General features: G+C 38.4%; 2 protein-coding genes across 4 annotated transcripts in view; both read left to right on the top strand.

Moving 5' to 3' along the window:
* The first annotated feature begins 9,873 nt into the window (after positions 1 to 9,873).
* On the top strand, positions 9,874 to 57,059 carry ADGRG2 (adhesion G protein-coupled receptor G2). Of its 3 annotated transcripts, none has more exons than XM_026052177.1 (27): positions 9,874 to 9,991; positions 16,010 to 16,624; positions 26,842 to 26,868; positions 28,571 to 28,597; positions 30,095 to 30,127; positions 30,976 to 31,017; positions 33,292 to 33,348; positions 34,525 to 34,595; positions 36,054 to 36,127; positions 37,059 to 37,098; positions 37,235 to 37,269; positions 38,458 to 38,540; positions 39,415 to 39,475; positions 39,936 to 40,600; positions 41,429 to 41,627; positions 41,953 to 42,109; positions 44,527 to 44,676; positions 44,899 to 45,021; positions 45,367 to 45,412; positions 45,518 to 45,621; positions 46,141 to 46,265; positions 47,138 to 47,406; positions 48,215 to 48,314; positions 48,632 to 48,906; positions 50,681 to 50,782; positions 51,536 to 51,688; positions 56,728 to 57,059. In XM_026052177.1, exons 1-27 carry the CDS (start codon positions 9,874 to 9,876, stop codon positions 56,910 to 56,912), a joined length of 3,936 nt encoding a protein of 1,311 aa, XP_025907962.1. In that variant the 3' UTR covers positions 56,913 to 57,059. The 3 variants fall into 3 exon arrangements, with proteins under 3 accessions (XP_025907962.1, XP_025907970.1, XP_025907978.1); XM_026052185.1 differs by lacking the exon at positions 56,728 to 57,059 and adding an exon at positions 54,486 to 54,907; XM_026052193.1 differs by lacking the exon at positions 51,536 to 51,688.
* Positions 57,060 to 60,332: 3,273 nt separating this feature from the next.
* The window catches only part of PHKA2 (phosphorylase kinase regulatory subunit alpha 2), a 36,294-nt gene continuing 36,243 nt past the window's right edge, over positions 60,333 to 60,383 (top strand). The window contains exon 1 of the mRNA XM_026052027.1: positions 60,333 to 60,354. The gene's annotated coding sequence lies outside the window, so the exon portion shown is untranslated. The remainder of the gene's footprint in view (positions 60,355 to 60,383) is intronic.

Here is a 60,383-nt window from a genome sequence, read left to right as displayed (position 1 = left end):
CAGCGGCCGTCCCAGCTGCGGGTCCGGCGCCTCCTGCGCCCAGAGCGGAGCGGCGCGGCGCGACCCGGGCCAGGTGAGCGGCTGCTCGGCGGCGCCGGAGCGCCGAGGCGGTGCGGACGAGGGGGGATCTCGCCCACTGTCTTTCGTCTCCCCCCTCCTTTCCCCGCCATCGCCGGGGAAAGCGGGGCGCCCGCGCTCGGGTCCCGCCGCGCTCGGGCTGCCCGCAACGCCCAGCGCCGCGTGCCCTTGTCCCGCCGCCCTCATGGAGGGACCTTGGAAAGGGCAGCGGGCGGCGGGCCACCCTCTGCGGGGGCGACACGGCCTCGCCGAGGAGGCGGCGGGGGCGCGCGGCAGCCGTTAGGGCAGTTGGCGGGGCGCGCGGCAGCCGTTACGGCGGTTGGGCTTCTCCAGGGACGCGGCTCGCCCCCGGGCGCGGTCTCGGCGGCGCCGCCGGGGTGAAGGGGTCTCCTCGGGGGTTGTTGCGCCGGGAGCGCTCTTTCCTCTTTATTTGGGCTTTGGAAGTGTGCGGGTTCTGTCGTGCGTGGAGAGCGTTTGTAGCAGTGCTGAGCTGCGTCTGTGGCCCCTACACTGAATAATGGAGGAAAAAAAAAAAAAAGTTGAAGAAATGCCTGTAAAGTTATCATCTTGCCTTCTAAAAATGTGTTTGACTGGTAAATTGGAAGTGATGGAAGTGGTTTTGACTTAGAAGGACTTAATAATTAAGTAGGACTGAAGATGTCATAGAATGAGCTTTGCACAGGCCAAAAGCAGAGTCTGCGGGTTTGGGCAGCTACCTGGGTTAGCAGGTACCTAGTCCCAAAGGGAGCCGTGGGGTTTTAGCACTGTCACCTGGCGGAGCTGGTAGCGCTGGCATGTGTGTGTCTGCGGAAAATACCCTCTTTCCTTCTGCGTGCCCAGGCTCGCCGTGGCCATCCTTGTTAGAAGACYGAGCTGCTCGAGTTGTTTTCCTGTTCTTGAAGCTTCTGGTGTCAGTTGTTCCCTCCTGGAGCTGGAAAACATGCAGCCTTAACTTCTGCATGGATGGAACGAGCAGGGTTTGGCTCTCCACAAAGGGTGTTTGTTGAATTCGACTAAGCAAAAGGCAGCTTGCCTGTGCTTAGGAGGAGCTCCAAATACTTGTCTTCACTGAGGAAACACATTTGTAACTTACTGCTGAAGACAATCTGAAGAGTGAAAGTGCTTTGAAAGAAGATGCAGAAAAGTAGCAGCCTGTAAACAAAGTTTGCTCAGATGTGAATTGGGGCCATTAGAATTTTTTAGTTGCACTGCAAGTTTCTTTTTGCATTGCATTTTCTTTTACTTCTGTTGTAGCAGGATATCAATTTTATCTTAATGCACTTAACAATATCATCGTAATGCAATTCCAGTGCAGTAGAGTTTGTGAGCACACTTTTTGACACTCTCCAAATTTAGACTTCATTTGTGACACAGCAGCACAACCTGGCTGTAATTAGAGCCAACTAGAGGGAAATAAAGGACTAAATTTCCGTTTTTATTTGCYCAATTCATACACCTTGTACTAGCAACACTTATAGTCAGGGCTTCCACTGATAGCACTAAAATGTTGGCAAAGTGAAGAAAAATTTTACTTCGTAAGAGAACATTGTAGAAGATGAATTACCATTGTTAAATTTGGACCGTTTTTAATTCTCAGTATGAGACATGCTAGTGGCCTTGGCAAACCTTGGAACTGAGTCTGCAATTTTGTATTTTCAGCTGAGTACTAGAGCAGTTTGAAAGCYAGAATCAGAGTAGCTCACACAAATACTTGCATTGACTTTACCTGAAAAACTTGCAAACTATAAAGCAAAATATCTTTGGTCTGAAATGTGAGCTTTCTGATAAGTGGTAAACTTAATAATTGAGACTAGATATAATAAAACTAAGAGYTTTGCTGTTTCCTCAAATGTGCAAAATATTTACAAAATAATAATTTGTTACAGCACACTGCTGAGAGCTATGCGGCTTGTGAACAAGAAAAGAAAGGAGTGAATCTTTTAGTATTTTTGAGTTTGTTCTCACGAGGGACTTGCTCCTTGCAGTCATACTTTCCTGGTGAAATTACAGTTTGGAATCTATACTTGTTCTGTGGAAAGACAGAGTTTTGTAAACTACGTAGTAATAGGATGCAATTGTTTGGGAGTCTTAAATTTCTTTTGTACCCAAACTCCTTTGAAATTTGTTGTTCTTCAGGTTGAACAAAAGATCTTTTGTAGTAAATTCAACTCAAAACACTATGAAATATATCCCAGCRTCCTCATTTCTATCCCTGAGTCATATGGATTTGCCTCCAACTGTGAGCTCAGCCCCAGTTGTGTACCACAGGTACTGCAGCATCAGCTTCAGGACAGTCTCGCTTCAGGCGGTACATAGCGGTACTAATGCAAGATTTTAGGAATTTGGTTGGCAGCTTGAGTCTGAGCTGCAGCCTCTTTTGACTCTTTTGTTGATGAGCACTGTAGCGCAGAAATGAAATAATTGTTTGATGCAACAGCTATTGTTCAACCTGGGTGCCTTACTAAAGCCGTGGTTCTCTGTTCTTCCATCCTAGGTCCTCTTCTGCTGGCTGCTGAAATAACAGTGTTCTCGATATCTCTGAGAGAATCTATAGTAGGGTATGTTTGTAGTATGATTTACTTAACCTCATTTGCTTTAAAAAGAGACAAAACTGCAGGAGATTAGTTACACTAGGTGAGACAGTACCTGGAAAAGAAATAGTTTGAAGTTTTTCCAGTGTAATTAAGATATTTGCACACTCCATAGAATWTAGAGGAAATCACTGCATTTTGTCACAGTGTTTCTGTTTTCAGAACTTTACATGGGGTTAAGGTGCCTCAGCTGATGCCTTAGTTGACAAGAAGGAAGAGCTGTCCACAAATGAAGTATTAGGTGTGTTCTCATTTGTGTCTGACCAAATATGACATGTTTAGAAATGATAGCAAGAAAATGAGCAATATGAGTACACTGATTGCAGAACCATTATTGTGCACTTACTACAGAACTAATGTCTTTTGCTGATGTTTTTAGTATTTTCAATATTAAAACTCCCTTTTATATTCTTTAGAGGATAAATTATTGTGGCACTCTGCCTGGATTTCTTAGGTTTCTGGACATGCCTGATTGTGTGGGTTGCCAAATTCTACATTTAACTTCTGACTTTCCAACCTTGAATGTCTTTTCTTCTTTTGCACCAAATTTAAGTATAAGATGACTGAATGAGTTTCTGATTCTTGCCACATTACATTTTGAACACTTGGAGGCTTTGTTCCGTAATTATTTACGACAAGCATAGTCCGAGTACTCATATAAGCTTCAATTTAAAAGTGCATTTTTTTTTTAATCTGTGTTTTGATAAGTTAGCATTGTGCTTAGGGAGTTTAATTTGTAAGAAGGCGGCTAATCAGTTTTTTGTAGAGGGTGGGGATAGAGAAACTGAGTGTAGTTGTACAAAGCAGATTTTCTGAGTCAATACAAACTTGAGGGAAAATGGTATTAGTTTAACTGAACTATTTTATAATTGCTYTCAATTAGTTCTCTTATGTGCCCACTTTAAGTATTTAAGAATGGTTGGTAAGAAACTAATGTATCAGCTGTGCTAGCCTAACCTGGTCTTCAGTCTGAACTTTGCTTCCCTTCCTGCTATAACAAATGGCTTGGCCACCTCTTTCCATAGACTTGCAGTGTAGCCCAAGGAGGAGCAGTGCTAAAAGAGGACCAGAACTGTTTTCTGGCATAGTCCCATTTCCTGGAATATCTGAATAAAAGAGGACCCCAAAATCTACCCCATATGAAGACAGAGGTGCCAGGGTTACTGAAATTCTTTGCTTTGCATGGGATATGGATGGGATCTTGCTCATCACAGTTGTAGTGGGTCTCTGGAAGATAATCGCTTCAGGGCATTCCTGTCCCAAAACTTTTTCCAAGAGCTTTGTCTTTGCAACTAACTGTTCCTTTTGGCCAGCGAGCTGTTGGTTGAAATAGAGTTTCTTTAAAAGCAAAAAAACCCTACCAAATATTGTACTTCTTAGCTTCCACAGAAGTTTTAACTGCTCCAAGTGTGAGATCTAGGAGACCTGTTAAGTCCATAAAGGGAAGYTTAGGATGAAGTCACAGTATCATTTCTTAAGACTTCTTTTGAATGCTGTTGTGTAAGCCAAGGGAAAGTGGAAAGGAGAGTGGGAAGGGAAGATGTGTAAGCTGAGTAGAAAAAAAGCTTTCTTTTTTTTCTTTTCTTTTTTTTTTTTCTTTCCACTTACAGGAAGATGAGAGAGAGTCTCAAGTCTGATTTTCAGAGTAAGAAATCTCAAAGCATGAACTGATAGCCTTTCTGGCCTCCATGGCCTTCACTTCAATTCTTTTAGTGGGTCTGTACTCTTCACAGGTTTGAATATAACAGCTCTGAAAAATCTTTATCCTTCTCTATTTTTTTCTCTGCATCAAATTCAAGTCCTATTATAGAGTGCAAAGGTTGTGCTAAACTTTTCTGTCTGCTTTTCTGCACTTACCTTCATATATTTGCTTTGTGATCCCTTTTACATGGCAGGTTTCTGTCTAAGTGCTCCTTGAATCTTTTTCAACATGCCAATTTACTTTAATGTGGTACTTTTTTTTCCTGCAACTTATTTTTCGTGCTTTGTTTTACTTTCTGTATAGTTTTCTATTCCACAGATTATTATTTTTAATGAAACTTATATACGGTACCCCATTCCTAATGAACTGGGTAACTAATGAGAATGTAAACTTGCCTACAGTAGAACCTACCAGACCTGCAATGAGCGTTAGTTTATTGCATCCCTGCTTGAATTTCTTAATTCATGCACTCTGCGGAGTGGAAACCTTTTCAGGTATTGTCACTGAAGGCTTTCTAGTTTGCTTTGGTTGATTTAATGCACTCTAAGGGTAATACAGCTCTCTTGAAAGAGCCACCAGAGACAAGTATTTTCTGGACAGTTGTAGAACTTTCTTAAGAGCTGGAAACTGGCTTTTTGCTCATCTCCAAGTGAGTGCTGGACAGGAGGAGATGAAACATCTCCATATTGCATAAAGAAGGAATAAAGAAAATACAGTGAAATTAGAACAGGTGACAATTTCAAACTATATACAGAGACAAAAGTTGCTGTAAGAGAGAGTTAACTTTTTAAAGTGGATTTTTTTTTTGGTTGTTTGATTTTTGTCATGGAGTAACATTATGGAAGGGTCATCTTGTAGGATATTACCCTTGGAAATTCATGTAAATATTAATGATTACACTTACTCTCTGATACAAAGTTAAGAGCAGATATGTGAGTATAACTGATGACAGATCTTGGTTTATGCTGCTCTGACTTYATAATATAAATCTTTATCTAATGTAATTCTAATATCAACAGCAATTCAAAGACTAAAAACTAAGTATTTCCCCCAAATTTTTTCCTCCCATGTATTCCTGTTAAGGCTTGAACAATACGAGAGTTGTAGGAGAGCAGTGTCAGTACATAAATGGCTCACTGTGAGCCGTTGCCAGAATACAGCCTTTAAAAGAGTGAAATGATATTGTAGAAGTGGTGGTGATGAATGTCATTTTTCCATTTACAAAGTGCCTGCATAAGCTTAGAAGTGAGTGGAATATCCTATCCCTGTTTATCTTTCCCATGTGAAATGGGAAAGAGCAGTTGGCCTGAGTTTCACTTGTTGCATGGTGGGAAGACAAAGTGAGAARTAATGGTTACCAGATCAATGGTAGCATATGGCAGAGCTGCCGGACCCTTGCTTCACGTCCACGAGGTGCAGCAATATCCTGGGGACATACCCTGGGAAGCAGAATGTGCTTCCACCCTTCGCAGAGGCAGGAGCTCAGTGTCTTGGCGGCAGCAGGAGTTGGGCGCTCCTGTTCTCTGCAYAAGCTCTGTTGCTTTTCTTAGCCCTCATCCTTGCAGGGGCAGTTTGACCATCCATGCCCTAGCTTTTCAATTTGGGGGAAAGCAAAATTAAATGTAGCCTGTGCTTTGAAAGAGCCTTGAGCTGACTCTACACRTTCTTCATGCAGTCTTAGAAAAAGCTGATATTCTTCAGAGAAGTGAATGAATTTGATGGAGCACAGTATATCTGACTTTACAGCTTGCAATAAGTCCTGGATGTTATTAATGAAATGAAGCTGTTACCACACAGTAGTTTTCATGTTACTTTCTTCTGAGAGAAGAAAAAAAAAAGAAAAAAAAAGCTTCAAACAACATTTTTTGACTTGATGGTGCTGCTTCAGTTGTTAAGTCAGCGCGTGCTATATGTGCCAAAAGTTACACTGACGTAAGATTTTCCGACATAAGCGTCCTCCCTATTACATCTAATTTGCTGCAGCCAAAGTTTAAAAATAACAGAGGAGCTTTACTACTTTTTGGTTCCAATGTGGAAAATCTAAGAGGTCGGTAGAAGTTGGTAGCCTTACTCTTCTGAAAGTAGCTGAATGCACTGGGAAGTTTTCACATGCAGGCAGTAGGACGTGCGTCTCTACTGTGTTTCAGCATGTCGTACAAACATGGATAATGCAGTCATGAAACAGCAGCCAGAAGCTCTCTATTACTTGTTAACATCTTCTCAACAATAAAATTTTGAAAARTTTGGGAATTACGTTTTTGCTAAAATCTGTGCCCTTTAACAGGGGATTCCTCAAAGAAAGCGAGTTGGACTCCCAAAGAGTATGGATGAAATAAGTGTTATTCAAATAAAAGAGCCTGAAATGCAGTTGTAGACAGCATGGTTATAAGAAAATGACTGATTGCTTTGGGTCAGTATTTCCACCAAATTTTGATGCCAGCAATTGATGCTTTGGCAATGAGAAGCTGCTCAGGCCAAAACTTGGCATGAAAGAACTAGGTTTAAGGAGTGATAATAAATAGATTTATTCAGCAGGAACTGTAAAACTTGCACGTAATTTTCAGGAGGTGACTTGATAGAAAGCCTCATACAGCCTAGAAGAGCCATATTTTGCACTTTCTTTCTCTTTCAACCTGTTGGAAAGTGTCTGYTGTAAGCCAGGGCAAACCATGGCTAAAGGTAAGCCAAATGGGGCTCCTGCTGTGCCACTTTTGGATGCACAGTTGGGAAGCAGCCCAGGTTTCTCCTTGGTGTTGCTGCTGTGTCACATGTAGTCTGAAACCTCAATACTGATGGCACTGTCACTGGTCAAAGTAGAGGGGAAGCTACATGGAATGGACTTRTTCCTGAGTTCTGATGTCTTGTTTGCTGAATTTCCTCGCTAACTACTCCCCATATAGATAGGTAACTGATTATATTCTTTCCTAATTCGGGCAATTTGCTCTTTGCAGTTAAAATTGTGTAAAAAATTACTTGAGAACAGTAAGTAACTACGGCTAGTTACATCTTCATGTATGGTCACAGATGCATGAGTTTTGTGTAAAATTCACATACTTGGGTGGTAGTTTTGCTAAGAAGCTGTTGTACTTGATTTTTGCATTAGATTTGCTTTTTTTCTTTTTTCTTTTTTTTTTTTTTTTTGGTATGGCCAACTTTGCAGGTTCATGCTGGTCTCTAAGTCATATGTGCTCATCTTTAAGATGATTATGCTAAATTTACAATATTATAATAAATAATTTTCCCAAAGTTCACTGGGCTGTGACCATGTCAGGGTTTCCCTTTATATGCCTATATGCTAAACTTCAAGCAGGCCTGAGTCAGAGGGAATAGAAAACTAAGTGTGCAGAAACTGTTTTATTGGACCTTTTCTTTTTAATATTGGGCAAAGATCAGTGAAGCTCCCTGTGGAAGGCCAGAGTTGAGTAAGGTCTGTTCAGGCTCCAGCAGATGCATGGGGGAATGGCAGAGCTGGAACTGGAACCTTGGGTTTCTTGGCTTCTACCCTGAGATTTACCCTAGAGGACAATTGTTGTATCTGGTGCATGTGACACTGATGTGGTGGCTTAAGGAGGTCTACCAGAGCAAATAGAGGTTGTACTTCATGGCCTGGAGGTAAAGCTTGTCCCAGGCAGCTGGTTTCATGTAAATGTCCTAGCAGGACTGATTCTTACAGGAAATTGGGTATAGGGAATGTAGGAGCATCCTGGATGAGTATTATATGTGACACAGCAGGTTGTTTGCTTTAGTACTTAACCAGTCTTGATGTGGGCTGACCTTAAGGGTGCCACAGAGTATTTTTGCGGGCTCTGTCCCATTTTTATTTGATTTTTTGATTTCTAGGTAGCAGAGGCTAGACATGTTGCAATTTGTGTTTAGTTTGTTAAGTTTAAGTATCTTGCTGTGGATGGAYGCTTTACCCTACAAAAAAAGAGATGTCCCTGTTAAACAGGGGAAGAGATGTGGAGCTTGGTTCTGTTAGCAAGTGGCTGCAGACCAAAAGGGGAAACATGAGGAGGCAGAGAAAGGAAGCACAGCTTTTTAATGGGAGTTTTTTTAAACACTAATAAATTATCCTGTAGATGAAAGAGCTTTGCAGCTGTCAGGTCATTTGTAATTTGAAGCCTTGGAAATGTTTAAGCAGAGTGATTTTTCCTAATCAAGTTCTTGAGGTAATTGATGTAATTCTGCTTACTTAATTTACTGACTGGGGCTGTATTAGAGTCTTTTAGGTGTTCCAGAGAAACAAGCAGAATATTGTTTGGAAAATGTGTGATAGAACCCCTTTCATGTAAATCTTTAGAAAGCTCACTTGCTTTCGTTTCTCATCTTTATTTATTTATTGTCYGTATTAATTATGCCCATGGTTGCTGTTTCTTTTCTCTGCCTACTATGTTAGTGTTCTTCTGAGATCTTTCACTAAAGATCCTGTCTTGCTGCTGGTTAACATCTGCAGCACCTACGTAGGTGTCAGCCAGGATGTTGCAGTGTTCAGATCTTTCCAAGTTGTGACAGATTTGTGGTGACTGTTCCCTAGAGTATTTCAGTGTTATAAATGTGACATCCAGGATCTGGAAAATGGAGCAGTATAGTATGCCAGTGCCATGATCCCACACGATTTCCTTCAACCCAGTGTCCTCAAAATATTATATATTAACTATGTAACTAATGGTTGACAGTAATCTTGCACTGCTCTAACTTCTAAAAAGTCTTTTTTTCCTGAGTCACTTTGTTGTGCAAATATAACTTCTTTGCATGCAAATTGAATTGTTTTCCAAAGTGCTGAGTAACTAGCAACTTCACTAACTTACGCATTTCTCAGCCTGTTCCTCTAGAAATTCTCATGAGTTTAGCCCATAATATAAATATAAGCATAAAATGGTTGCTAACATGAATACTTTCAAAAAAATGTATTTAAGCTTTAACTTTAAATGAATTCACAGCTGTCCATTTCCATTAACAAACTTAACTGCAGCCTGATAGACTGGTCAGAGCTACASTAACATTTGCAAGTAGTAGGACCCCAAACCAAGCTAAAATTTCTGCAGCAGTGCAGACATTAAAATGCTGGCTGATAGAACCCCAGGAGAGGGGACCGTAGAGGCCCTTCCTATATATTTACTGTACATACTTTATGAAATTGTCTTAGCTATTGAACAAGTGCTTCTCTTTCTCATTTTAATGTTGGAAGCCTCYGTCATCCAAGGACCCATGGCCATGTTCTGCTACATTTGTGAGTCTTCAGAGGGTTAGAGCTTAACTGTTCTTTTTATTTCTTACCTCCCCTTTTTGTCTTTTTCCTTTCAGTAGACAGTGGTTTCTTTCTGGGTGACCTGGCAACATTAGAGACTTGGCACTTTTAAGTAAAATACATGCCCAGTAATGTAATGGCCTTAAAAAAACCTATGCTTCTGCGTTGGAAACCTTTTTTTTGGTCATAACATATACACTTCTGTGCTGTTTCAAATCACAGTKACGGACTGGTGTTTTCTTGTTACTTCTAGAATGGTTGCTTGGGAAAAGCATCACTGCTGTGCGGGCAGAATCCAGGATATTTTATTGAAATTCAGGATTGCTCTGGCCTTCTTTTTACTTCATTTGTTCCTGGCTACAGCAAGCAAAGGTAAGACACATTTTTCCCAATTCATTTAGTGTTGATATTCCAAATAAACAGTACTAGCTTTGGTGAGTGGAACTGTTGGATGTATTCAGAATAGGCAAGATTCTCCCTTCTTGAAGTCAAGGGCAGTAATTGCCATTAACAGAAAGAGTTGGTGCTCAGCATTTTTGGTATATGCACCCTTATATTTACATTATTTGTTTGTCATGGCACAATTAATCAGTAATTACTTTTGGGGTAAGGATCAGGAAGGAGGGTAAGCACAATATGTAACAGCAAAGCAAATTAATTCTGGCAGTTCTTGCATAGAAAGTATTACTATTTTCAGATCATCTCCTTAACTGTTTCACGCTGATCTTAGGCAAACACAACAAGATACAAAGAGAGGAATTGAATAAAATAACAGAAGTATTTCACACTATTAGCTGATTACTCTCTGGAAAATGCTATATTTGAAAACACTGAAATATAATTAAAAATAAGGATTTTAGTAAGGATATTAGAATAATGCTTGAGATAGGTAACCTTTGAAAGTTTTATCTAGACTGCATGGAACATCTGAGAAAACAAGTGCTACAAATAAATTTCAGTAGTAGGTTAAAAGACAAGGGGAGTACAGAAGAATGTGAACTTCACATGGAGATCCGTGCCTACCTGGAACTACTAACTGTCTCATTGTCTTTGTGATGTGTATTTTGTCATCACATCATCTATGAGTTATTTTGAACAATTCCTGCTTGCTGTCACAAAGCGTTCTGGCTATTCCAGGGCAGAAACTATCATGGGAGGTGGGGTAATAAGCATAAAAAACCTTTTAATCAGAGTTTACTGACTGAATGTTAAAACCAGAATAACTTGAGGTGGGAGGGGGTTTTATCTCTTTAGCTTTGCTCTACCTTTACATGGGTCAATAGGTAACACCTCCTTCATTGATCTTGGTTGTGTATGTGAATATGATTGTGGAAAAGGTAGCAAGGTGCAAAGCATTTGACAGAAATCATGTATTGCCAATTGAAAGTCTATGTTCTTTATATAGCAGTGAATGAAAAATTAATACATCTTTTTAGTTGRAAAAAAAGTAAATTACACGCTGCTGTTTGTGTATGAGGTCAATAAAGTCAGCAACATATGTTTCATTCAGCAGAGTGGAGTGAACCATGTTTAGAAAGTGTGAAGTCTTCAACTTTTTGTGAGGAACGGATGTGACATTCTAGGAGGGGTACATTTAGATATAATGGACTGTAGCAATTCAAATGTGACAATCACATGTATATAAATTAATGACTATTGCTATTACTGGGAAAGAGCCAGATGGTGCAGACTCATAGAAACATGAATATTTTTACTCAGGAAAATGTTCAGCTGTATTAATGTTTAACTATACGGAGGTACTAGCTATACTAATGTAAGAAAAATAATGCTTTTGCTTAGATGCTGGAAGTATTTGCTTCTCTGTGTCTAGTTCTTATTACTTACGGGTGCTGATTTATACTCTAGGTAGAGATACCAATTACCACTATCAGAAATTCTTTGAAAAGAGAAAGTTACATTTTTGTTCTGCATTACTTTGTCATTCTCAGCAAATTCATTTTAAGTTAAACATATGTTTGAAACTACGTGCACAGACTCCAGTTCTTCTAATGCTTGAGAGAACACTCTTGCTTGTGCTCTTAGTTATAGTGAGTATTTAAAAAAAAAAGTTCTTGAATTTGCTAGTTTGCTAGACTGTATTTAACGAGGAACAATTTCTCTTTCTGAAAGAGGTTAAGTTTATGAATATAGCAAAAGCTATTGAAAAGTCAGCTCTCAAATATTATTGCCTGGAAAATTTTTAAATTCAAAGAGCGAAGGAAAGGAAATTCCAGATGAATCTGTTACAGCAACAGTGTTGTTGTCTCTGTTTGTTGATAGGATTTGTAAATATTGTGATGATGATGAACTTTAAACATTCACGGTTCTTTTTTATATGCTGTACTGTTTTCCTTGTTATCTTGGAAGTATTACGAGTATTACCTTGCTGTTATACTGCTTTTTTATGATATAATGATAAAGTTATGTTGATGGCCAGGTTTCTGCATGTGACTTGTAGCAACCAGACCCAAAGGAGCTAAGCTCAGAAAGCCCCTGTAAGACCACAGCCAGTTTCAGTTCTTTGGTTCCATGACTGACTGTGGGCCACAACTCCTAAGTATCATTAGGAGTAGTATCATATTTTTTTATGAAGAGCCTGCGTCAAAAGTGTGACACATCTAACTGTAAATATAGCTAGTTGTTTCCTTTATAAAACCAAATTTCTTCATGAGCTGTCTGAACGGGAAGATGGCAGGCTTATTTTAAATGTAATGCACCTAAGGATGGTGCATTTGCCTCAGCATCCAAAAGTCACCACTGCTGTGACATTTCCTATTTCAATGTCTTCCTCATCCAGGTTTAAGTCATACTTTAGAGGAAGTAGAAGTGTACTTCTCCCCTGCCAGCTTCCCTAGAAGCATGCTAAGTATAACCTTAGCATGCAAAGTCCACAGCCACAGAATCACAGAATATTCAAGGTTGGAAGGGACCTCTAGAGATCATCTAGTCCAAACTTGCTGCTCAAGCAGGCACACCTAGACCATGKGGCACAGGGCGGCATCCAGGTGGGTTTTGAAGACCTCCAGAGAAGGAGACTCCACAACGTCCCTGGGCAGCCTGTGCCAGTGCTCTGTCACCSTCACAGTGAAGAAGTTCCTCCTCACCTGGAGATGGAACTTCCTGTGTTTCAGCTTATGCCCATTTCCCCTTGTCCTATCGCTGGCAACCAGTGAAAAGAGCTTGTCTCCTTCTTCCCTGCATTCTCCCTTCATGAACTTATACATGTCAATCATATCCCCTCTCAGCCTTCTCTTCTCCAGAGAAAACAGGCCCAGCTCACTCAGCCTCTCTTCACATGAGAGATGTTCCATTCCCTTAATCATCTTAGTTGCTCTCCGTTGGACCCTCTCKAGAAGCTCYAYRTCCCTCTTATACTGGAGAGGCCAGAACTGCCCCCAGGTGCGGCCTCACCAGAGCTGAACAGAGGGGCAGGATCCSCTCCCTTTACCTGCTGGCAACATCCTCTTGATGCTGCCAGGATGCCATTGGCCTTCTTGGCCACGAAGGCACTGCTGCCTCATGGTTAACTTGGTGTCAACCAGGACTCMCAGGTCCCTCTCCATGGAGCTGCTCTCCAGCAGGTTGACCCCTAATCTGTACTGGTGCCTKGGGTTATTCCTGCCCAGGTGCAGGACCCTGCACTTGACCTTATTGAACCTCATGAGGTTCCTGTCTGCCCAGCTCTCCAGCTTGTCCAGGTCCCTCTGGATGGCAGCACAGCCCTCCGGACTGTCAGTCACACCACCCAGCTTGGTATCATCTGCAAACTTGCTCAGGGTGCACTCTGTGCCCTTGTCCAAGTCACTGATGAACAAATTGAACAGCACTGGGCTTAGTACTGATCCCTGAGGGACACCACTGGCCACAGGCCTCCAGCTGGACTCGGCCCCATTTATCACCACCCTCTGAGCTCTGCCATCCAGCCAGCCCTYGATCCACCGCACCGTGTACTCATCTAGTCCACTCTCCCGGAGCTTCCATATGAGGATGTTATGGGAGACAGTGTCAAAAGCCTTGCTGAAGTCAAGGTAGACAACATCCACGGCTCTCCCCTTGTCCAGCCAGCTAGTTATCTCATCATAGAAGGCTGTGAGGTTCATCAGACATGACTTCCCCTTGGTGAATCCATGCTGACTGCTCCTCAACACCTTCTTCTCCTTCATATGCCTGGAGATTCTCTCTAGGATGAACTGCTCCRTCACCTTTCCAGGGAYRGAGGTGAGGCTGACCRGCCTGTARTTGCCCGGCTCCTCCMWCTTGCCCTTTTTGAAGACTGGAGTGACGTTGGCTCTCTTYCAGTCCTCGGGCACCTCCCCTGCTCTCCAGGACCTCTCAAAGATGATGGAGAGAGGCTGAGCAATAACCTCGGCCAGTTCCCTCGGCACTCTTGGGTGCATCCCATCTGGGCCCATAGATTTTTGAGTGGCCAGTTTGCCTAAGTGATCCCTGACCCAATACTTCTCAACCCGTGGAAGGTCTTCCTCTAGCCCATTTATATCTCTTCCACTTGAGCCCTGCAGTTCATRGGGGGTTGCCTTAGCAGTGAAGATAGAGKCAAAGAAGGCATTTAGTAACTCTGCCTTCTTGGCATCTTCCGTCACCAAGGTCCCCTCCCCATTCAGCAATTCCCCATTCAGTCTGCTAATAAGGGTTTTTACCTACAGCTTCAGCCTGTTTCCTGGGAGTTTCTCTGGTTCCGTTGGCCTCTGTTCTCGTATGGCACTTTCATGATTCCCTAGGGCCAATGTTCTGAAAGATACCTCCAGTTTTATGTGGATTAGTGTCAGAAGGGGAGTCTAAAGGCTGTAATACGAGCCAGGAAATGCTTGCCACCGGCTTGCTGTGAAACTGGATCAAAAAGCTTATGATTTTAAACTGTCCCAATAACTTAACCGTCGAGAGGAACTTGCCACAGTTAGAATCTTCCTCCTAATTTTTGTTTGTGGCCCTCTCAAAAGAAATTTGAGCCCACAGTCAAGAGAGGCAAAAGTCAAGCAAATTTCTTCACTCAGGGTTTGCCTGAGGAAAGCTGGTGCTCTGGTTGGTTGAAAAAATCTGGTTATGATCTTGAGAGCCAGCTCTCAAGTACATTCATAAATGTGACACACCTGGGAGAAAAAAAAAAAATTAACCTGATTTCAAGGTGGCTGGGAAATATATCTTGACAGGCGAGTGAATATATTGACTGATCCTTTAGTGTAATCCACCCCARCTACTCATGGTTAGTCACATACTGTTTCTTGAGGTTACATAGAAGCTCTGYGTGTTTTGATAAATTCATGTCTCTTAAAGCTGTCAGTAACATGGACTCTTATGCTGCCTGAGCATCTGCAGGTCTGTTTCATTTCTCCTTTCAGTTCATGTCCCATGGGAAGCTTATTTGGTTTTTTTGTTCATTTGTTTTTGTTGCTGATAAACTTAGCATAAAGTAAGCAATCACAGTGATGTTAGTACAAAGATAATGTGCATTTTTCAAAAAATAAAACTCATCTTCATCTCCAAAGAGCTTGCATYTAGATCCACAAAAGGGTTTACTCCCTTGTAAAAGGAGGCATCCTTGCCTCCTTACCTCCTTGCCAAAGGAGGCACTTAYAAATACTTTAAGATTGTCGGTATTCAGTGTTTGGGGCATTCCCTGGCACTACATATTTTACCAGCATTTATTTGGCCAGAGACTTTATTTTTACCAGCGAGTTTACTGTTAGCACTACAGATTCTATTTAATAGCACAATTGGACTTTAGGTTGCCACCCTTTCAAAGCSTAAGTGGATTTGATAGGCGTAGACCAGATGTCTGTGCCACTACTAGCYCTGGTAGAGAAGAGGGAATGGGGCTGGATGGGATTAAAGTTAAAATGAACGAGGGGCTTCACACTTCCTGCAACTTACACAAGCTCTCATTCTGTTCTGGAATATAGCAATCATCCACCTTTATTGCTAAATTTACAGCAAAGAATTTAAGAATTACAGGGTAGGAAAGAAAGAGCATGAAGAATCATGACCATGTAGCTCAGAGATAGAGCATGCAAGTTTGGGAGGTGAGGAGAGGGCAGTCAGAGTCACTCTGCATTTTATCCAGTGCCTATTAAATGTGAAATATCTGTGCAGTGCTGGGAAGAGGGGCCAGAGAGTGCAATTCTGCCTTTGCCTCCCACTTGTAGAGGGCTACATGATCCTACTTCCCCTTGTGCATAGGTTTTGCTTCAAGGTCTTCATTAGCAGCTAAGATTGATTAACTGCCTCCCAAATTGTTGCCCCCTGCCCACCAAGGATGCAATTTTTTTTAATGTGTCTATAAATATTTAGAAGAATTATCATAAGGAACCATGAAAAACTCATATAGAAGGTATATTTAAAGATTTTTTTTTAAATCACCTTTTCTTCATTTAGATCAGGAGGATTTCCTAGGACGATACAAAGCGGTCTTTAAGACTGAATGCGAAGATCCTTGGATTCTGTCACCAAGAATTTCTCTGCTTCCTTTGAAAGAATTCATTGTCTGTGTGTTCCTCAAGCTAAACTCCACAAATAGGCCATGGACAGCATATGTATATAATCAAGAAACACTTAACAGTAATCTCTCAGCAAATAGGTATGATCTTGGACTTATGGGAGATCATGATAAATTAAGAATATGGTTGTTTGGAAATGAAATTAATATGACAGAGAGGCTTCGTGAAAATACCTGGTACGAAATATGTGTCCAATGGAAAAGTGAAGATAAGGAGGTGAAGTTATTCGTAAATGGAATAAAAAAAAGAAACAAAAAACTAGCCGAGAAAAAGAGTCTCCCTGGAAAAGGGCAGTTCTTGCTTGGCTGTTCAAAGCTGCCAGGTACAACCACATCACCTGATATGGGAATGACTGGGGAGCTCTACATGTTCAGAATGTGGGATAAGGCAAATATAAAACACACCCAGACCTGCAAAGATGGCAGTATTATAGGCTGGAGGAAGAAGGATTGGATCTCTAAGAAGACATTTGAAGATAACTCTTTGCCTTGTGGTAAGTACCATTAAGTCACTGTTTTTAATAGTGTTTCTGTCAAAAGTTAATTGATGACAAATGTCTAACATTTCCATTCCAAGTGCTTTTCTTAAATTTTACAAGGCCTTTGCCTGCTGGTCGTTTCTAGTTAAAAACACACTTGAAGAGCACAGAGATCTTTTCAAGATCTGTAGCTCTTGCCAACATYTATTCACATGTAGAGATCTTAACAGCAATCTTTTAAAGAATTCTGCTTGCTCCAGCTCTTGTGTCTATATGCTGTCCATGTAATGGTAATCTAAATGTAACAGGATTCATCCTTGGCATACCAGGAGTATTAGGACTTATCAATGTCACCCTAAAACAATTAATTTACACTCTTTCTATTCAGGGAATACATATCTCTATATGCAAGAATGCTGGTTCTCATTTTGACCCATTTCAATGGGTCAAAATTTCAGCAAGTGTCAATTTTCATGGTTTTGCTGGTGTGTTAAACCATCTTTGCTARTATGGTCTACATCTGTATAGATTTATCAGAGACTCTGATTTCTTCTTTGTTCTTTATCAGTAAGTTCGCCCTTATTAAAATGGCCAGGTGGTTCCTCCCATGTTCCTCAAAATACCCATCTGCCACAAAAGAGAAAAATAAWAAAAAAAAACCAACAAAATAACATTTATTTTCAGAGATTACTTTTAATATAGTTAAAATAGAGCTAAAGATAAGAGACTATTCTGTGATGTCATTTTTTGGACATAAATGAGATATTCAAATCAGGTTTGTGTGGGAGACTTTATTATCTGTAGTTAATGATATTACCCTTTAAGGACTTTAGAGATTTTAAAGTGGCTGGCTCGCTTGCTAGCATTTTTATGCAAGATAGGTCTTTCAGCTAGACTGTGGCCTCGAACTTGGTCTATGTCGTTTTTTTTTCCGTAAAAACTGAAAACGGCATAGACTAAGAAATACAGCTTAGCTCTGCAAGGTTACAAYCATTTACTGACTGGATTGATTGTTCTAGTGTTTTAGAGCGTTAAGATATGGAGTGGGTGGGAGGGAACCCTTGGACAAATGGGGCCTCATGGAAAATTTCTCTACCATTGGGCCATGTGATGAATGATAGACCTCTGCTGACCTGCTCAGGTTGGAAGCACGACTTCTCCATTGGGTTACGTGACTTGGGAGAGGAGCTGAAGCAGGGATGCCTGTCTTTTCCTCTTGTGTTAATGTGCTGGAAGGAGCTCGGTCCCTGGGCTAAGAAGAAGAAAATTCTGGCTCCTGGACAGAAGTCTGGTACAAAAGAACTCTCAGATCCGTGTGGGTAGTGGAACAAACCGTGTAATCCAGAACTGTCCTGGGCAAGCTGAATATCTGGTTGTCTTTCATCCAGGCATAGAAAGGAGAAAAGCTGCTTCAGGCCCAGCATTTCTGCCTGGATATAGAGCATCCAAGCACAGGTTAGCAAATATTCAACTCCAGCCTTTCCGCTTAGTGATTTAGGGTATTTTGGAATATTGTCCAACTGAGGGAGCTTTCCAGTAAGTGAATAAAATGTGTGGTTTCCAAACCCTGTTGCTAGCCAAATTAGACTTTAACGATGCTGACAGAGGCCTGTTTCAGTGTAAAGACCATCCTTACTGCCCAGTGCAAGTTACCTGCTTTAGAGATCTTGGGAGAAAAAATGCTTCTGCAAGAAGAATTAACTGGAATTTTTCTAACAGTATATTCTCAGGAATGGAGAATGCTTTACTTTTCCCCCCCTTATCCTCCTCCAACATTTCTCTCCCAAAAGTCAGCTTATGAATGGCACATATTTAAGAAAGAGCAATTTTTATATTTCTTATATTTAAGAAATAGCAAAACAATTTAAAATAAAGCATTGACAGGAGGAGGATATAATGAAGTCAGGCAGCCTTACCAATTGATCTGTGCTGCTGACCTTGCAGTCTAGTGAGCTTCTTTTTTCCTCCAGGAAAAAATCCTCTGAATACCTGTGGGAAACGACCTCATCTGGGAGGTGTCTCTGTTTTTGTTAACATGGAAGTAATTTAAGTAGTAAGTGTTCAGAAACACCTGATTTTTTCCATTTACAAAGAACAGAATTGGCAAAGGGCTAAAACTTTGGAAAGGGCCATGCCTCCTGTGGAGGCACCAAAGGTGAAAAGAAAGCATGGTTTAATTACAGCCATAAGTAGCAAGTCATTTGCACCTGAGGGCAGGTTTAGATTTTTGTAATGACCTGGCTGGCATTTTGTGCTTACATAAACAATGCTCTGCAAAATATTCCAAGTCAAAGATCACCATGATTTCTCATGTGCTTAGCAAAAAAAAAAAAAAAAAAAGTTTCAGTTAAAAACATGCCTCTTGCTTTTTCCAGGCAAACAAATTTTGACAGGACAAGGGATAATGGGTATAAATTAAAACACAGGCAATTCCATCTCCATATGAGGAGGAACTTCTTTCCTGTGAGGGTGCCAGAGCCCTGGCACAGGCTGCCCAGGGAGGYTGTGGAGTCTCCTTCTCTGGAGATCTTCCAAAGCCGCCTGGATGCCGCCCTGTGCCCCGTGCTCTGGGTGTCCCTGCTGGAGCAGGGAGTTGGACTACAAGGTCTCTAGAGGTCCCTTCCAACCTCAACCATTCTGTGATGCTGTGAAACTTCTGAGTCTCCTCTGTTACATCCTAGGCAAGCTGAAAATAGGTGTGTTTAAGTGATGTCACTCTTGTCTCTGCATAATCCAAGAAGAAAAATGCACAGATTAATGTAAAGGTTTGGATGATTTAAGATAGTGCAAAGATATAAGAAAATAGATGTGCTTTGAAATGCTAAATCTCTGAAGAGATTTTACTTGCTTGTGAGCACCAGTTCTTTAGTTGTCATTTTTTACATAGRACTTTGCAGGCCGCCTTTAATAATGCTTTGACAACTGTAAGAAATGTACTGTTTAAACGTTAATAATTTCAGTTACATATTAAACAGTAACATTCTTGCTTCAGATATAAATATCTAAATTATTACATTGTGCATTTATGTCAGGAGCACAGAGATGACAGGGATATCTTTTACAAATTTCAGTCTTTAAAAGATGGAAACAATACTTTTCTTTGGCTTAGCTCTAAATAGTGTAACTGATACTRAAATGCTGTTGTACTGGTTTATTGATGTCCTTGAATATATTACATTTTGCAGTGATGGAGAACTTCTAGCAGGAGTCCAGTGCATGCTGATTTCTTTGGTTGCATTTTTTGTACTAATGCTACTCCCAATTTATATCATAGCATTTTAATTCCTCTAAACTATCCTGTCCRACTTTCAACATAAAACTCTACTGTCCTCTCTTTTCCATGCATACTTTGCTCTTCCTATGCTGATGTACCTGCTACTGGCATTGTGGGAGGAGGTTTCTAGGCTTGTGGGGCAAAATGTTCAAATATTAGTGGAAAAACTGGGAGCTGACCAGTGTGACTGTTCTGCCCTTTCATGCCCAAGGAAGAAGAAAGCTTGATTTTGGCCTGCAGCTCTAAACTGGAGGTGTGAGCCCTGGGAAACATGGTTTGATCTTATGCAATCTCTCTTAAAGATTATCCAAGCTCTGTGCACCCTTGTTGTGACTGGATCAGCTTCGCAGGCTCTACGTCCTTGGATGGRAGGTAGAAACGTAGCATTGCTTTTCCAGTTTGCATCTCAGTCTGTTGGGTGCCAAACCTTGAGCCCAGTTACTGAACTGGTTATGAAAGTTGCTGGTAAAAATAAATAAATAAAKCCCCMAATAGAAATTTCTTTCAGAATYCATAAGGGCAAAAAACGYGTAGAAAATGGTAGAAACTCATAAAGGAAGTAAATAGGGAAAAATATGCATGACTCTGAAGTGCCTGTTTTATGAGTCACATACTGCTCTGCTCTGTACCCATTAACATAATGTGCATTTGACCCCCCCCTTTYTTTGTCTGTGCGCATTGCTTACCTCTTCTGTGATATCAGATTAGCTTTTTGGAAATCAGCCTGCCAGCGAACGCAGTGTGATTCACCTCAGCCTCCAATGGAGACCTTCGTAGCCACCAGCAGAGCTTGAAAATGCTCATGTTTATAGACAAATTAAAAAGCAAAAGAAAACAAAAAACCCTATCCAATATCAAGGTTAGCTAAAAATATTAAACCGTATTTTTTCTGTCAACGGTGCTAAACTGGACTGGCCAAAGCACTAGAGCCCTGTGTTGAACAAGCACTTTTGCTATCTTCTTCCATTTGCTTCTGCCCACTAGCCAGTTATAATCTGTCACTTCTTCTRTTGTGTGACCTTGAAGAATCAGACTTTTTATCTTGTGAGAAACACTAACAGGTAAAACTGAGATTGCTCTTAGTTTTATCCTGTAAGCCCTTCAACTGTGCCTCAAGATCTAACTTAGATCTACAGAGGAGCAGCAGGAGAGGCTTTCTGCATGTTGCTGTTATTAATGCCTTGTGTGATAGGCTGATTCATTTGGCAGAATGCTTATCCAGTGCTAACAGCACCCTGTCTCTTAATAGAAAATGTGGATTTAATTTGAAGATGTGGATTTAATATTTTATTTGAATGTTGTATTTAAAAACCTATTTTTGTAGATAGGTGGAGTTTAGAAGAGTGTCACAGAGTGTCACTGCTTTGGGCATTTTGCTCTTCAAGCTACTTGGTTTTGCTCGAGACCACGTTCTGTGAAGGGTGTCACTGACAGGACTTTTCTTGTGGCTGTATCCTAGTAACACTGAGCACAAATGGAAGGGCAGTTGCTTCACCATATTGATGACTAATGTAATATACTGATAACTACTCCATGTGAAAATATTTAGAAGATGGTTTGTAGAGAATTAAAAAATGCCGTGTGGAACTGACATTTCAATTTAGTTGCTATTTAGTTGTTTTGGTTTTTTTTTTTAAGCCAAAACATAGATACCATATTCAGTGTCTATTTGTAACAAAAATTTTCATTTTTGCATGTCTTATGGGAGTTTTTAATGCAAATTGATTTCTCTAGTCCCAGTGAATTCAACTTTTCAGTTTTCAGAGTCGGCAAAACTTTTAGTGCTAAGTTTGCTATCACATATTTTTTAGAAAATCTTTTAAAGATTAAAATAATTTTATATTATAATTTTATAATTTTTTATAATTTTATATTATTTTATTTTATTTTATTTTATTTTTTTTATTATAAAATAATAAATAATTTTAATTATTTACCTGGTGTCTTATAAATCAGAACTGATCTTCTCATATGGTTTGGGTTGTTTAATGCTGTTTTGTGATGTTGGGAAAGGATGGAGACTATGTTACTTATGTAACCACTGAAACCTCCCCTGGGTTTCTTCACTCGGATTCTGCCCACCATGTGTTTGTGAGGGCTGGTGTGACTGAGGATGTTAGGTGAGGTGGTTGAACCAGGAGCCTGATGGGGCCAGGCTGCCACAGCTTCATGTCCCCAGGTCCAGCCAGCAGCAAGGCTGAAGGTGTATTCCCGGTAYGTGCATATTTAACACACAYATACACACAGACATGMATATGCACATATATATATATACACACACACACGGCTAGCCACACACATTGGTACAGTCAGACACACCTGATGTTCATGTGGAGTGCGCTGACACTCTCCCCCTCTCTGGCTGATCAGGAGGAAGGTTAGTGGTGTTTATTTATTACCTTATTTAAGGATCCCTGGTCTCCAAGGTTGCTAGTAGCTTGACCTAYGAACCCTTGCAGCCTGCAGCTCCTCTCCAGGTGCTGGTACAGTCCTCTACACACATACACACACACACACACAAATGTATGCACATAGGTGCACGTGGTTGATTCCTAGACCCTGTTGTGTCTCTGACAGTCAGCCAGGACTCCTCTTGTCCCTCCAGTAGCCAGTTCCCCTCTGTCATGTGAGGGAGACGTGCACATGTAGACACATGTGCATGCTCACGCGGAACACAAATGTGGGCCTCCTTGTTGTGCTGCCTGGACCCTGCTGTCTCCCTGTCAGGGGGTTAGGGTTCTCACATGCCYCCCAGTAGCCACTGCCCCATGATCTCACTGCTGAAAGCTTCAATTCCCATATTCCTTGGCCAGTGGGGTTTGATGGGGGCTGGTGATTGCACCTGCACTCGCCTACTTTCACTTGTGCCAGTTGCTGGCACAACAGACAGATGGGCTTCTGGCCTGGGGTCCCACTCCAGTCGTGCTGCTCCAGGTGCTGACATTTAAATCCCCACATTCTCCAGTTGTTGGCCCCACTGCTAGGGAGGCCCCTGTGGCCTGTGATTTCACTACACTTACTGGCACTTGGATCTCTGTGCATGCACACACAATTTGCTTGCCAAGGAAAATAGTTATAAAGCATTTTAGTAAGAAGYTAGGACAGGTTGTGATAATCAGACACGAGACATGGCTGTATTTTATGCATATTTGTTCCYGCTCAAATCGCTTAGGTCTCTCCCTTTTCTATATTTGTTCCTCTAAGTATCCTCATCCCCTAGTAAGTCTTGTGTAATTCCAAAATACTCCTCTGCATACCAGAATGTGTCCCATACCCTTAGGCATAAATGTTGCTCAGTCTAAGCAGTACTCTGGAGCTTTCCCCCTGTTTACTCACCTTGGTGGATTTCACTTCTGGCCCATGGGGCTGATGATTCCTGCAAAAACCCTGGAGTTGCCCGAACAGGGTGTCATTGCTCTGAGTAAGTAATTTGGGTTCCCCCACCCTCTGTTGAGCCTCTGCACCCTCCTGTGCTTGCAGAAATGAGCCCTTGATGGGCTGGTTGCCCTCCTGTGATGAGTCTAGGAGTAGGCAGTGTAAGGACACAATGTTACTTTGGGTTTCCAACTGCTGTTGCTCCTTTGAGCTTGTGCAGGTGGACTTTTTATCATATGACTCAACAGAGGTACCTTTGGTTTGGAAGAAATAGATAGTGCTGCCTGATACTGAAACTGATGAAAGACTTGGTTAGTGTGCCTAACCCTGCACCTTCATCCCTGAAATGCCTTATTGTAAGGGTAATTTCTAGCCACAGTAGACATGTAAGAGAAGTCACTGTTAGATCTGTGATCCAGAAAAAATGCTGCTCTCAAGCTATGTGTTCCACCCTCATTTGCTGYGTTTGCCAACTTCAAATTCATGGCTTGTGTTTAACTTATTTTCTCTCTGCACTGCTGGATTTGTGACTGAAAGATTGTGGCATTTTTTAGAGCTTGTTGCTTTCTTACTGACRAAGTTACTATACATAGATATCTTAATGGACAGCGCTTCTTTCTTACACCAGCATACTATCTGCATGCTCAAAATTCATAAAATAAGTTGAAGAGATACGAAGGATGGGAAAAGCAATTTATCTTCCATGGCTATGTCTGTACTGTCTCCTCAAGAGGATTTGAGGAAGAGCTTAAGGTCAAATTTGTAAAGTAGACTTTAATTTTTATTATTTAATTTTTATTATTTTTATTATTTTTATTATTTAGGTGGGCAGAAGCAGTGTGGTACCTTTAGAGATGCTGCATGATTCAAGCTACAGGTTTCTTTTAAGAATCAAGACCACCTGAGTTTTTATAGGATTGGTCCATTAGTTATTAGTTCTATTCTACCTTAAAAGTGCGTTTGCATGTTTTATCAGTACAGAACTGTTTCACTACRTTTCTACAACATTTCTACAACAAGGGTAGAAAATTGCAGAGTACGCAGGACAGATTATTGCCARTTCCTTTCTGATGCCTGTCTGCACCTGGCTGACAAATGTTTGGTGCACTAAATTTGGAATAGGCACTGGTATGTTCCTTTCTGYCTTCTGGAATAACAGATTGTTTTACATCCATTAGTAAAGGAGTAGGATTAGATGAACTTTGCAATTTTTAACAAGCCCAGAAATGGAATCATAGGTGCAAGGTACTTAATCGGCAATCTTTATTTTTCTTTCTTTTTTTTCCTTGCTGGCTGCCTGGACAAGGCACCTTCTGCATGGGTCATGGAAAGAAAGAATATGAAAAAATGACAAATCTGGGTATCTGGCAAGGATAACTATGARCTGATGTGCTGTGGGGCCCTTCAAGGTCAAAGAAGGATGGGACATCAGTGATACACCTAGAAATAGAGGTTCAGCATTAATTATGAAAGTTGATTAGTACCAGAATACATACAAATAAAAAGATAATACATATACTACATTTTTGTGCCTGACACTTCTTTTGGTAGTTGTGTCTTATAAAGATACAGTTTTGTGGGCATTTATGTAATTTTTCTGTCAAGGACAGCTTTTATATGCAATATAGCAAGTCAGATATGTGCCAGCATCACAGTTTCCTGCAACCAAATCTTTGGTTTCCTGCAGCTAAATCTTAATCACCTGTATCTAGCAGAGAGATTCTCATTTCCAAAGTGGGCTGAGCTTGGAAGCAGGAGTTGAGTAACTAGGTTATTTAATTGAAATCATTTGCATATAACTAGAGGTGCAGTTCTTTGCAGTGGGTGTTACATTGATCTTGGCAAAACCTCCTGCACAATCAGACATGCCAATCTCGTGATCAAATACAAATTAAAAAAAAAAAGAAAAAAGAAAAGAAAATCCTCTGCGACAAGAAGATTTCCTTTTCCCTGCTTTAGCATAGGCAACCAGATGACTCTGTGTGTCACGTTCTTATGATTTAGTCTCATATTTTTATGCTCCAATCMATTGAATAGTATTTGAAAATTGAATCAGATACTTAAAAACAAGCAAACCCTTAATGATGGGGTTAGGGCTGGTTGGCTTCCTTATTGATCCATGTATCTGCTCATTATTGCATGAGAATCATTTGTTGCTTTTGTTATTTCTGCCAATACTACACCAGACAAGATTCTGTTTCTGCATTGCTTGTACATTGGCTTTTACAATTTTTTTTCGGATACAGCTTCACAGCAGTCTGCAAGCACTTCAGGTTAGAGTTATGGTTGTTATGGGTAAACTGCAGGAACAGGACCAAATTCAGACTTGATAGAAACAGACTTTATATTTATATTGGGGGAATCTTTGGGCTGGGGTATGCTTTATACCAAGGCTCTTTTTTTCCTTATTCCCCCTTTCTTTTTCTTCATAATTTCATCAACTATCTAGGGACTCTGCAGTTGCACTAGATTTTTTCACATATGAGAAAGATGGATGGGAGTTTCAAAATAATGTGAATGAACTTGGAGCATTGATCCACACAGGACAGAGGAAACAATAGCTTATTACTGAGAGTAGAAATAATGTCAAATGCTTTAGTGTTTGGATCTGTGTCTGTTATCCACCAATGYTTGTATTAAGGGAAAGATGTTAGGCCAGGGAAGAGCAGTTGTGTGAATTCCCTCCTTACAGAGCAGACAGTAATGCCCTGGAAGTGAATGAATGTGATAGATCTTGTGGCCTTGGTCAAGCTCAGATTTAAATGGTGATTAAGCAGCTCTCTTGTGCCTTGTGATTCCTTGAATTAGATGTTCAACATGACAGTATTGATCAATGAATGTACAATGCCTCTTGGCTCGTGGGATCCTTTCTATTTTTCCACAGGGAATTCTTATCTTCTGCTGGAGTAGCAGGAGTGGGCTGGGGGAATTTTATTTTCTAACTGTGCCGCAAAACCTACTCATCTAAATAGGAATCTTCTCTTGTGATTTTGTTAGTAACAGCTTATGTAGTAAAGCTGAAGTAGATTGAGGGGAAGAGCCCTAAGGAGGCAAGGGGAAGCATCAGATAGGGATGCTCAGCTCCGCTTGGGAGAGAAAATTGCTTCTCACCAGTTCCTTTAGCACCTAGAAAGAAAGCTGGTGGTGTCCCAGCAGAAAGCTGGGGTCGGATTGGGAAATTTTGRGTTACTTTCAGTCCTCCCCAATTAGGTAGGAGCGATTAAGGAGGGCTTTATTGACTGGAGGAGTTCATAGCCTTGCAGGTAGGTGAAATCTCTTGCTTCTGGACTTGTTTCCATATAGTTATTTTTTGAGGCTCTTAATATGGGGTTCTGGCTTATAAAGACCTAAATTGAAAGCCAAGCTGAGGAATTCTCAGGAAAAACAGTCTCATTGTTTTCTGCTTTTTGATTACTTTGGGTTGCTTTTGTCATCTTTCTTGACTTTTTCTTTTTTTTTTTTCTTTCTTTTTTTATTTTTTGAGGAGCGTGTCCTTGTTTCTTTTCATTTGTTTATTTTTCTGTTACAAAATTCTGTTCTAACATTTATCGCCTAATTTTTACTATTTTTCTTGCTTTGTCAGGTACAGAAGAAACTACCAGGCATGCAGGTAAGAACAGATTTTTTAAAATAAAATCAATAGTATTAGCCACACACATTGAAGGTAGATGGAATACTAGCCTGTCCAGTACAACCTTGTTTGCACAAATTAGAACTCTTTACAGCTCTAGCATAAAAGAGTTGAAGTTCAATGCCACCAATTTATTTCACAGAATGAAAACTTTTGACACAGTGTTATTTGTGTCATTTGACAAAATGTTGCTCTTCTACAATAGCAACACATCTGAAATGGTTGTTTTTAAAAGAAGTGTGCCTGCGTGTATGTGTATAATTTTTTTTTTTTTTTAAAAAAAGAACTTTTGCACCTAGAAAATCTTCCTGTTAGTCAGAACTGTTCCTGTGTTGCCTGAGGGAAAACAGATAACAAGTTTATGATTCTTTGTGTGTGTCTTTTTAATATTTATTTTAGAAATTGTATAGAAGATTGTGCTGTTGATTTTTAATTCTGGGAGATTTTTTAGAATACATCAGTATTTCCACATTAATTTCCATATCATCCTTATGGTTTATTGACATATTTAATGAGCCAAATAACGTCAATAATTTTCCTAACAATATGTGTAAGGGCACTAGATGACTCTTGATTACCCTTTCATTGCAGAAATTATATTTAAGTTTATCCTTTCAAAGGAGGCTATCGTTAGTTTTCATTAAGGCAAGCGAAGTATTATTTGAATAAGGAATCACGTGAATGATTAACATTTCAGAAGCTTCTTGTTTACTATGCTTAACAAAAGGAAAATCTACTCTGACCTAGATCTTCTACAATTGGAAATGGATTACAGCATAGTGTACTTTAAGTGACATCATAGGATGACTTTTGAGGCTTTGGAGAGAATTTAAAATACGTTGAATATTTTTTTAGGTAGTGCTTCGTATTTGCTGTGAGTTGCTCTTGATACTGTATTTCTGTGATAAGTGTGATTTTCCTGTTCTATGGCACTGTCATAAACCACTAAACTAAAAGACTAACTTTAAAATGGCTGTGTAAACCAGGCCTCGAATTTTCTAACATTAATTAAATTAATAAATAAATTAATAAATTAAATTAAATTAATTAAAATGCTTTCTGTAACAAGGCCAAAGATTTAGTGTCAAGTGTTTTCTGTGTAAGCAGTTATCTGATTCCAGTCAAGAGCAGAGATTAAAATCTGCAATTAATTAATTTTTCATAATGCTACTTTTTGCTAGATAGGGAAGAGAATGGACATGTATGAAATAAAATTTAAATGGCAGTGACAGGATCTGAGAACATGAGCTGGCTGGGAACACCCAGCTATAATCATCAGGCCATAAATGTTTAACACCCGTTGCCACCGTTAGCAAGACACTCATGATTGGCCTATGGGGATCAGGCTAGTGGGACTGTCATTTTTTCCCTTAGTGTTGTAGAGTGCAAATTGTCCCACGTTTGTGGAAAATAAATACTTTTTTTTTCTTAATTCTATTTAAATTCATAACAATATTAATGTTATTTCAGCAGAGATTAATATGTCTACCTTTTTTTTTGTTGTTTTTATTCAACCTGAAAGTGCTTTTTTGATGAGCAGGTGTTGCCCTCTTCTGGCCAATGCATCCGGTGAACTTCTGATGGTGTAAGGAAGGGCTCATGAGGACGGTTATGTCTGTTAACTGAAGCTACATGTGCTAATCTGTGCCCCCCTTTTCTCTCTCTGTCTCTTCACATTCAGGAACAATAGATACAACAACCACTGATGGTAAGAAAATCAGGGCTTTCTGATTACCACAAAGTCCGTTATTTCAGATTAGATCAATCTCTGCTTTTATATGAAGTYATGAGGAGAAGTTATGGTACAAATGAATGCCGACATTTAATGGGTTTTCTAAATGAAAATTAAATTCTTCTTGCTACGGTGAATGGATTAGGATAGCTTATGGGATCACTGCCATTTTGTAATAGTGATGGTTAGGGATGGAATAAGTGCAAGCTTATTTAAGATTCCTCAAGAGTCTTGAGGTGAGGAGTTTGCAGAGATGGCAGAGGGAGATCACTGCAGGACAAGAACCCCTTCCCAGCTCTTCCCACTGTGGAAAGCACACACACCCATGCTATTTCATGCAGTGTGGCACGCTGCAGAGACAGAGAAATGAAAAAGGGTGAACCRAAAGTGATGAACATCGTCTATGAAAGCATTTTGTTTTAGAATTAATGTGAAAAAATAGARGAAATATACCTACAGAAAGAGCCTTGCTTGCTTTCTTAGTGTATACTGCTCTGGAAAAAGCTCATATGGGCATAGCAACACACTCATCTTTTTGAAGTCTTTCTCAGAGAATGTATGACCATTTACAATTGCAGCCCATTCATTAGTTATATTTGTTTATACCAGACAAAGTGATACAGATGAAGACAGCATTTAGTTTTCACTCTGATTCCTCATATTTAAGCCATTTAATTGCCTTAGTATTTTGTTGTTGTTTTTTATTATTATAGTTAAGWTATTGGTACAGATGATGACACTGATTCTTGTATGGTAGAAGTTTGGAAAGCCTAGCGTTACTCTGTTATGAAACTGTTCTGTCTCCTTTATAAAAAGTCACTGGCAAAAATCTTCTGCAAAAAGATTTTGGAGGCACAGTTTGCTATGCTCAGTACGTACTCTTTGGTCAGGAGTATCATGAATATGTGCAGAAAAAAAGGCTCTGGAGATGAGCACAGTTACTACTATTACATGTGCCAGGCATCGTGTCTTCCAATAGAATGAAACCCATAAAAGGAACTTACCTGAGAGAGCTCAATTACCAGTGTTTGTACCCAGATACTCATTCAGATTTTTGAAACAGTTTGCACAGTTTTTACTAAGCACCAAAGTGCTTGCAAAAGAGAACTTAAAGCATTACAATTCTGTTCCTGTTGGAAGTGTTGCATGCTTAATCTTCCTTCTCAAAAATTCATAGGAATAAAGAATAGTAATGCCATTGCTGCTTTATTTTTTCTCCTTTTTTTTTTTNTTTTTTTTTTTTTTTTTTTTTTTTTTTTTTTCCAGAATCCTCTATTGTTACTTTTATCACCTATCCTATTAGTCCTACAGGCAAGATCTTATTAACATTTCTTATATTTAGATTTAGTTAGTTTTAGATTGTTTAGATTGTTATTTTTTATATTTGCTAATTTTTAATTTTACTATTTAATTAGTATGTTAATTTTATATTTGCTAATGTCTGTTTTTATATTTACTAATTTTCTCCTTCAGATATGTCTTCAGAAGAAACTACGCAAACTGCAGGTGAGAATTCATATATGGTGAATGGGATTTGGAGGAAAATCTGCATTGCATTCATGAAAGTTTGCTTTTTTATAATGGGGTTGCTTACAGCCTATATTTTAAGTTTGCATTGTTAGAGTTTTGAAGTGCATTAAACACCGAGCTGTTAACCTTTCTTTTTTTTATCAAAAACACTGAACTTTTCCAGGCCCAGAATATTTTGAGGGCATAGCCATAAATAAAATGCTTTTAAAAAAATTCTTACAGTATTTGAAATAGTTTGCTGAACTAAAATGTTCACACTGCTTTTTAAAAATACATAATATATGTGCTTCTGTTCTATTGACCAAATAGGATGAGAAGAGACCTAGTCAGGAAAACTGTTACACCTTTTTTCCTGATGTTTGCATTTGGAGTTTATTCATTCCCTGTAACTATGGATGCCTCTATGTCTTTGTGTGTTAGACATCCTGGTATCTTTCATAGTTCATGTAGAGAGAAAGAGACATTTTTAGAATGAGAGTCATCGTATCCTAAAGTACTCCTCTAAAATAAATTAAATGAATCGCATCTTAAAAGCATTTCTTTCTCCACTGGATAATAAGGACTCTAGAGTAACTGGATGACATAGAGATGAGAAGATTTGATAAGATGAACCCACCCAGGATGCTGCCTTTTCCTTTCTTATGCAGAAAGTATCTTACTCACCTTGTAAAATAAATGGTCTTATGTTTGCACTTCTCCTGGAAAGGCAGAGTCTAAACTGTAAATAAGCAAATTTCTTTTTATGTGTGTGACTTGTAATCCATAGACTTTTTAAATTAAAATATATACTTAAATTTAAAATCTTTTTTTTTTTTTTTAAACAGAAACTCTTATTTCCACTGATTATTATTCCACTATAATATCAGGTAGGATTTATATGTCATTATTGATATGGTTTGATGTTTTTGAAAGATTAAGTGTGTTTGTGAGTTCAAGAGGTCTGCACTCAAACATTTTTGAAAGGATATTTTTTGTGCTTTTCATGGTACTATTGTTAGCCGTATTAGCAGTCTGCCATACTTTGCATTGAGCTCCTGTCTGGTAGAAAGTCTACTTCTGCAGGGTTTACCTACGTATGTCATATAGAAGGGCTGGAGTATTTTGCAAGTCAGAGTACTAGAGTGTCAAGGGGCACAAAGATCTAAGAAACACAGTCCCAGGAAACATATTTACTTTTAAAAAATCTTTACGCTTAAAAAATCTAAATTAAAAAAATCTTAAATGCTTTTAAATAGATGGAAGTAGACTGAATCTGAATCTATCATGTTTTTGACAGATTCAGTCTATAGGAYTAGGCTGAGTTTATATTTTGTTATTCATAGAGGAGCCTAGTAGACAGATAGAATATATTTACATAGAATTAGTGTAAGTGGTAGATGGCTTGGGACATGCATACTGTCTAGTATAATTTGACTATGTGAAATGTCACTTGCAAGAAGTTTGTGGCTCTGTTACTTGGTGATCCTCTTGATGGTTGAAATCATTCATTACTTTTGGTGAGGCTTTGATCCTTTACACTACTTATTTATTATGTGCATTGCATTGGCATGCAGAAGTCCTAGGCAGGAGTAGGTGTCACACATACAAGTAATCTGTAAATAAAAGATTGACCTTATTCTTTGGGTGATGCTCCTATTCTGTACAGGAGGATTTTATAAATGTTATTGTTCTTCATCTAGCTAATAACTTCAAAAATTCAGATATTGAAGAACCTTTTATTTCTTTACAGATTTTTTCTTAAAATACTATCAGTGTTATAATTTCATTACTACTTCAYTGACAACTACCAACATGAAAGGGAAGGCAAGTTCTTTTGAATTCAAGCTGCTCTCCAAAAAGTCTTTTTTTTTTTCCCCAATTGTATTGAGTATTGCCAGCTGCTCAAAGTGCTTGCCACTGCCGAAACAGATGAAGAATATCAGGCCTTAGCAGGCTAATGTTTCTACCATAKWAAAAATAAAAAACAAAGAAAAAGAAATTTAGAAATTTCCCATTTCATTTGATACTACCTAATATGATCCCAGCTGAGAGGACAGAACTTTTTTTCTGTTGTTTGGGGATAGTCTAATTTTGTGTTTATTTTGCACTGTATTCCTGATCCTCATTATTATTGGGGAATTTGCTTAAGTGCTGTAAGGAAATGTATGCTGCTGCCACATTAGTTTTTATGAGAAAGTGCGGGAGTTTTGTCTCATATGTAAATATTTTTCATGTTCTTTGCTTTGGTTCTATATAGCTGAGCTCTCTGATATGATACCCTAAACTTGAGACCAGTATTTTTCTTTAAAGTATGGGTAGGGTTAAAAATATGGCAGTAGCAGGAGGTTTGTTGTAAGTAAAGCATGGTTTGCTAGATGAGAGAACCTGTATTCTGCCCCATGGTTTTGATTCCATCAGGCAGAATAGGTAGTTTTTAGTTTTCATACTCTTGTCATAGTTATAATAGGATCCTCAGAAACAGATTATTTATCACGTAAGGACTGAATATCATAATACTTATAGAACCTGTTTGTGATACGATGATTTCTGTGTTAGCTTGATTATAAAGTTTATTTACTTGATTATTTTAATAGTGTCAATATATTATTGATAGTCTAGACAAAGATTCCTTTCATCAGGTTTTGTGCCTGGACAGTTGCAGTGGGWGTCCCAGAGCTGACTATCTCACTTCTGTTCATTTGAATTAGTTGTTGCTATAGATTTGAAAAAGTGTGTACCACATACCTATTGGAAAGGCTATGTTCACCCCTGCAAAGTAGTGTCYTATATATAAGTTAACAACTTACATATGTTAAAATATGTTTGAGATACAACTGTATTATAATGGGTTTAATTGCTACTTGTTATCCATCAAATTGTGGGATTATTTTTAAATGTAGGGACCTACCCGAATGTAGGTCTTCTCTCAAAACTATTAGCAGAGTGTGTAACATGTAGAGCACTGGCAGCAGTAGGTAAGTGGGAATACTAGCTCTTCAATAATGGGAAGGGTTCTAGAGAAGTGAAGCCTAGGTAGTATGCAAATCATTTATAATAAGATAAAGACCTTTAAATTCTAAAYCCTGAAATGGTTGCAAATGTGTCTGTTAGGACTAACTTTAAATTCAGTGTTTTTATGCAGCAAATTTTTTTTTTTCCAGAAACAATGCCAGGAGAAACCATTTTATGCAACATATCAACTTCCTGCAATTTTTCAGGTTAATGTTTTTTCTTTCTTCTTGTAAAAGTTATGTCCAACTATTTTCTCTGCTGAATAATGCAGAGAAAATTTGCTATATAAAATTTAGTTCTGTAGTAACTTTTCTTGATAACTCAAATTTTTATGTAATTTCTTAAAAAATAATTTAACAAGTTTTATATAAGTAATGTTCAGTCTACTCTGTTCTTGATCAGTATTTCTTAACAGAGGATACACAACTTAGAATTATTAAGATGAGAAGAAAAAGAAGCCAGTATGCTGTTAGTCTCTGGCATATTAAGGCTAATCTAGTGTCAGGAATAGAAGTTTGAGATAATTGTTGTAAAAACGTGCATGTCATGTACTTTAATAGTATAATGTGACAAGTCAGAAAAAGGGAAATGAAAAGGGCAGTGATGTTCCCTATATATGTGGTAATAAAAATATAGATARAGATTTTGTTGCTTTACATGGCAAACTTTCAAAATACTCAGATAAAGGATTCCTGTGAGAAGTTCTTTAGAAAATGAAGTATTTTCTGACAGATAGCTGTATACGAGTAATCTATACGTTATAGATTACAAAGAGACAGAATAAGTATTTGCTTCCCAGTGTAAAGTTTCCCTAATGGATAACACAATAAACTGTGCCAGGTGTCCTGGGTGATATGATGATACATTCCTCCATGGATCCTTCTCTAAAGCTGACACTCAATGTTTAGCTGCAAGAAGAAAACTGCCAGATATTCCTTTATGTACACCAAAGAGTCTGATAGGTTCTAAAAGGCTGTTGATTGATTCCTGAAAGTGAATTAATCCGAAAGGAGATTGAATAATATCCAGAGTATCACTTTGCCTTTAATGAACATTTTATTCTCATTACAGAAGTTGAAGTTACGTTAATGGCACACACAATGAGGGTTTTCCATTTTGGGAAAAAAAAAAAATAACAGATGAAATTCAGAGGTGGTTAGCAAAACTGAAAAAAATGAAGCTATTAGAGTAGTTTCGTTGTGGAAAAGTGTAAGTAAAGAAGTAGGAAATGGTTGGAAAATAGTGAATGATCAGAAAAGTTAATTTCAGTGTTTTTATTTCTCTTCTCTTGTAATACAATAGAACAAAATCTTGAATTCTCCAATAMTTTCACATCATGTTATTAAGCACGAGTTTTGTTTTTCTTTGGCTTTTGGTTTCAGTCTTTTATGTGGGCCAGGCAAAACTTCAGGCAAGTGAAGAAAGAAGTAACACGTCAGTAAATGTAGAAATAGTAAGTATTTTCTCTTTTAAAACTTAGTTGTAAGGAAGGCTGAAATATCCTTTGTCTACACTTAAAATATTGATATCTTAACATGATTCTTATTATGTTCTTATTTTATTTCAAATACAGTTTGCAATACAAGTATTAATATTTACTATGGATGGGTCTGCTCTCTCTGTCTTAAACAGCTGTTTTGTGGCTAAATTTTAAAGGTTTAAATAAATAGTCTTCCTACACTACTTGCATTTTCCATGTAACCACTGGAAACAGGGAAAACACCCTGGAAATCCTACAGACAGAAGCCTCTATCACCTAATTAGGAATCTAAATTTAGACATAGAGGATTATCTTTGGGAGAGAGATTTAAGCATTTTAGASCTACAGGTTGCACACAGGTTAAGTTAGATTGTATCTTGGGAATAATTCATGTTGAGACTCTCATAAACAGGGCATCATTCTAAGCAGTGGCAGTCCTAATACTTGTTAGCTAATAGCTAATCAGTTGTCAGATTTTTACTGACTGTACGTAGTATGAAAGTGCATGTGTGTTCACATAACACAGAAGAGTTTTAAGGGGACAATATCATGCAAAGCAAGGATAGCGTAGACTGTACAGTATTTAGGTGATTCAGGATAGGAATGTTTAGTTTTTACACGTTGGAAAACTGAGAATGTGACATTAACATGCAGAGGACCTCTTGCCTTTTCCTACATGTGCCTTTTGGCATTCATTCTGGGGTTTCCCAGGCCAACTCTGCAAGCCAGAGGATAGTACAAAGTACAAGTTAATGTCCTTTTTTTTTTTTTTTTTTTTTTCTCTCTCTCTCTCCAGTTTGCTACTGCAGGATCCCCGAGAGCTCCTGCACTGGTGCACCTTGAGCTCTATTACATGTTTAAGCATTGGTTAAAAAAATACTGGAGAAACTTTACATGTTGTAATAAGTTTGTCCATTGTTTCACTCACTGCACACCACAATTAAGATGAAAGAACAAATGTTTTAGCTTACATTTTAAAAAATTAAATGCGGTTGGGCCCCACTCTCCCCAACATAAGAGCTTTTTCCACATTTGTATTGTGTTTCGGTGGTGGTAAAATTGCATTCCATGTATTTCCTGAGACTGTTACATAGCTTGTTCCCATGCTGCAGTATCATTACAGCTGGGAAGGTTGTTTTAAGTTCTCTTTGTTGCAAACTAACTTACTTTCATCTTTTCCTAATATGAAATATGGTAAAATTACTATCCTCTGGATGATAATGGATCAGAAGCTATTACTTGGTGTACCCCAAATGAGCCAATTGCTTTAATAAGCTGTGATGATGTCATGATAAATATTTTTTGAAGTGTTTTTCGAAAAAAAGTGTGCTKCTTTCCTTCAGAATTTCAGACTTGCAGACTGTGTGATAGGGTTCTTTTGATGTTAAGAATTACTGTTTGATTTATCAGCGGAATCTTTGTTTCTAACAGATWAATAACATAACCACCAGCGATCACATTGCAAAATTAATTCCCATTGTGAAACCTACCCAACAAGAAATGAAGTGAGTAATTTTGAATAAGGATTGAAACCTTTATGATATTTGGAAAAGATTAAATAAGTCCGTTTATGAGGTTGCACACTTCTGTGAGGTTATTCTGCACTGTATAAATTAAAAATTTCAAGAATTGTGARATTTCTTGAAGGTGAAGTTCACGCTGATTAGAATAGTCTCATTTTTGGTTTATGAATCAGTGGATTTTGTTGTTAAAAAACAGTGTACGGGATTTGGCCAGTCTTTTATGGAACTAATATTAAAAGTTTCATAGCTATTTTTTTATACATATTCATGGAGTCCTATCTATATTTTTATTTTAGTGTAGTATCTCCTTTCATGGCCTTTCTAAGATACTCCCAGACCCACCAACGGTTTTTCTTTGTAGGGGTTTTTCCCAGTTATGGTTCTACTTATCTTTCTTATCCTAGTATTTCTAATACTTGTACCACCCTTCAGGGTAGTTTAACTGATTGTATATTTACCGCTATTCTCAAAATCTCCCCGGGGGGGAAAAAAAAAAAAAAAAAAAAAAAGTTCATATTTCTTGGTCAATCTTTTTCTGTAGCTTTGACTCTGACATTAGTTTCCATTCCAAAAGGAAATTCCAAAATTTCCATGCCAAAATACAATATGTAGATTTGTCTCTTGCTCTTCTAAATTAGCCTTAAAGACTGGGGTTGATCTTGTGATATTTATGTGGAATGACAGAGGTTTAAACTTACTTTGTGAAGTAGCTAATAAAGTCAAAAAGATGATTTATTACTATTTGATCCTTTGAAAAATRTTTTTACAATATTAAAACTGGCATGATTTTAAAAACTCATTGTTAACTATTTACTGATCAATAGGAAAAATGTTTTCTTCTTGGTAATTGCTTATTCTTTTCTTTTTAAACATAAGTACAAGTCCTCCATAATRGTAACTTTTTATTTTAAAGAATTTCAGAGTTCAACAAAACCTTGCAAGAAATGAGTGAGGTAGGTTTATTCATTGTTTTTACTACTTGGAAAACTTTCTTTTTAACTTACGTCTTATAATATCATAATGTCATAAATATCATTCCYGTTCTCTCCTGACAGAATAATTTTATTCTTCTTTCACTTGTCTTTACAGTCCTCTGTTATGGAATGCAGAACAGAAAACCAGAGGTTTGTGGTTAACTTTCAAAATGTTAATATAATAGAAAGCTCATATATTTTATCRTGACTATTTCAAGCATGAATGCTTGAAATATGAGTTCTGTAGCAGGAAAAAAAAAACATCTAGGTAGTTAAGGTTGAGAAACTATCTTGAGAAATATATGCAGGCTGTCAAATTCTGATCCTCTTAATCTCCTAGGATTTTTTTTAATGAAATTATATCGCTTTTCATTAATCTTCTGGTGCAACACAGGCTTGTGTGCCAGATTTCTTCATATTAACTGACTCATACAGCAATTTGGACAATAGCCTGAAAAGCTGCTGTGAGATCTGGGACCACTGAACTTCCCGAGCTTATAAATCCAAGACAATCTTTATTAGCAAAATATTTCAAACGTTTTGGGTTGCTGTTTTTCGGCTTTGAAAACCAGCCATCCTCAGCAAGGCTGCTCTACAGCAGGTGATTCCAGAAACCTTGGCAGCTGTTGACTGAAATGCAGGCAACACCTGTYAGTTTAATTGCTGCTCACCACTAAATTGCAAGTCCTTTAAACTGATCAGCTTGGAAACTCCATATTATAAATTCAATATCTGGAACTTCATTTACCCACATATTTAAATTATGGAGTTTATTTTCCCAGTGTAAGATGAAAAAAAAGTCCCAAACACTCCAATAGCAATGGGCAGAAATTCAGTTCACATCTCCATATCATGTGCTGGCAGAGCTCTTCATTCTTGTTAGCTGGAAAGAAATTTCACTTCGTATTGTTTGTGTTGCCTTTTATACACTTGTGTGTTTGACTTGGATGAATGTGAAGAATTCTGACTGTAAATTTGCTAATTTAGCTAGGGAGGATTTCTTATAATCTGTCCATAATTATAAAAAGTGTAGTATTATGCCTACCTGAGTACACGAGTAAATGACTAATGTTAATGAGCTGGGATCCCATTTAAGAAGCAGCARTGTTTGTAGAGAGAAAAAAAAAAAGCAAGGTACCACAAACTGACATATTCTTTAACGTATACTCTTCTGCTTTATAGCCTGACATAGTGTTTTACTTGCTTTAAAAGTAATTCAAAAACTGAAAATGCCTTGAAAATTGTGTTCTCTGATTTAGCATTTGACGTTGATTCTGTGCGTTGCAAATGCAAGGCAGGTATGCTTCTTGAGACTAACACTTTTTCTTCTCATTGTAGTGTACATTGCAGTTTCATAATAAAGCTGACTAAGAAAGAGAATATAACCAGTTTAAAAGACAAAAAAGAAATAAGTCAGATTGGTAAGTTTTGCTTTAAATACAATCTCATCGCAGCTTCTGTTTAGATTAAATCTTATAGTTCTTCAGGTTACCTCCTAGAAGTTAAAAGAAAAGACTCTTACTTATTTTTAAATAAAAACTAATTTTTATAAGTTCATATACACAGTGAAAATGCAGCAGTTTGGATTTGGGGAGAGAAGAGGAAGTTTGGAAATGTGTATTAAAAAGCTTTGGTATAAAATTGCTGAATACTTTACTAAAGTAGATTTTAAAAGGACTAGCAATAATATTGTTTACCAACATATATGCATTACTGAAATGGTGATCTTGATTAATCAAGTTCAAAAATTGCAGAATTTTCACAGTAATATTAATATAGTGAGGAGTAGTGATAAAATTGCAAAATCTCTTTTGCAAGTGTTTTTTCAGATAAAACTCAGAAGCAATTATGCAGAATGCACTGTTGTTTTCAAACATGTGCTATCTGGATGCTATTCACAGTACCACAAAATGGTTGTAGTTGGAAGGGACCTTTAGAGATCATCCAGTCCAGCCCCCCTGCACATACAGGGGCACCCAGAGCACGGGGCACAGGGCTGCGTCCAAGTGGGTTGGGAAGATCTCCAGAGAAGGAGACTCCACARCCTCCCTGGGCAGCCTGTGCCAGGGCTCTGGCACCCTCACAGGAAAGAATTTTTTCCTTAAGTTCCCGTGGAACTTCTGGTGCTTCAGTTTGTGGCCATTCCCTCTTGTCCTATCGCTGGCCACCACTGAAAAGTGGCTGGCCTCCTCCTCCTACTATTGTACTACTACTGCTAAAAGCACTATTGCTAGTAATACTAGGATTTTTTTTTGCTTTGGGACAAACTAAGTTAATGTTGCTTTGTCATCTCAGATGAGTGCTGCTGTTCATCACCAAAGTACTGTTCTTTGTCTGCTGAAGAATTACAAAAGTAGTGAGTATAAATACAAAAGGCCTGTCTTCCCTGACTACTGAATTTTATAATGCAGTAATAATGAATTTCCATTTTCTAGCATAATAGTCTCTCCACAAGGGCGACCTCACAGACATTTTCCTGTAGAGTGTTCTTTTTCTTTCTCTCTCTTTTTTTTAACCCTGATGAAGTTAACTTTTATAAACTGCATCTCGTACAGAGTAGACAATGAAGCCAGTAGAATTATTTACGCCGTTTCTAGTTAACAGCTGTACCAAACCATAAAGTCAATGCTTTGAAAATGTGACAAAATTAATATTTGTTAATAAAGCATGAAACATCCGATATGATGGATTTTAAAATACTAATTATTAGTAGCAGTATGTTSCTATATATTTCTATATTCTAACTTTCTTTAAAATATAACAAATTTAAATTATAAAAAGATTAATATGCTTTTCTGTGCTTTCTTTTTTTACAGTACTATACAAGTGCCATCTCATTCTATATGGGCCCCTTTCTCACTTCCTCCTTTTCCCCCTAAAAGAAATCCTTTTCTTTCCCCCACTATGCTTTCTACCAAACAGGACTCCCAAGTTAAACCACTGATCACTCCATTCACAGGAATTGATGCTTCTGGAACTCTTTCCACATCTCCCACCACAAGTCCTCTCTCTGATCCTTCTACCACAGATACTACTGTAACTTCTGTGCCTTCCACCAGTGCCATCWCTAGACTTCCCTCTTTTGCTCAGCCTGACATGCCAACTTTTCTGTCTACACCTGCTTCAAAATCTGGCACTAATGTTGCTCTCTCGATTAAATCTGATGCTACATATCCTAGAAATGTTGTTTCTAGTTTCATTAAACCTACAACAGGTTCCTCTTTTGAGCCGCCCCCACCTCCCATAGCAATTCCCCCCTCGGAGAGTACCACCAGATCTGTCACACAAATTCCTTCTGCTACGGTTTCTACCAAATCTGTCTCCATTAATAAAAGTGTTACTGCAGCACCCATTCTTCCCATTACTCCTTTCACAACATACTTGATCCCCACTGTTAGTCCTGCCAGACATTCTGCCTCAGCTTCTTCTCGTCCTAATTCTACAAATGTTGGCCATGGCAGCCCACCTCATGGAAACACAGGTAAATAGGACAAGTGGAAATCTCTTTTTTTTTTTTTTTTTTTAATATATATACTAATATTTGGATAGCATATACTGAACTTATTCAACAGAGGATCTTACTGTATATGAACTAAGACCTCACCTTCCAAATACTGTGAAGACATAACTCTCACAAGATGTATGATCTTTTTGAAGGCATTCTTTTGTCTTTTGAAACACATTCTGATGCCTTTGGCCATTATGAATGATACTCTACTCTACCCGATATTTTTCATATGTAAGTAGTGTGCTAAATTCCAAACAGGTACATTTGGCGGAAAAATTAGTAGTCACAGAAGCAGGTAGCCATTTTTTTTTTTTTTTTAACTAAACTGATGTTTAAAACATTCCACATCAGTATTAGAACTTCCTTGAAATATACAATTGCTGAGGAATATTTTTAGCTGTATATTTTTTGTGAAGACTGTATGCTTTTCATTGGGTGCTTGTCAAATAGCTAGTCTTGAATTTATTCTATTTCCAGATATTTATTAGCTAAAAATCCAAAACAATAGATTATTTAACATCACCAAGAGTCTAATATGAAGACCATTATAATCAGTAGAGTGGAATGAATTTAGGTTATTTGAAACTTCGTTTATGTTTCTGTATTTCTCTATGCAGAGTAGCTGACAGCGAGAAGGCATCTTGTTTAATGTAACATGTAGAGAGTCCTTACACTTGTAGTAAGGTTTGTTGATCAAGAGAACTGTTGTTGTGCTCTTTTCCTAATCTTTCCCTGATTCTTAAGGATTACTTTGCTTGTTGAACACACCTAAATAAATGCATGAATTTTCTCTTGTCACAGGAAAGATACTATCAGCTGCCACATATCCAACTTCCATTTATACTACCGTTAATATCACCACAGCTGAACAAATCGTTTCCAAAATAGAAAAGGACTTAGCAGATGGAAAAGTAGAGCCAAAAGATGTAGAAAGGATGGTTGGTGAAGTTAGCAAAATCTTGACTGCTTCTCAACCATTATCACCCCGAATTTCCAACAGGTTGGTAATAGTTTAAATGTGTATTGTGTTAACTGTCTTGCTAAAGTGACAGTGCTGAAGGTGATTTTTAATAATCATAATCCAGAAAAAGGTCTCTTGTGCTTTATTGTAGCTATATGGAAAGGCAGGGAGTACTAGAGTAGTACTAGTGTTACTAGCTCTACTGTAACTCAATGGAAAAGTGTAATTTTTCATGTCAAAGACACATAAAATGAGCAGAGTCAGCTAGACTTTATATTCAGTCTTGGCTTGCTGCTCCACAACCTGACTGAGAATTTGTGTGTATGGTCTTGGTAACTAGACTAGCTGTCTCTTTTATTTTCAGAATAATAAAACTTGTGGATTATATTGGCCTAAAATTGAACTTTTCAGCCAAGTCTGCTGATTTTTCTTCCCCTTCCTTGGCTCTGGCAGTAGTCAAAACCAACAGCATGCACTTCAGCCAAATGTCCTTTGCTGTCCAGGATTCATCTGATCTCCAGGTAAAGCAACTCTAATTCTAAATACCTCCAAATTTAAATATTTGTATATTTTATGTAGGCAAGTTGGCTTTGGTTTGTGTTTATATTCCAGTTTCAGAATCTGTTATTTTTGTTATTTTAAGAGAAAAAATACTTTGCTTTTGGAGCCTTCTAGAGATGTTCCTTTCATTTTCCGCTGTGGCATCAGTAAGTAACAGATGTACAAGTTGACATTTGACTAATAAGCCATTAGAAAGGCTAGAGCCGGAGTACCAGAATGGGATAGAGGGCTTGGCTGAATAATTCTCCCTCAAAAACCTCAAAATAGGAGTCATTTAATCATCCACCCTGACAGTGCTAAAATGCATCAAGGAATGCTGGCAGATGGCTTCATGTGTTAGAAGGTGATTAACTGCAGCGGGTGCCAGGAAAAGACTATTAGGTTGCTCAGATAATGATATACTTTTATTTGTCACCCAGAGATTGTTGTTCTGTCTATGAAAAAGGGGCTGAGAAAGGTTTGGACCTAGTTTGTATAACTCAAAACCTTTTTCCTGTCTGGTTGACGAAATTATAAATTGGAGGCTTTCCACCATCCTTGGAGATTTTTCGCCAGGAGAGGTGGAAAGTTCTGGACAAATAGTGGCACATTTCTCACATTTCTCTCAGAAAAGTCTAAGCTAGCACAAGCCAGAAGAGGCACCAGGATGATTCAATGATATTAAAAATGATGTGAAATGTTAACATTTGAGTTCTTTTTGTGTTCCAAGTAATATGTGATGCATGGGTCTGAGGTGACTCTAAGAGGTGGTAGTGCTGGAAAAGAGGTGTTTGCTRAATAGCGATCTACGGGAAATGTCATGGCACGGAAAAGAAATACAGCAGAGAAMTTTCTACATATCTGGTCCAACTCAAAGCAACAAGAGTGCCTTTTTGGAATTAATTGGGTAGCTACCTAAACAAAAGAGAACAGGAAGTTGAATCCATCTTCTTACTTAGAAGCGGTTTAGCCAGAGAAGACTTAAAATATTTTTTAGGATACTGTAGAGAGCTCACTGTATTATAGCATTCTTTGAATATACAGGTCATTCCTCTCTTTGGTTCGGCTATTGTTCAATTCTCGTCTTTCATAAACTTGGAGATAATGGTATGTTTAGATAAGATGACTAATATGCTACCCAGGCTTTACAAGAAAAAGCTAGAGATTTTGTGCTAAGCAAAGTTCCATGTAGTACAGCACAAAAGACGGGTAAAGGTTCAGATTTGTTTTATAAAAAAGCAGCATTTTTTGTGCATTTATTTGTTCATATGCATGTAAAATACTGCAGCAGCAGCTTGCTTAGTTTTATTTCTGTCTTTTTTTACCAGATGATCTTAAAATYAGAGCTGATTGTCTTAGATTCTGCATAGCATACCGTACTCAAGGCATCCTGACAAATAATAGCTATTTACCTTTTCTCAATTCATTTGAAAAAGGCTAAAACTTTATTAATTAATTAATTACAAATAATTCTTTATGAGCAGGGACATTAATGGACCCTGCAAACCTATGGATATCTCCTTCATTCCTACATTGGCACAATAATCCTGCCTCTGGCACTCCAAGGCCTTCAGTTCTCCGCTGGTTCCTGTGGCCTCACACTGTGTTTGCCACCCTCTCGTTTGTCATACACATTTGTCCTGTCAACCAGCATGGGTGTTCTCACAGCCACCCAGGGACAGGTTACCTTCATGTCCCCTATGTCCCTTTCCTTAGGAGTACTCTCAGTCCTTCCCTATAACCTTTCTCTCGCATGTCCTTGGACAAAAGGCATCGCAGGGCCATTTTGGAGCTCTCCGTGGGGTAACAGGTTGAGCAGCTGTTGCAGAAAAAACAAGTATGAAGGCATAGGTAGGGCGTCTCTTTTCTCTTTGGTCAGTAGAACTTCAAAATCTTTGTAGTCTCTCTTGTATTTTCAAATATGATTGAGAGTAGCCACTTCATTAAAAACCTTTAGGGAATGTAAATGCAGATAGATACGATGAATGTGAAAGCCTCCTTTTCTTGGTCRTCTACAGATGACCTACTTTTTTCACCTAGGTATTAGAAGTTTTTTRCACCCTGCTGTACTTTGAAAAGCTCATCTCCCTCAGTGATTAGAGAGACCTGTGTAGGTTGTTGCTCTTCACCTTTTTCAAATCAATATTATCCCCAAGATTTCTGTCCCAGTAAGCAAATGGATAAAGATGGGCAGACTTGAAATAAACTGCATCGTTTTCAAGCCTGCAGATGCTTTTAATCCTTTGAGCAAGAGAGGAATGAGAGCTCAACTGAATGTTCCTAGCAGTGACTGGGGTGGCACAAATACATATTTCAAAGTTCTGAGCTGAAWATAAGGCATAGTTTCATTTTGGTTTAGTGACAGAAATAAATCATAATCTTTGTACTTATTTTACAGATCTCTTTAGGTACTGAAGCACTTTATGACTTAAACAATCTTGGAGCTATTACACTTCCTTCGTCATTGCTGACAAATTTACCTCCTGAAGAGTTGGACTTGGCTTCTAGAGTTATATTCAACTTTTTTAAAAAGACCACTGTGTTCCAGGTATTATTCTGGCAATCTATTCATAATGGTTTTAAACTCCAGAGAAGAACAAAATAAAATATAATTGGATATTTTTTCCCCAAAATACATTTCAAAATGGCCCATTAAAAATATGCTGTTTTTTATCAAGTTCTCACACCATATAATTGAACTTGTGTGTGCTGTATTTCACTGCTGTTTCCTTTAATATTTTTAAATCTGGTTATGTATTTGTTGTTCCAGGATCCTTCCCTAAAGAATGCATCTTTAATCAGCAATGTTATATCATCAAGTGTTGCTAACCTCTCACTTAGCAACTTGAAGGCAAATGTTACTGTCACTTTACAGAATATCAAACCCAACCAGGTATGATTTTTGTTTTGGTGGACTTTTGCCTCATTTGGAGATAAAAAGAAATATCATGCTAAGAATGCAGGTTGTTTTGTTAGTGCTGCTGTACTGATGTGGACAGGAACAAAATATACTCAGCATAGGCACGGGACCTATCTCCTGTGTAATCACTTCAAATTTGTTCTATCTGGTTTTGCATGCATACTGAAATATTAATCCATTTATGCATCTAGATTTACTTTACATTCATGTAAACCAGTATTTATTTTTTATCTCTGTTTTGTACACTATGAATAAATTGCTTGGTGATAAACTTGTAGTTGAGTAAAACATCTTTTTTTTTCTTTACCTCTCAAACAGGATAATTCATCAGTTAGATGTGTTTTTTGGGACTTTAATAGAAATGGTAGGTACTTGATATATCACTCCAAATATCATCCTATTTTAGGTATATTAAATTGTGTTAGCAGAAAGAAATCCTCTTGTCAATAAYAAAACTTTTCTGTAACAGGTGGACATGGAGGCTGGTCATATGAGGGCTGCGTAGTTAAAGAAAGCAGAGCAAATGAAACAGTCTGTTCGTGCAACCACCTCACAAGTTTTGCTGTTTTGATGGTAATTATTTTAAAAAAATGTGCAAGCTTGCCCTGATTAAAGAAAAGATTTAAGYATGTGTTATTTTAAAGAGATGAGAATTCAGCAAGAATGTATCAACTATGAAATAGCTGACCAGCTCCATTCACTTCAGTGTTAGTATGTGCATGCATAAAATCAGTCATTTTCTTAACCARCTTGTTGAGCTGGGGCATGAGTTCCATTAAAGTCGTGAGTGCCGTTAAAACACATTTAGTAAAACACAGTAGGTGTTTTACTAAACCACAGCTTTTTATTGAGGTGGCCTTTATTCTGTAGGAAGAAAAATTAGGATAAATCACTTTTTAAACAATATTTTAATCAAATATCATTTCACAGATTTTTTTCTAATTTTTTTAATTCGCCTTTTACATCACAGATCATCAAGATCTGTGATGGAAATGTTTTTTTTTATTGCAGAGGGAAAGGTGCATTTTGGTGGGGATTTTTTTTCCCTTTAACAAGCATGCTCTCTGAAATTAACTTCTATTTCTCTTTCAGAACTTGTATGGAAATACTCCTCTAAATCCCACACAAGAATTGGTACTGACATTTATATCCTATATAGGCTGTGGCCTCTCAGCAATTTTTCTTTCTATTACTCTTGTGACCTACATAGCCTTCGAGTAAGTATTTTCTGAACTAAACTCCCATTATTCTGTGCTTGGGATTGCTTGTAGTGTTCTCTGCAATGTCATTTCCAGTAATTACTGTTTCTGGTTCAATTAACAAGGCACAAATTTGTTCATTTTACTAGAAGGTGTTGATTCCATCTATTAATCTTGTCTACACGTGAAGGAATCATGGGCTTCTATGCAGTGACAAGGGAAGAAATGGTGCTTCTAAGTGGTTTACAACATACTGTGCWAACAAAAGTGTGGAAGAATGAGTTTAAGATACAGCCAACACATTGCRGTTCATAATGATGACATATTTATATGTCATTGTGAAATGACATTTAATTATGGCCTGCTAACTCCCTTGATTCTCAGAACATTTTCTTGACTTGATTGAGCCTTAGCTTTGAAACTTCGTACTGTGTTTATAAATCCTCCTAGAAGTTGCTTTTGGCACCTGTTTACTCTCTCATTATCCTGCCATCAAAGAATTTCTCATTGCTGTCAAGGCTGTTGGGTGCACAGTAGAATGCCTAATCAAGTTTAGCATTAAAGAATATTCACATTTTGKTTTTTTGGCAGTACTTCAACAGAAAGAAGCACAGAGTGTGAGAGGAAAAAAAAACCACCTCAGTAAATTAAAATGTGCTGYGTTGTTTGTATTTAATGAAATATTATCACAAACTTGTTATATGGACCTTTACCGTATCTTTTATAACTCACCTTCTCTGTATAAATGCAATATATGAGGAATTCTAGAGGAATGAAAAATATATGAAGAAATATTCTATTGTCATTTGTGCAATAAGAACTACAAGAAAGAAAAAGTCTGCGACCCAAAGTAATGACATCTGAAGTGATCCCACTACTTTGCATTTTAGGAAAATCCGAAGAGACTACCCCTCCAAAATCCTTATTCAACTGTGTGCTGCGTTGCTTCTGCTCAACCTGGTTTTCCTCCTTGATTCCTGGATTGCTTTGTATGATACACGAGGCTTGTGCATTGCAGTTGCTGTATTTCTTCACTATTTTCTCTTGGTTTCCTTCACTTGGATGGGCCTAGAAGCTTTCCATATGTATCTTGCTCTTGTGAAGGTCTTTAATACCTATGTACGGAAATATATCCTTAAATTTTGCGTTGTTGGTTGGGGTACGTATTTATTATTTTTATTTTTTACTTTTGCAAGCTAAATATTTTGGGGAATGTGATACTTGCTAAAAGTGAAAATGAATGAGTCGTTAAATACCAATGAGCTGTCAGTGATTACATACTCATTATCAGTAAGTCTGGTCCTGTATATTCCACCCGGAACTTGCCCCTAGCTGCAGATTTTTTTGGATTGCAAGCTGAGAAATGGAGGCTGCTGCAGTGCAAATGTAATAGACCCAATTTTGAATGTGCCCCCTTTCATTGCCATCTTCCAGACAGATATTTCTGTTTGGAAAATAAATGCCATCATGTTTATATATGTTGTGTTTCTAGCATAGCAACAAATCCCACCTAACTGATGAAAAGATGAAGAGATTCTGGATCTGATTCTCTTCTATGGCCCACTTAAGTAGACATGAGTGAAGTCACAAAAATCAATAGAATTATGTTTCTTTAAACAGATTTCAGTGGGAAGAAAATCCAAGTACTGTATTTGGTACTTTAAAAGCTTTGTTACCATACACATACCTGGGTAGATTAGCTTATAAGTAAAATAACTGGATTCCATCATAGGATATTTGTTGCCTTCAGAAAGTTTAAAGCTAGCTGTGCAGCAAAGCATTTGTTTCTTTGTGAGTAGAAGGACTGCTTGAATGCCCCAGTTTTTAGATCTATTTGGACAGCCAATAATCAAAAGAATATAATAGACAGGCTGTAAATTTCACAGAAAAATACAGTAGTTTCAAGTCATCTTATTACCCTCATTGTGTCATGATTTTCACCTGTGTATTTGCTCACAATTTTTTAGGGGTACCAGCAGTAATTGTGGCCATTGTGTTGGCAGTGTCGCCAGAAAATTATGGGCTTATATCAACTGCAACATTTTCAAACAACAGACCAGATGAATTGTAAGTAAAAGGATAGCTCTTTTTTTTTTTTTTTTCTTTTTTCCTTCTCCTGAGTCCTATCAAATTGCTTTTCTTTGAAATAAAACTGGTGGAGAGAAGAAAGCAGTGAGAAAGTTTTGAAATGGTGTAGTTGTGCAGTATGTCACATGCCCATTGATAACTGTCAATGAGACTATTCCTACTCTTTGGCCAAAAAAAACCCAACCGCTTTACTGAAGAGGGTAAAAATTGTTTACATTTATAACAAAATACAGCTTTATCTCATAGTCACTTGATTTCTGTGATAAATGCTGACAGACTTTGTTCTTGTGTTCTAGCTGCTGGATTAAAAGCAGAATAGCCTTCTATATTACTGCTGTGGGATACTTCTGCGTAATATTCCTGATCAATATCAGCATGTTCATTGTTGTGCTGATCCAGCTCTGTCGCATCAAAAAGAAAAAACAGCTTGGCACTCAGAGGAAAACGAGTATTCAGGACCTCAGGAGTGTTGCTGGTCTCACATTTTTGTTGGGAATTACTTGGGGATTTGCTTTCTTTACGGTAAATGAGGTATTTACATACCTCTTCACCATTTTCAACACTCTGCAAGGTAAGTTTATACTTCATGTGTTAGCCTGTTGTGTATAATATAATGAATAAAGAATTTAAAAAAAGGAAGTTTATTCAACAACAAATACGTAACTTTGATACATTGTTTACTGTTAATTAAGTTAGAGATGATACTGCTTTCCTCAGATCATAAATAATATAATAATATGTGCAGAATATAAGATATAATACATATATATATACATATATATATATACYATATATAATATAACACTATTGTAATGATATACAATATATGGCAGGAAAGTAGTATACTATTTATATCTATAAATACTATAGTTTTATAAATGTATGTACACCAGACACCACTGGAAGTGAGAGACTTTCCCTAGTCAATGGATTAATTTTAAATCCTCAGTTGCTGTAAGGGTTTACGTTCATGTAGTGAAAACCATGTTATTTCCCAGCTTCTTGCTCCTAGACGTGAGGTCAGACATTGAGCGAAGGGCTGTTGCGAAAGGCAAAGCTGGAGCATCTCCAAGTGAGCTGAGAAGGATATTTAGTACTGAAGTAACCAAGTAGCACCAAGCTTGGGCTTCACAACTGCAGAGGCACAGTGCTCCAGAGTGCCAAAGGCAGCTAAATAAGAGCAGTGCCCCACACGCATAGACCTTGTCACCTGCAGAGCCCTTCRTGCTGCTGACCTGCCCTACTGCTGACTGCCGTACTGCTTAAACGGCACTTAAATGGCACAGCTACTTCAATGACCGGCTGGCTGGTTTTCCAGAGAGGAGAGCCATTAAAATGGCAATTCAGTGTATATGCCTCTCTCCTATTGGATACGCTGATTTTACGGATCTTACTACTTGACTGCTTGAGGGGTTGGACCCATRGCCTCCCAGGCCTTCCAAAGGATCGTGTGGACCTAACACGAGACTGTAGATTCCATGTGGCTGCAGGGTAATCTGTTATGTGACCTTAAGTTCTGCCCTTACTCAAATTTAATACTGGGTAAAAGCTGATGCTAAAAGTAATAAAGGCAAATAAATAGTATTGACCCAATTAACTATATGCCAGTGTTCCAAAATAATATTTGAAAATGGAACAAAAGCCTTTGAATAAAGTAACACTTAATTACCTTTAAAAATTTGTCCTGAAAGCCAAAGTTAAGAAACATAATAAGTAATGTAAAGATGTAAATTATCTCTTACAGTGTGATATTCAAAAACACATATAGGCTGAAATGGTTTTAAAAGCAGTGCAAGCATAATGTAAATCTGTCTTTGCCAACCTGAACATTTAAAYTTTTATTTTATTTTATATGTTTTTTATTTTTATTTTATTTCATTGTAAATCTAAGGAATCACTTCTCAGGGCACACTGAAGTGTTACAAGGTGTGCTGAGAGCTGACAGCTGACTGTAGCCTGACAGTGTATTGCTGTACTCTCTGTCGACATTAGTTTGACTTGTCTACCAAAGACTTCAGTAATGCTCAGGATCCACAGATTTTTTTTCCTTTTTTATTTCAGAGTATGAAAATCTGTGGATTTTGATTGCATTTATTTTCCTTCCATTTGTATGTATGATACCTATCATGTTAGCACAAGGGGAAAATATTCTTAAGTGTTCAGAACTGTGRACTTTCAGTGAAGAAAGGTGTCATTGGTTTCGATTACAACTCAAAAACAACAAACAAAAGAAAAAGAAATGTATTCATGTGTGTATTAATATATATCATATGCAAATTATACATATATATTAAGATGAAGCAGAAACCTATTTTGGAACATATCTGTTATTTGTCACTTTGCAGGGTTCTTCATTTTTATCTTCTATTGTGTAACAAAGGAAAATGTTCGTAAACAGTGGAGAAGATATCTTTGTTGTGGRAAATTCAGACTAGCTGAGAACTCTGGTAATTATGAAAACTTTTTTTTCCTACCCTTTTTTTACTTCTGAATGTTTGGGCTCAGTGTTAAGTCCCTAGCATTTTGTATGCKTATTTTTATTAATATCCAGTAAAACATATTGCTGTAGTTCCAGGCCTGTTTTTTTACTGTAGATGTAATAARCCTCTAAACCAATCCTCTTTAAAGGCTGCAGCTTATTCAGTTCTTACATGCTGTTGCATTAAGCTGTTAACTGCAGCAGCCCTCTCCCTGGGTCTGTCAGTACGGCTTTGCAGAAAACCAGAGATTGTGATTAGGAGACGTAAGATATGCCAGGTCTCCTGAGTCACGTTTAGTTTGGTCAGTGACTTCAACAAAAGCAAGATGAAGAATAGTTTCAACAACAACAACAAAAAAGCCTGGAAGAGGGTTTGTGGTATTGTTTTATTYAGTACTTGACTTATTATAAAGCAATGTATTTTTTCGTACACTTTAATTCAGAGGGTTGGCTGTACTTTAGTTGCTGCCAATCTTTGGTCTGCAGTCATAAACCATGACTGCTTGCTTGATGAAAAAGGAAAATAGGTATAAATAATTTTAGCCCTCAACAATCATGAAATTCTTAAGAGAATATTATTCTGACTGAATATTACTCTGTAGTCCTGTGGGGAGAATTGGGAAACCCTTGCTGTTATTTTATTTCATTTGCATTATTAGCTATATTTTTATATTTTGCTTTTATGGGTTGCACTACTTTCTGTAACATGTATCTACCGTAGACTGGAGTAGAACTGCTACTAATGGTTTAAAGAAGCAGACTGTAAATCAAGGAGTATCCAGTTCTTCCAATTCCTTACAATCAAACAGTAACTCCACTAATTCTACAACACTGCTAATGAACAATGATTATTCAGTGCATGCAAATGGCAATGGTATGTATAATGCAAAATAGTATTTCTCAAACTATTTTCCTTCTCTTTTAAAACAACGGCTTTATGCTTTGTTATGCTAATGTAAAGTGAATTACTGACCAAATATTATTCATAAATAGAGGATCAAAATATTCAGGATATCATCACAAATAATGCCACACATGCATTTTAGTGCTATGCAAAAGTTTTGAAATAACCATTTCTTCTACTCTGTATGAACTGCTGATTTATCCATTGAATTGTAGGTAGCATTCATGATTAGAGCAATTACTGATCAAAAGCTGCTGTTAACACCTTTCTTGTCATCTAAGAATATAGCTATAAACTTTAAGCATATTTTAAAATAGTTGATGTTTTAAACCTTATTAAAATAAACATTGAAGAAGAAAGAAAGGTAAGACAAACAGTGAAAATCATTTAAAAGTATGAAAGAAAATATGTAGAACGTAATGTGAGGAAGAAATTCTGCTAAAATAAATGGAAAACACGCATGGAAGCTTCTTAATGAGGAGAGAAGAAGAGAAAATGACGACTACAAGTGAAGAGGTTCACTAAGAGACTCCTAGTGAAGAGGCCACTGCTGAGGGCTGCGTTGCTGCTCACCGCAAAGTAAGCATTAAAGCTGAACTGCTCTATATCTCTTTTCTCTTGAATACCTTTATGAATACTTTTTCCTAACAGAAATATATCTTTATGTTGCAGGAAACAACTTTTGAAAAGTAAAACTCTTCCCTCTTTCCCCTCTAACAAAGTACTCTCCTCTCTGAACTGTTGCCCTCTGCTTGGTTCCTGAGAATGAATGCATGGAGCACTGTGACTGTGATCCCTCTACTGGGAAATTTATAGATAGGAATCTTCCCTGAATATACTCATTAAAAAGTGAAATATTTGTAGCAGATGTAATCTACAGCGAAGCATGGTTACTGCTACTGATTTGAGCTCTTGGTACAGACACTTTTTTCTTTTCCAATGAAAAAAGTAATTCTGTAATGTAGAAAAGCCTAAGCTGAGCAAGCCTTACTGGACATTAGCCCAATGTGCCTAATTTATTTCTCCCATTTAATCAAGAACTGAGGGTAAGAAGTCAGGCTACCAGCCACATTATTTAGTATAAAGTTGTAGAACAAGAACATAATGGATGTGTTGTCCTTACTTCCTGGCACATTCTGTTAGAAGRAGCAGATAGTCAACTGGAAAACACAATGATCACTAAGATATACAAAGTAAAAACTATGGAATTCCTGTGTGCTGCTTCTTTATGTACTGTTCTGCATTTGGATGTGTGAGCTGCATAATGTAGAAAATTCTCCTGACTTCAAGAAATGTTCCTTTAACGGCATTTGGACATGCCCTGAATAGCTTTATAAATTAATTGAGCTTGTAAAATTAGTTCCTTTTTTCTGTCATGCCCTTATAAAACCTCCTTTGTTTTGCATACCACGTGCATACGATGGAATTATCATACTCTGCATGTAACAAATTATTTACAGAGAAAAAAAACAATAATTCTTACTGTTACAAACCAAGGCAATATTTATAGAGGGAATTAATACCTTTTGAAGAGATACATTTTCAGGAACAAAATCCTGCACGTCTACTTTACAGCATTAGTTACTSTAATATTTATTGTTACATAGTTACAACTATTAATTATTCAGAATAATGATACAGAATTAATTATTCTAATAAAAGATCTCTCTTCTCCCTGCGTTTGCCATGCTTATACTGTTACACCATCCTAGTTACAAAAGCATTTAGACTCCTTTGCTTAACAGAAAGAAAAGCTGCACAAATGTTTTATTGAACTTACATTTTGCAGCAATTGAGTGGATGGTCCCATCGTGGCTTTCCAGAACAAGTTGCTGCTGATTTTGGTAGTACTTTGGAACGGGATGCAAAACTGATCATTTAAATAGTTGGCCAGTCCTAACATTGTGTCACATGTTCCTGATCTGTCTAATACCAGACTATAAAAATCCATGGTTTTTCMAAGTGAGGAGGTCATTCCAGTGTGAGGGTCTGTGTATGTGTTGAGCCAACAGCTTCCCAGACACGTGCATCTGACAGAACTTGCAGTGCTGCCATATGCATCAAGGTCTTCATGATAACTCACCTCTTCTCCATTTGTATTTTATTGCATATAGTGAAGGCTGTGAACCCTATACCACATCATCCATTCATATCAAAAGGACTGTGTGATACAGACCAGCATAATTTGTTTGACCAAGAGCTCTTCCTTTATAATGAGCTTCCAGGTCTTTAAGACTTTGAGGAACAAGTCTGTGCAGATGCTCAGGTAGATTTCTCCTGGGAAAGCTCTTGAAGACAATTCCTTATACTTATCTCCCAAACACGGGGCAGTTGTATCAGTGAAAAGTTGGACAAATGCCCCCAAAGATACCTATGTGGTTAAATAGGTCAGGCTGGTGCTCGGTAAGAACGCAGGACCTTCTGATTTATTGTATCTGATCTAAAGTCTGTCTGTGTTCTCAAAACAGCTAGGAAACCAAAATAACACTGCAATATTGTGTTATTTTACAATATTTTACAATAAAAAAGTGTGCTGCCAAAAGAAAGTACTCTTGTAAATGAGACCTATGTCATAAGTGTATGACATAAGCTGTAAATACTTGGGGCTTTGGCTTCACTGATTCCATGGAAATGCCTTTCCAGACAGAATTGAATGACTTGCCATGGTAAGTTTTGGACAGCCGGTGGCTTTGCTTGTCTAATGATTGTATATCTCGATCATTTCATAACATACTAAAGCTCCTTGTTTTCTGTTCTTCTCTGACAGGTTTTCATGTTCGGGAAGCTTCCATTGGGTATCACGTGGCTGAACCTGCAGATCCCAACCTTGAGGAACAGAATTAACCTTTCTCAATTAGTGCCAGAATAGTCTTAACTCTCTTCAGGTCCTGCCCTAGCAGTAGGGCTTAGCTATTTTGAACATCTCTTCTAAAATCAATCAAATGCAATCAGGCAGAGGCTGAAGCCTTTACAAATGTATAATTACAGCATCAGCAAGGACATGATTTGAATTGATTAACAAAACTCTCTTCTGCTTATCTTACCTGTTTGTATTTGTTCATGTTTTAATGCTTGATGGCCTTTTACCTTTAACTTCRTATTTAAAAGTTTTTTGCATACTCTGGAGGTGTTGCTTCCTTTTTGCAAGTCCAGAGGCAACTCAATAGTTTAGCATGGGGTTGTGACTCTTTTTGACAGACATCTCTGCAAACTCACTCTCTTACACTCTCATTCTGAGATACTCAGGTTTAGTCATACACATTGTATTTTCAAAATGACAGTAATGTTTGTCAGCTAGACACATGTATTCACATTTCTTATTTAAAAAATGTTGGGTCTCCCTCCAAAGCAAAGCTTGCAAATGAGGTTTTGATGTAGCTCGTGCACTGTCATCTGCTTGAATCAGTAAGAAAACTGTGGCAAGGTGTCCAGTCTGCCTAAAGTGAGGCATAAAGAGCTAGAGGAACTGGTTGAGTAGACTGATCTCTAAACCTGTGTGCTTGAGGACTCTGCAAAAAGAGAGAAGTCAAACTCAGTCTCTGCAGAAGCCTTTYTGCAGGAGAGTTAAAGCGAAGAGGAGGGAGGTCACCCAAGACTCCACTTCTAGTAACCTCAAAAGAAATAGTTAAAGATGATCCTATAATGGAGCTTTGTCTCTCTTGGAGGGGTTGCTCAGAAGGCTGAATTCATGGGAGAGGGTAAAAGGGAGGGCAGACCCCTAGCAGGATTCTGCTGCAGGATGCCCCAGATATTTAATGGACTAAATCAGATTTACTACAGGAAGGCTCAGCTTTCTGTCCTTATAGAAATGTCTTTTTCACTGCGCACAACTTTCCTGCCAGTATTTTGGTCTTCCTGGAAGCATAACCTGTGAACAGTTTCTACCGGCTCTCCAGTAATTCTGACATTAGGCGACGCTGATTGTGTTTATGGCTTTTTTTTTTTCTAAATGCTTTTCTAGTATAAATAACTGTCCTGCATCTGTGTTTGTGAACTCATTTCTCAGTAGAGTTTAACAAAATGAATCCCTTTCTGCAATAATCTTAGTTCTGGTTGTTGTTTCCCTGTCATGGTGCTCCTTGCAAGTGACTGCCACGCAGCTCTAGAAGGCAGACTTGTTTATTAGCACAGTTCTCGTGGTTTCCTAATAAAATGCACAGAAAGATGTTTAATTATGTATATTCTGTTTTTCTTTCTTCATTTTTTTAAAGTATTAATGAACTCTGAAAATCAGTTCTGAATGTACTGTGTAGCAGAACTCTTAAAAGACATGGGTATTAGATTTTTAAATTTTGTATTGGTATTCTGGCAGATCTTTTAAAATGACCTGCTTTACAAAAGGAAAAAGAAATGCACTTACAAGCATTTGCACAAATATTAACAATAAAAAAGGGTATACTCTCAAGAATGATATTTAGAATGTGATGCATGGAGATAATGAGACTCCAGTGAGTAATTTAAGTATTTTGGGAGCTGGTATYCCATTTCAGCCTGTGGTCAGTACTGGTATTACCTGTGTGCACTGTAGAATCACCAAAATTGGGAAGATGTCTGATCCAAAAACCACTGGATTTAGGGCATGCTCTAACTRTCATCCAGGAATAAATGCTGCAAGTTTGGTGCATTTCAAAGGAAGAAAATGTTCTCCAGCACGTTTCAGATGCAAGGCAAACCTGAAAATGCTTTTAACTTAACTTTAATGCAAAGCTTGTAAGTCAAGTATTTGGCAASTTAAGTAATAAGATTTATGCCATGTCGGAGTCTCTCAAATTCAGAGAAATACGACCTTCGCTGTTAAAAACAAAAGATGCGATCTTACCATGTGTGCATGTGCTGTTATCTCCCAGATCTCTTACTGATTGCCTACAGAAAAGCCATGTACAGAGAAATCCATTCTGAAATGGTTACAGGAATAAAACTAGGGAGTGTGTACTGCATACACTGACTGCAAAAGCATGTAGGACTTGGTGGTGAACTTTCTGATAGGGGCTGCGTTTTTGTTTCCACAGGCCATCTTTCCAGTGAGAGGAATGGTGTTTCTTTCATTGTCCAGAATGGTGATGTGTGTCTCCATGACTTCGCAGGCAAACAAGCTGCACTTCAAGAAAAGGATGATACAGGCAGCCAAAAAAGCCGAATCTCACTCAGAAGGACTTCAAAGAGGGGAAGCCTAACTTTTATTGAGAAAATGTGATTTCCTTTTAAAGAGTGTGTTGTTCTACAATACGTTGTTCTACAAGGAAGTACAGATTTACTTTTAACAGCTTTACATAATGTGAGAAAAACAGAAATTGATTTTATTTAATAGACGGTACTGGAACTTCAAGGCAGCCATGTAATGGATGGACAAGGACAATAGCAAAGAAAAGAAAAAAAAGACAGAAGAAGAAAGAATTAAAAAAGGAAGCTACTATTTAACAAAGTACTTCAGATGTTGAATTACAGCTGGTGCATTTCTGTTTTGATTCTTCATTGAAGGGTTTTGGGGGTAGTTTTTTTTTTACATTTAAAGGAAAGTTTTGTTTAGATTTTTTCAGTACAACTGAGTTATTTTATCTGGATACAGTATATAGTAGTATTGTATAAATGTAGGAAATTACAACCTATGCATACAAATGATGTTATCTTTAAAAGTGTTAGCTACACTGTCTCCTTCAACTTTTTATAGGTTATAGTTACAGATTCTATAGTGCTGTATATAAGCAAAAAGATACATACCTTTAAGCATCTTAATGGTACTTTTATATTTATTTCTTGTAATATAAATTTAAATATTCCCGTGTATAGAAAAGTAATTGGTATTTTGTTTTAACTTTTATTGTAGTTTGCAGGTGCCTTTAATTGAGATTAATTAACATTGATACAGAAGCTAATTTGTTCAGTAAGTGAAATCACTGACAGCGGTTTAAAAATGTTCACAAGATACAGAACTGTAAGTATGAACATGGTCAGTCTTGAACTTGAGTGGCCTCTTACTGAAATGTGGAAAGATGGAAGCTGGGTATCATCAAAGCAGAGTGCYAGGAGTGAGGGGGTGATGAATAGAGTAGACATTAGGTTATAAGATAACCTCAGTTATGACAGTAGCTTGACTTAGTCAATGGAAATTTTTGACGTTGATTTCAGCAAGGTCAGTATTTTATCCTGAGTGGTTGTTACRGAGATTAAACACACCGCTGCTTCTCATCAGCAGTGATCAGCTAGAGTAGTGTTATTTTTTAAAGAGAATAAATTACAGGAAATAAAGGCTAGCTGCTATAGCTAGTAGCCAAGGAAATTTTGGGGTTGGTTGTATGGTTGCTTTTCCTAAAGGGGCAGCTCATGAGCATTACTGAATACTTCTGCTTGTACTTTGGCCAACCAAAATTTAGCTCTTCGTGCACAACAGCTGAAAGCAGGTAGAGCCCATCGGACATTGTGAAGATAATTCCTGAATAGAAATGAGCTTTGGGATATGAGGGAGCCCTGGTCCCGCACGGCCCTGACCCACACGGGAAGCTCGCGACACGTTTTTTCTCCYTGTGTTCTTGGGCAAAGACTGAACACTCCCGGCTCTTACGTGTGGGAGCCAGAGCTAGAACAAGCCAGCATCACACTGCAGCGTGCCAAAGCCTGCAAAGGGGATTGTTTGAGGGATTATTTGAGGCAGACACAGGCTGGATGGTAGCAAGTACTTGGCTTTCCCAGAGGACTCAGCAGGGAGCCCTGGAAACCCTGTTCTCATCGGGAAGCATCAGTGAAATGCCTGGGAGCCGGGGCTCTGCCTCGTTCAGCAACTGAACCTTGGAAGCACTCAAAGCCCCCTGTGGTTTGAATGTGATGGATGGTTCCTTTGGTCATCCGTGTCTGAGACTACTCTGATGATGCTTTTAAAGTGAGAATTTCAAGTATTTGCTGTGTTCATCCCCAAGGTTTTAGCTACGCATTAAAAAGGCAGTACTGGAATGGAAGTAGTTGGAGTGCCTTTCTGTGAATGCTTTAACTTTTTGGCTAATTGCCTTTGCACTGTTTCTTGTAAWTTTATTTAATGTTCTTGTATTTATATTTTCAGTTGTAAAAATAATAAATTTATAGCGAGGATAACACAAGATCTATAATGTTCTCATTTCAGTAAGTGTGGTGTTCTGGTGGGCTGTTTTGCAATCAGTCCTTCAAGTGATAAGGACTGGAGGATATAATCTCTTGTAGGTAATGCAGAGCTGGCCCTTGYATTTGTTTTTCTACATCATACTGCATCTTTCATGGTTCTAGCAGTAGTGTTCAGAGCAGAAAGAAGTTTGACATAATTATGTCTACCCGGGGCTCACCCTGAAGCCTGCTGAGGGTTTTCCACAAGACAAGTTTGGCTCCAGTACACTAAAAAGTATATTCCACTCCTAGCAAACTGCTTGCAGTCATCCTTTGTTTTTATTTTTGCACCCCATCCCATGCTCTTTTTTAAAATATTTTTTATTCAATTTATCCCTGGGGGAAGGAGCCTTTTCTTCCTTTACTGCTTACAACTAAAAGTAAAATTTGYGCCCCCAGAGCATATTAGTTTAGCTCAGTGAATAGTTACCATCATAAACCATGGTTTTATGGCAGACTTTCACCGGAATTATCTCAGCCTCCTTCCTAGGAAAGGTATTTTTAAAAGTATGTGAGGATGCAAGTTGGCACAATGTGACTGACATGACTTTGCATCTGTTTTGCTGCCAGCCCCTGGTAGTTCATTTAAAGCCTAGCAAACCTAAGTTGTATTATAGTCTGAAGAATACATATCCTACGTAGGCTGCGAATGCTTGTGTGCCCTTAGCAGTTTCCCCAGGGCAGCCCTGAGCTCAGTGAGGGCTGCAACCCCTTGCCAGAAGAGTGTGTCAAACTGAGCGCAGCCACGAGGCTCTGGGATCTCTACAGCTTGTTCGCAGACGGAGAGCAGCCCGCGGACACAGCGGCACCCCGGGCTCTGCRGGTCTGCCCCGGAGCCTGGGCGCCCTCCTCGGCTGCCCTCCTCCGGGCTGCGTGGCGCTGCCCCGAGGCTGCGAGCCCTGCGAGGGGGCACCGGCCCGGGCCCGGCCTGCCCTGACCTGCAGCAGCCGATTCAGGCTGACGTGGGTGCAGGAACTTCAGGCACTGCCCTCTGCCCAGTCCTCCGCACGGGAACGCTCTCCTAGAGACACGACGGAATGAAGAGGTTGCTCCTTAGGCCTGTTCCCTCTGCCCTGGTTGCCGGTTTCACAGGCAAAGAGGCCACCATGTAAGAAAAACAAAACAAAACAAATCAGAAACAACCCCCCMCACACACACTTCCTTAATCATTTCACATGGAGATAGGAAAAAAATGCTTCCTGAAGACCTTGCGACCTTCAGTCCGCAGTTGTTTTCTTTCTGTATCGCCAGCAGGACTGAAAGAGTTCACTGGAGATTGGGCAAGCCCAGGCTAGGCGCGYGCCCCGTGCGCCCTGCGTAGGTCTGAGCCCGGTTCAAGGCCTTGGCTCTCCCTGTCCCGCTTCCCACGGTGCTCCCGCCACAGGCACCTGCGCGAGCGGAGCTGCGCGGGACAAAGGCCCTTCCCGCTAGCCCCGACCCAGGGCGCAGAAGGGCAGCCCTCCGGCATCACGGAAATCCCGATTCTTTTATCAAGTTAGGAGCGAAAGGTGAAGGCACCTGATAAAACCTGGCTTTT

The sequence above is a fragment of the Nothoprocta perdicaria genome, unplaced genomic scaffold (genome assembly GCF_003342845.1).
Source record: "Nothoprocta perdicaria isolate Ctin4 unplaced genomic scaffold, notPer1 scaffold_112, whole genome shotgun sequence".
Taxonomy (NCBI): domain Eukaryota; kingdom Metazoa; phylum Chordata; class Aves; order Tinamiformes; family Tinamidae; genus Nothoprocta; species Nothoprocta perdicaria.
This window is presented reverse-complemented; position numbering and strand designations above follow the sequence as displayed.